Source organism: Nannobrachium achirus (genome assembly GCF_963921795.1).
Source record: "Nannobrachium achirus genome assembly, chromosome: 20".
NCBI classification, from domain to species: domain Eukaryota; kingdom Metazoa; phylum Chordata; class Actinopteri; order Myctophiformes; family Myctophidae; genus Nannobrachium; species Nannobrachium achirus.
In genome coordinates this window covers 57,178,036-57,250,124 of record NC_137827.1, presented here as the reverse complement: position 1 = coordinate 57,250,124, position 72,089 = coordinate 57,178,036, and the positions used below count along the sequence as shown (strand labels likewise).

The following is a 72,089-nucleotide window of genomic DNA, read 5'->3' as shown; positions in this document are numbered from 1 at the left end:
TGCGACTTCGGCTGTCCATGCATGAGCGCAGAAAGAGCACAAGCAGATCAGAACAGCCATCACATTCATCCATTGCTTTGGAAATAAAGATAGGTTTATAATAATATAACATTCCCTATAAACAGTAGGCCTAAAATGTTACAATATTTGGATCAGAGACGTAGTGGAGAAGACGTAAATAATATTGGCAAAGTACATATAACTCAAAAGTGTACTTATACAGTACTTAAGTAAATATACTTAATTACTTTACACCACATAGCGTGCCTACAGCCAGTTATTGGGCCACTGCCAAGACCACTTGCAATTTGACTCGGCCATTACTCGGTCAATTTTCATCAAAAAAATTGTATTTAAACGTGTCCATATTCACTGGAATGTCTGCTTTCATTTGCTGGTGCTCATTATTGTCTCCCAATAAAAAGATATCTCGCTAAAATTGCGACTTCGGCTGTCCATGCATGAGTGCAGAAAGAGCACAAGCAGATCAGAACAGCCATCACATTCATCCATTGCTTTGGAAATAAAGATCAGTTTATAATATAACATTCCCTATAAACAGTAAAATGTGTGTGATCGTTATGTTGATCAAATATGGTTTTATTGAAATGCAATCAAAGCCTAGAGCAATTGAAGTAAAAGTATCGTTGCTTGCTCAACAATTAGAACTAGTACAGACTGATCTTGATGCATCGAAGACCTAGCTATTAGCCTTATTCACGGCCCGCCCACTCAGCATCCCCCGTGTGCTGAAGTCACATTTTGAAGGGGAAAATCCTACTATAGCCTATAGAGTTAACACAGAAATCGCAAATGTAATGCAATTTCCGAATAGTAAAGTATAAAATACGGCTAGCATGATCAAGAACACAAGATATTAAAAGGCACAAAGCATTATAATTTACTTTACCGTTCGAAATAATGATTTGTTGGCTTTAAGTCCAGCTATTTCTGTTATAGTTTCCCCTTCTAAATTGATGTCAGCACCCGGGGGATGCTGATAAATTTGCTGAGTGGGCGGGCCGTGAATAAGGCTAATGGCAATGGCCGCCAAAGTGGGCGGAGTTAAGCCCCGAATCTTGCGGTGATGTCATAACCGACAACCTCTATAGTAATAAGGGTAATAATAATAATAATAATAATAAAGCTTTATTTGTATAGCACCTTTCATGACATGAAATGCAGCTCAAAGTGCTTTACAGAGCAGAAAATGAAGCACAGTTACTTAACAGAAAAAATAAAATACACATGAATACAATAAAGCAGAACAATAAAAACATAAAACATTGAAGAACAATTTCAGAACAGTGTGGACGTCAATAGCATCAAAGAGATAAAAAAATAATTCAGCTAAAAGCAAGAGTAAAGAAATAGGTCTTGAGCTGTGCTTTAAAGCTATCCACAGAGACTGCCTGTCTTAGGTGTAGTGGGAGTTTATTCCAAACTGTCGGTCCGTAGAAGCAGAAAGCTGCTTCACCATATTTTTTATATTTCATTTTAGGCACATCGAGTAGGTCAGCACTAGAAGACCTGAGTGGGCGGTTTGGAACGTATCTATGCAGGCAGTCATAGAGGTACGAAGGTGCCAGACCATTTAGAGCTTTATAAACAAGTAAAATAATTTTAAAATCAATCCTAAAAACAACCGGGAGCCAGTGTAGCGACGCTAAGACTGGAGTAATATGTTCTCTCATCTTAGCTTCATTTTGAACAAGTTGCAAACTGTCAGTTGTTTTCTTTGGCAGACCAGAGAGAAGTGCGTTGCAGTAATCAAGCCGAGAGAAAACAAAAGCGTGGATCAGCGTTTTTGCATCGTCCAATGTTAGATAGGCTCTAATTCGCGCAATATTTCTAAGGTGAAAGAAGGCAATCTTGGTGACATGATTAATGTGTGTATTAAAATTCAATTCAGCGTCAATGATCACTCCCAGGTTCTTTACAGAAGTGTTACTTTCTTTAGACAGGTTACCAAGTCTACTTATTATTGATTCTCTCTGCGCAGTAGAACCAATTATGAGAACTTCTGTCTTGTCCTCATTTAGTTTGAGAAAGTTCTCACTCATCCAGCATTTTATGCTAGACACACACGTCAGCAATGGGTCTAGAGCACAGGGGTCGTCCGGAGCTACCGAAAGGTACAGCTGGGTGTCATCAGCATAGAAATGGAAATTCACACCGTGAGCGGAAATAAGTTCTCCCAGCGGCAGTATATAGAGGGAGAATAATAAAGGACCAAGAATTGAGCCCTGTGGAATACCAGAGCAGATGTTGTGTTGGTTTGACTCAAAGTCAGCTAGATTAACAAAGTAGCTTCTGCCTGTTAGGTAGGAGTAAAACCAGGACAAAGCTGTGCCTGACAGCCCTACCCAGTGTTCAAGACGTTGTATTAGAATTGTATGGTCAATTGTGTCAAAGGCCGCCGTTTGATCCAGCAGTAGGAGAACGGATACATTTTTGTTATCAGCAGACACCCTAAGATCATTAATTACTTTTAAAAGTGCAGTTTCTGTGCTGTGTCCTTTCCTGAAGCCGGATTGGAATTTGTTGTGCACCTTATTGTTCTGCAGAAATACATCCAATTGATGAAAGATAATTTTTTCTAGGACCTTGCCCAGAAAAGGCAAATTGGAAATGGGTCTATAATTACACAGCATGGACGGGTCGAGGTTGTGTTTCTTGAGTAAGGGCTTAACTACGGCCGTTTTCAGTGTTTCTGGAAAGACACCTGATTGTATAGAGGTATTTACTATTTTTAGGATATCTCCAATCACACAGTCTACAACCTCTTTGAGAAATGGCGTGGGTATTGCATCCAGCGAGCAAGAAGACGATGTCATTTGCGATATGGTTTTACGAAGTTCCTCTTCATCAATTTCACAAAATGATACTAGGCTGCCCCTAGATTTATCTACACTTTTACACATGGCACCATTAACCGCATTTGCATTTGTGACAGTATTATTCATAATACCAGCTCGAATGTTCACAATTTTGTTGTCAAAGAAGGATGCAAACTCATTACACTTTGCTTTAGAGGCAAGGAGTGACTGCTTGTAGGACTGGGGGGGGGTTTAAGAGGCGTTCAATAGTGGAGAATAAGACCCTAGCATTGTTCTTGTTCTCATTAATAATTCCGTGAAGTGTGGGGGGTATAATTATTGGTGAGGTGAGGAGGGCACATAATTAAGGAAGCATGGTTGCAGAAACATTACAAGCAGAATAGCAGATTGTCTACTTTCACCTTATACACTTTAGACCAGGGCCCCGTCTTCAACGTTTTCAGGCCAAGGACCCCTTAGCTGAGAGAGAGATGAAGCAGGGACCCCCAGATTCTATAGTTTAATTGTTTGACAGCACAATCATCAGTGTATTTTGGATTCATGTCAATTTGGGTTTTCAGATATTTAAACATTTGAACCATCAATACTTAACCCATTTAGGCCTAACCTATAGTTAGGGCTAAATCAGAAATTAGCCTACAAAAACAAATATGTTGCTACATACTGTAGTGTACATACTAATCTTGACCTTTCACCCTGTACTTAGTCTGCTCCTTTTTCCTGCTACACCAAACCTCTTTGCCGAAAATAGCCGATCTACAAGCTCACAACGCCTCGCAGTGTGAGGCGTTGTGAGCTTGTAGATCTGCTATTTTTGGCTAAGGTTCTCAGAATATGGACGCTAGGGTTCAAGCGGTTATTATAAAAAAAGGAGAAAAAAAGTTTCTATCACACAAAGATTTGGAGGACCCCCTGTAGTAACTCTGGGGACCCCCCTAGGAGTTGTTGAAGACCCCTGCTTTGGACCATTATGTTCATGTTCTTGTTCTTGAATTGCTTAATTTCAGAGCAGTGTGTGGAGTCCAGACTGCAGGTGAAGATGAACTCTCCAGACTCAGCCAGGGCCGTTTCTATTAAACAGGAGGAACCTGAAGATCAGCCACACTTCAGTAAGTTTAACCACTTGAACAATAGCATCGCTATGCAGGGGGAACATATGCTGAAACTGGTTGATCTACAAGCTCACAACTTATCATTATCAAGTATTATGTTTCATACTTCTAATGATTGCAAATGTACATTTGCTTTGACATATGCATTTAGTTTCAAAATCATTCTAAAATGTGGCGTTGCTTGAAGTTGTCCCAACCAAGCGTTCATACTATTCACCGGGGGCCGTTGCTATGTTGACGTCATGGACAGTACGGGCTTTTATTAGGCTGTTTAAACTCATACGAGGTGAATTTTACCTTTGATCTGAGATTGTAACCACACGTGCACAGATTGTGGTTATTGTCACAGGTCCCAGGTAACACATAGTTCACATAAGCTAAACTCCTCCCTATTGTTTTTTAACCCACAAGAAGCTCCCTTTGGGCAACACCGTTCCCATATCCTGGACAAAATAGAAGCTTCTTCTCGTCTTTGGTCGATAATAAAAAATGTACAGCATACAAAACCTTATATAATCTGACCAGGCCTCTAGTCTGACATCATACACATGTCTACACATACTATTTTGAAAAACATTTAAATACTTCAAAATAGCCAATCTACATCGACCTGTGAGCTGTTTGACATTTTTAAAGGGGCAAGGCATGGATGAAAATAGGGCCCACAGGCTTTATAAATAGGAAGTAAACGTGGAGGAAATCTTAGCAGAAAGTTAGACGCCTCCTTTGGCTCTGGGGCGTCTGCATCGCGAGGCAGGAGGGCAGCTTCCACCTGCGTCACAAACAGAAGTTCTTTAGGCTAACGTGGTCTACGTAGGCCACATACAGTATGTCAAACTCAAGGCCCGGGGGCCAAATCAGGCCCGTGATTGAATTATCTTTGGCCCGCGGGATGATATTTAATTACTATTAGAACTGGGATTCCAACCAAGGTCTTCTGCATGAAAGTTCAACATCTCACCCATCAGACCAAAGGAATATCCCTATGGACAGGGGGAGATACTAGACTTTTGATGCCATCAGGCTGAGGCAATGAGTCACTCTGTTACTAGCCTCGGAAAACCCAGACTTCTTTTGGCGATCGGAAGAAAAAGAAGCCTGGGCGATCGCGTTATGATCACTGTTGTAGGAAGTGTAGAATTTCCCTAACCAATCAGAGTGCAGAGAGCGTCACACCAAATGTGTTGACGTCATGACGCAGCAGCGTTCTCTGCACTGAGCAGAGGAGCAGAGGGGGGAGGGGGGAGGAGAACACGTGCTATTGGCTGGAGACTTGCGGAGAGACTCACCGCGCCCGCCCATCTGCCTACACTAAACTGTCCGCGTTAGGTTAGAGTGCTCTGTTACACACGCACCACCATAATACTACAAGTCCCCAGTGTTGGGGAAGTTACTTTGAAAGCGTAACTTGTACAGTTACAAGTAACTCACCATGGAAATAACTTGATCAAGTTAAAGTTATACCCCAGGAGAAATGTAACTTATACAGTTTCAAGTTACATATAAAAAGTAACTTGAGTAACTTCAGTTACCTTTTTTCAGCGTTAAATTGAGAATGTACATTTGGTGTACATGAAACAAAATATAATATCCTACAAAAAAAGTCACATGCCAGCAGAAATAGACAAATTTCCGTGCAACGTCATCACAAAGAGAGCGTGCATGTCAGTGGTAAAAAGCAGTACCAGTAGAAAGCTTTATGTTGTGTTTTGGTTGGGACTCGGATCAGACTGGATGCTATCGCTACAAAACAAACATGACCAGAAGTTGTTGTACAGTAAATCGCGCCAATAAATCAAAGGATGGTGGAAAATGTTTAATATTCTGAGGGGTTCTCACCTTTTCATAAAAAGAGAAGAATATTGTGGCTATAGGCCATCAAAAGGGGGTTCCGGTGGTCCTAAAGTAGTGGTGTGAGTGGCTCATTTCAGTCAGAGAACTCTTCAACAATTAGTGATTACATTGTTGAATGTTCTGATCATGTATGCTTTACTTTACCACTTTAGGTCCTAAAGTAACTGCAGACAAAGAATGCTGTGGAAATAAGCGTAGTCTTTTCTAGGATCTCCTTTTAGTAGACCTTGTACCAGTGAACTCTACCGTCATGAAACTGTACATTTCCTATGCAAACTTCTAATAAAGTCTTCAATCAATCAAAAACGTCATACTAGTGACTTGTAAATAGATATAAGCCCCCATCTGTTTTATTTTTATTTTATTTTCTGCTTTTGTGATGTTATCCAAAGGCTACTCATTCTATACGTTTGTCTTTCCTGTGGTGTGTGGTTCCTGTGTAAATAAGCCAAAGATTACTAGGATCTCCTTTTAGTTGACCTTGTACCAGTAATTTGTGCCGTCATGAAACTACTTTTTCCTATTGCAAACTCTTCAATCAATCAATACATTGCAGTGACTGTGTGTGTGTGTGTGCGTGCTTGCAGTGGTGTAAAGTAACTAAGTATATTTACTAAGTATACTGTACTTAAGAGGCAGGGGGAGAGCGGAAACCAGACTATAGGTTAGGTAGTCACCGGGTGAGAAAAATGGGTTGCAAAAAACGTGGGATAAAAAAAACATTAAAAAAATAATAATACTGTACTTAAGTACAGCAGTTTTGAGATATTGTACTTTACCTGAGTATCCAATACTTACTTCTGCTCCACTTAATCTCGGATTCAAATGTTTACACCACTACATTTAGGTATTTGAACAATTAGAACAATTAAGTAGCTAAAGTATAAATAATCAGGCTATCAAGGCCATTTGAAAAATAGATTATCTACAAATAAAGCTCACAATGAGTCCTCTGCTATTTTCAAAAGATGTTTGTGAATTCCAGGATTTGTATTGATACTTTTACTTAAGTAAAACATTTGACGATTTGAGTAGGCTACTTTTCCCCACCACTGTGTGCTCGTGACAATGAGTGTGCTCGCATATCAATCAAAAACATTCACACAACAAAACCGGACGATCAGCGCAAATTAACATATTAATTACCCTGGCTGGACGCATAATCGCTCCTTTGTGAGACTTGTAGCCTACTGTATATTCTGAAGATATGCCACACAGTCAAGAGACCCTTAATTTAAACCTTGTATCATTTTAATTATAGGCACATTAAATGAAAGACTAATCCAACTCTGAAACGCCATTTTAAATCAGTGAACAAGTTATTACAAACAATGCATATTTAATCTACTTTGATTAAAGTCGTGAAGACCAATTTTTATCATAGTCTTAGCTTGACTAGGGCTCATAGACTGTAGCTATAGCTGCTGCGTGCATTAGCGCCCTCTATGTGCACCCCCGTTGATGCGCGTGCATCCTTGTTTACAAACAGGAAATGTGTCTATATGCCTCTCAACTGAGTTTTATGTTTTATTTCAAAACGTTATGAAAATTATGTCTGTTGAGGACATTTGATCGTCAAACTTAACAAAACTTAAATGTAAAATTATAACTTTGTTTGTAACTTCTTGTAACTTGTAACTTGAGCCAAGAATTACCCAAAAAGTATCTCAGTTACTTGACAAGTTACAGTACATAAATATGAATGTAAGTCCCACAATGCACTGCTAGTGCATTGGTACGCATCGAGGGCCTGTGACCACAAGCCCACGTTTAAATAAACATTGAACCAGTCCGGCCCTCAACTTGTACCATTTTTTAACATTTTTGCCCCCCTGTGCTTTTGAGTTTGACATCCCTGACGTAGGCCAATCTAAGGCAGATGGGGGCAGGTCTTTCTGTAACCCAGGGTGCGTTCCGATATAGGAACTGAGAGCACTAGTGTGCACTCTGGTCATTTGTTTATTCTAACACACCTTGGGTTACGAAAATACCCACCACTACCTGCCTCTGTTTTTGAAGCGGTGAAAACCGCTTCCTATGAGTGGCTTTGTGTGTCCCGCGCCCATATATGGTCATTTCAGTCCAGAACTAGAAAATATTGTTCCTTCGAAACAATTGTGGGCTCGCTTCAAGCCAGAAAACAATGGCTATAAAAGTACAAAATGTCAAGATCGCAGGCAGTGCTCTCTTTGACGTTACTGACGTCAAAGATTGGTCCATTTTGTTCCAAAAATGTGTTGTGCAAAAGTTGACCCGCTGGTGGCGCTAAAACAGGCCAATGTAAGAAGGGTGGTATCTGTTCCTTGACCTATTGGGATGTGCTTGCAAGATTGCAAGATTGCAAGATTTCACGCACATTGCAGGCTGTGTTCATGATTTGAGGTGTTTTTGGCTTTGGCCACTTTATCGCTGCTTGCAGCTATATTTATTATTATTTTTTTTTTGTGTGTGCACTTCATAGGCATATTAGATAAAGGTCCTTAGATTGTCTGTAGAATGTTTCATGCAAATTGCAAAGAAAAATCCTAACGGGTTTAAGCGTTTCACAAACTGCTCAAAATGATATAGCGCCCCCCTTTGGCCAATTGGAGTAAGATTGGTTTTAGTGATATTTGGACTAACACTCTACATCTTTGCCAAATGCCATGAACATGTTACTTTGCATGTATGATTTAGAGGCAGAAGAATAATTTGCATAAAACTGCAATAATCATTGAATTATTAAAAAAGCATGTTTATTTATTTATTTTATCCGATCTGACAGATCTTTAGATATTGGTCCAAAGTTCATGTAAAAGAAGTTTTGTGGACGTGACGCGAACATTCCAGAATAAAAGCGGGTTTAAGCGTTTTACAAACTGCTCAAAATGGCGGAAAAATCTAAGGGCGGAGCTTACTTAACAAAGACACAGATGTCTTCCGCTTGAGTCAAAGCACGCGTGTAAGCAAGTTGCATGTCTTCAAACGAAACGAGTCATGACTTATGCCCGTTTGAAGTTTGAATTTTCACACGCTTTGTATAGCGCCCCCCTTTGGCCGATTGGAATAAAATTGGTTTCAGTGATACTTTGACTAACCCTCTACATCTTTGCGAAATGCCATGAACGTGTAACTTTGCATGCATGATTTAGAGGCCGAAGAATAATTTGCATAAAACCGCAATATTGATTGAATTATTGATAAAATATATTTTCACTAAAATAAATCCGACCAGACAGTTTGACCGTATTGGTCCAAAGTTCATGTGAAAAAGGTTTTGTGCGCTTAACGCAAAAATCCCAGGAGGAGATTTTTACTGTTTTTCATATAATTCAAAATTCTGGGGGATCTAAAGGTCAAAGGTCAAAAGTCAGAGCGTAAAAGTTGTTCCGCATGAGGAGACGCATACGTGTATACAGGTTTCATGGCTGTACCTCAAACAGAGCCTGAGCTCTACCTGTTCAAAGTTGGCACTTTCAAAGGCTTCCTACAGCGCCACCATTTGGCCGATTGCTGTAAAAAGTAATAGCATACGTCGCCACTGTAAGCTGAACACATTATTTTTTTTATTTTCATTTTCTGTCTAAGTATGTAGGAGTAGAAAGGTGCCAGAACTGTATGACCTACTAGATAAATGACAATATCTAAAGTGTGCTCGCCTTACAGGCGATCCCATAATAATGACAATATTATCTAAAGTGTGCTCGCCTTACAGGCGAGCCCACAATGAACAGGTTTTTTCAAAAACAAAATGTGTGTTTAATTTCCATATATGGTGATCTCAGTCCAGAATGAACAGGGTTTTTCAAAAACACAATGTGTGTCACCTCATGTCCATATATGGTCACTCCAGGCCAGAATGAACAGGTTTTTTCTGTCCCGTACGTCCAGAATGAAAGCAAAATGTGTGTCCCATGTCCACATATGGCCATTTCAGTTTAGAATGAATAGGCTTTATCTGTCCTGTACGAGTGTACGTCCAGAATATGTGTGTAGTGTCCCTCCCGGTCAGATGAATGGATACTTTGAGGATTGGTCAAGCTTCACATGATAATTTGGCCTTCAGGTTTTATCTGTCCTGTACATGCAATAGGTCTCACCTACTGCATCCATAACTAATGCTACTATAAAAACCTTATTCAAATAACAATTCAGAATAGAGGTTTTATCTGTCCTGTACATGTAGAATATTATCAACAAAAGGAGTGGATATCTATAGAAACCCAACAAAAGATTCAAGTAAGAAAGAGAAGAAAGCAGCAGTGACAAATAGCTGCACAAGAGCAAAAGCAAAGGCACAATAAGAATATACAGATGCCAACAGAATGGTAAAAAGGAGCATTAAGGCAGACAAGAGTAAATACATTGAAAATCTAGCAGAATAAGCAGAGGAAGCAGTAAGAAACGGATAAATGAAACAGTTGTACGACACCACCAGAAGGATGTCGGGCAAATGTAGTAGGCCACAAAGACTGATCAGGGATAAAGATCAGGAAAACTGTACAACAGCTGAGGAATAGACATGGAGAGACTACTTGGAAGCTATAGAATTCGAGCGTAAGGCGGAGTTAGGGAGGAGTTTCGCTCCAGATGACGTATTTCCCGTCGCCATCCTCGAGGGACGTCACTTATAATAATAATAAGTGCACTACAACGTTTACACAACCTCCATGACGATCCTATTACTGTATGTATTGAGATAGATTGTAGTAGGCTACAACAGTTATCATTAAAATAAACCATATCAAAGTGTGCGGGACATTTCTCTCTCAAAATAACAACTTTTCCAGTGTTATTTCTTATCCTGGTAAACATCATGGGTCTGTCTGACAGACAGCCTTGTTCATATTTTGTCTTTAAACAAAACTGTTTGCTCAATCTCATTGTAGGCTATATCCTATAATATATTCAATAGATATATTTTTATGACAGATTTACTGGCCTCAACCTCCTGTAATATGTATTAGCCTAGACACTTCAGTCAACTCTGCCACTCTGAGAGAGAACATTGTGGTCAAGCAAGGATCACTTTTTATTGAGAGAGAGAGAGAGGTGCGCTTTCTCTAATTATCCAACAGAAGAGAGAGAGAGAGAGAGAGAGAGAGAGAGAGAGAAATGCTCAAGCCTATAATATATTAAATAGAAATATATGTGTTATGCCAAATTACAAAACCAAACCCGAGTGGCCCCGTAATTGTCTTGTCCAGTTCCGTCCCGTTCTGATCCCTTTTTTTTTTTTTTCTTTTTTTTTTGAGACCTGTGACATTGTCCTGAAATCCGTTTATTTCCCAGGTTCAGAGAGACCCGAGCATTTAGCTTATTAGGCTATTAAAAGTCCATGCGTGCCTCTGTCTTTCATGTGGTGAGGTCTACTCAATCTAACATACTGTCTGCAGCTGTGTGAACTGATTGACAGGCACTGTCAGAAATCAGAGCGGTGTAAACTTTATCATGTAATACACATAGACTTATTATTGTCCAATGCTGCTGGTTGGTTGCCTAGGAATCTATAATATTAACATTGAAACAAAAGCCAGGGAGAAAGGAATGCTTTTAGGCTATTTTCTATCTACAGAGGTAAGTCATTTTCCCTTTGTTTGTAGTTGTAGGCTAGAAAGAGAGAGAGAGAAAGAGAGAGAGAGAGAGAAATGGTCGAGTGAGCTCCACTTTGTATTGTGAGTAAGACGGGACCTGTGTTGCATTGCCGATTAAAATATAATCTCTTTAGGCCTAAGCCTATTTATTAAACCACAATCGAATGTTGTTTACTTGCATAATGGGGACACTTTTTTTTAATTGTAGGCTATTTTATATTTAGTCAATGGAAAATGTTTCAACATCTGATCTCTCAGTACTGTTGCTTCAAGTTGGAAATGAGAACATATTAATGCTTCAGTGCACTTGTTAAAGCACCAACAATGCAACACTGTCCACGGCCTATTACTAAATTAGAGTGACAGACACCCAAGTTAGAGATAGGAGAAGAGTGATCTAAGCCACACACACTCAGCTCTTGTGGAAATCTTGTACACAGCCAGCCTACACACCACCTCACCGACAAGAAGCAACTACAGCTTTTTTTTTTCCTTTTTTTTTTTTGGACTGGTCCCCCTCAGCAATGGCGCTGGTTTTGTAGGCCGATAACTCCAAATCGGCCTACAAAACGTCATACACACGTTCCCCATTGAGACACCATGGAGTGCCCATTAAACTAGTGAACATAATTAAAAATCAAACCTTGGTTCGAAGTGAAGCGGTGAACTTTTATTCTATGTGTTCTAGAGTTATGAACTCTGTGATCTATACATTCTTTATATTCTGAATGAATTAATGATTTTATCTGGAGGGCCGAATTGTCATGTGAAGCTGGACCAATCCTCAAAGTATCCAATCATCAGACCGGGACGGACACTACACACATACGTACGGACTGAGGGACGTACGGGACAGATAAAACCTGTTCATTCTGAACTGAAATGGCCATATATGGACATGGGACACACATTTTACTTTTTGAAAAAGCCTATTCATTCTGGACTGATATTCTGCACGTACGGGACAGAAAAAACCTGTTCTTTCTGGACTGGAGTGACCATATATGGACATGAGTGACATAAATTGTGTTTTTGAAAAAACTGTTCATTCTGGACTGAGATGACCATATATGGACATTAAACACAACTAAGCAAACAGCAAGCAGGATTTTTTATATATATTTTTTAAGACCTATTATACCGGCTGTCATACCGGCTCTCCAGACAATTCTATACTAAGATTCACCGCTTCACTTCGAACCGAGGTTTGATTTTTTTTATTTTTTTTATCTGTGTTCTCCTGGTTCTCTGTGTGTTAGAGCAGTGTTTCTCAAACTTTTATATTTCAAGTTCTCCCCTTAACTCTGACAGTTTACAAATGGAACCAAATGGACCTGTTAGGGTTCATTTGGTTCCATTTGTACACTGTGAGAGTTACTAACTTGTATGGGTCAATTTAGACCCCCCTAAAGGAACCCACAGAGTCCCTGGAATCCACTTTGAGAAACGCTGTGTAACACATTGTGTAACACATTGTTTTTCTGCTCCTAGACATCCTGCACATGGTTGTGTGTAAAGAGGAGGTTTCTCCTGAACAGGAGAGGAGCTCCAGTCTGCTCCAGGAGGAACCAGAGCCTCCACACATTAAGGAGGAACAGGAGGAACCAGAGCCTCCACACATTAAAGAGGAACAGGAGGAACCAGAGCCCCCACACATTAAGGAGGAACAGGAGGAACCAGAGCCTCCACACATTAAGGAGGAACAGGAGGAACCAGAGCCTCCACACATTAAAGAGGAACAGGAGGAACCAGAGCCTCCACACATTAAGGAGGAACAGGAGGAGCCAGAGCCTCCACACATTAAGGAGGAACAGGAGGAGATACTTCAAAGACCAGAGGAGCCTGGTGGGTCAACGTCGTCATTACCAGCTATGAAAAGTGAAGATGACGATGAAGACACCTCTTCGCACTGTTCTGGAGTTGAAGTGGAGCTTGAATCGGACTCTGAAGTCACTGAAGACAGTGATAATTGGGAGGAGACCAGGGGAGGTCAGTCAGTGTTAAACACAGGGACAGGACTTACATGTGTGGGGGAAAATAAACTGCGAGTTGGAATAAAAGAGGTTGATGAAAAATACAATTAAATCAGAAATATTAACCGCAATTTCACCTCAATTTATACTCCATATACCAGTTTTAACCTGCCTCTCCCTCTCTCTTTCTTTCTCTTTCTTAGGGTTAGGTAAAAAACTTTACCACTGTGAACATTGTGACAAGAGTTTCAAAAATCCAAGTGGTCTGAAGGCACACCAGCTTGTTCACACTGGAGAAAAACCTTTTCACTGTACACACTGTGACAAGAGTTTCAGTTGGTCATCTCACCTGAAGGCACACCAGCATGTCCACACTGGAGAAAAACCTTTCCAATGTGAACATTGTGATAAGAGTTTCAGTCGGTCATCTGACCTGAAGTCACACCAGCGTATCCACACTGGAGAAAAACCTTTCCAATGTGAACATTGTGATAAGAGTTTCAGTCGGTCATCTGACCTGAAGTCACACCAGCGTATCCACACTGGAGAAAAACCTTTCCAATGTGAACATTGTGATAAGAGTTTCAGTCGGTCATCTGACCTGAAGTCACACCAGCGTATCCACACTGGAGAAAAACCTTTCCAATGTGAACATTGTGATAAGAGTTTCAGTCGGTCATCTGACCTGAAGCAACACCAGTGTATCCACACTGGAGAAAAACCTTTCCACTGTAAACATTGTGACAAGAGTTTCAGTCAAATATCTAACCTGAGGACACACCAGCGTGTCCACACTAGACCTTTTCACTGTACACACTGTGACAAGAGTTTCAGTTGGTCATCTCACCTGAAGGCACACCAGCATGTCCACACTGGAGAAAAACCTTTCCAATGTGAACATTGTGACAAGAGTTTCAGGCGGTCATCTGACCTGAAGCAACACCAGCATATCCACACTGGAGAAAAACCTTTCCAATGTGAACATTGTGACAAGAGTTTCAGTACGTCATCTCACCTGAAGACACACCAGCGTATCCACACTGGAGTGAAACCTTTCCAATGTGAACATTGTGACAAGAGTTTCAGTCAAATATCTAACCTGAGGACACACCAGCGTATCCACACTGGAGAAAAACCTTTCCAATGTGAACATTGTGATAAGAGTTTCAGTCGGTCATCTGAACTGAAGTCACACCAGCGTATTCACACTGGAGAAAAACCTTTCCAATGTGAACATTGTGATAAGAGTTTCAGTACGTCATCTGACCTGAAGCAACACCAGCATATCCACACTGGAGAAAAACCTTTCCAATGTGAACATTGTGACAAGAGTTTCAGTACGTCATCTCACCTGAAGACACACCAGCGTATCCACACTGGAGTGAAACCTTTCCAATGTGAACATTGTGACAAGAGATTCAGTAGGTCATCTGACCTGAAGACGCACCAGCGTGTCCACACTGGAGAAAAACCTTTTCACTGTAAACATTGTGACAAGAGTTTCAGTCAGTCATATAACCTGAAGGCACACCAGCGTGTCCACACTAGAAAAAACCTTACCACTGTAAACATTGTGACAAGAGTTTCAGTGAGTCATCTAACCTGAAGACACACCAGCGTGTCCACACTAGAGAAAAACCTTACCACTGTAAACATTGTGACAAGAGTTTCAGTGAGTCATCTGGCCTGAAGAGACAGCATGTCTGTAGCTTATGCTTTGTGAAAACATATTTTGCTATTAGACCAATTACTGCAGAAGGAAGTTTTAATTGATGAGAACATTAATATACAAGTAAAAACTCAAAAGAGAATCGGAATCAAAATATCAGGATGTTCTTATATACTGTATATATTTACCCCCCTAGATAAGCTGATTAACTTGATTTTATTTGTTTTCCCTTAACTACCTTAAGGGACAACATTGTTTTTTTTTTCCCTTAATGCATTGCCAAAAGATCGGATCGTGAAAAATCGGTATCGGCAGATACTCAAAAATGAAATGATCGGAATCGGATGGGGAGCAAAAAATCATTCGGGACATCCCTAGAAACAAACGTTTCCTACTTCTGCTGATGACAGTGAAATTAGACTCGCAGACATTAGTTGAGAATTAGATGAGAAAACGCCTTCTGAATATTGCGTGGCTTTTTGGAGTGCTATGTCCAAGAGTCCCCAAATTGCGCTTGGATGCTTCATTTGTATTTGTTCCTAGGCTATGTTTCCTATCTGCTATTAGAGCTCCGAAAATAACCAGTTCACGAGGTGTCGTGTTGCGAAGCCTTGTGTGTGAAAGTACAGAGTTAGAACCAACCGCGTCTCTTTGACGCATGCATTTGGCTAGATCCGATAGTTACATTTCAACCATAGGCGGCACGTTATGAAGGCTAGGGTATTATAGGCTATGCCTTCCCAAATGCTATGCGGGTTATTTTTAAATGATAGGCTATAATATACAGTAGGCTATGTGTGTAGCATTATATAGACAGATTTTTTTGTTCACCAACATTTGAGACTGTATGCGCAGATGCCTGTTTCATGTAATCAATTCCCCAAATGTGTTATTTTTGACAGTTATCATCTTCATCCTCTATCTCTTGAAGTGTTGTTTTCTCCTCATCAGGTTATGTGTACATGGAGAGATACATCCACTGGGGAGAGAAGAGCATGGTTGATTAATAAAAAACATTAAATAAAACATTTTCTCACAATTTAGGAATTATACCAATTCCCTAATCGCCTTGTAATTTACTGCCTTGTTACAGCTGATCCCTGTTGGTTGGTTAGTGAGGGTGTCAACTGGGGCAAGTTTAAAAAAAAAGAGAAACTCAAAAAGTAATGAAAATAAGTCTCTCTAAAATTCTCATTTTTTTTTTTAAATAGTCGACAAAGACTAAAGCAATCTCTGTGATTTTAATTTTCTATTTTTTGGTTGTTTAAACACACAATACAGTTTCCGCTAGTTGTTGTCCTTTTGTAAGCCTATTAATAAGGAGAATGTTTCGTCAATTGTACTATTTGTTATTTAATTTGTCATAACACACTTGGCAACTGTATTGCATGTGACAATAAACACCTTTAAGACAGCAGGCAACTACATCATGTAATTTAGGCCTGATTTACACTGCCACAGCCACATCAAAAGTGGAATCCGATTTGTTTAAAATAGTCTAAATGCAGACAGGTCACATGCAGGTCACATGAAGTCCGATTTTGAGAAACTACATCCAGAGGTGGTTTCAAATCCGGTTCAAATCGGATTTCAGGACATCTGTCTCAGTCTGAATGCAGTAACCAGATGCACCCAATAGAGTTAAAGTCACATCAAACTATCCAAACGTCACTTGCTGCAGATTTGAGAACCAAATTGGATTTGGGCTGGATTTGACTGCAGTGTATATCCGGCCTAAGTCTATTGAAGCAGGAGCTCTCTCTCCACTCTGCACACATGAACATGAATAAACGTGCCCACATTGATCAGGAAGTGACAGAGCGTGACTCACTGCTCATGCAGTCCAGACGTAGGATGAGGCTGATGAAACACGGCAGGGTCATGTGACCAGAGGAGGCGCCGTAGCGCAGAGCCATCAGGTTGAGCATGCCGTCACTCACCATCACACCTGGAGAACCAACATGCACAACTATTTGATGATCTTATCTCACATATTGTCGTTGTCGGGTGAAAACCTTGTATGTCCAAAACTGTTCGTTTTGCATTTATCATTTTAAAAATGATTCAAACTAGTGAAAACAGCCGATCTACAAGCACACAACGCCTCGCGCCACAAGGCGTTGTGTGCTTGTAGATCGGCTGTTTTCACTACTTTTGTGTGACGGCCTTGTGTGATGAAGCTAGGGCTTTACTTTGCGAAAGAACTGGAGATACGAGGTTTCCGCCCGACAACGACGATATACAAAACCAGTAAGACTCCCTAATCGGGAGATAAGCGACCGTAGGTGGCTTATCTCCACAAATAGGTTTTTCCAAAATCTTCCTGATCCATGTTGATGACATGAGTGTAGACATGCTGTGTAGTGACTTTTGTGATTTTAGGGCAGAATCTGTAGGAGCAGTGTCCACAAATGTGTTTTTAAAAATCGGCCTGAAGGTGGCGCTATATGGGACAGATTCATGTTGATGGGATGAGTGTAGACATACTGTGTAGCGATTTGCGTGATTTTAGGGCAAAAACTGTAGGAGCAGTGTCCAAAAATGTGTTTTAAAAATCGGCCTGAAGGTGGCGCTAGAAGAGGGCCATGTGAGAAGTGAGGGGTGGGGTCTCCGCGTTGCCTTGGCGGACGAATAGGTACCGGCCCCGGCTCTCCCGGACGCTCCTAGCCCGAGTTATGGCATTTTATGTGATCTGCAGTGGAGGGGGTCCTCCACTGGGGGCGCCACCACTTTTGCATCCGTTCTGGAGCACCAGGAGTGGGTGGTCCACAGGAATTCCCCGTGAGCAGCCCCGTTGGGGTGGTCATTTTTGCACATTTGGTCATTTTTTACACCTGGGGATCCCCCAGGGACCCCTCCGGGGGTCCTTGGAGGTTGTAGTTTGGCAGGTAAGGAGTGTGTGTGCAAAATTTGGCATGGATGGGGGCACCGTTGCCACAACCGTTTGTGGAGATGTGAGCAGGGCAAAAGTGTGACGTGTGTGACGTGTGACGAAGAGACAGACAGACAGACAGCCGGTGGAGGTTTTGGTAGTAAAAGTTCCTATGATTGGCCGCTAGTTGCGCTGTTCTGGCACCAGAAGCAACATGTTCTCCATAGGATTCCATTCATTTCCCCCGAACTGTTACATTAGATTTTCTTACCTTAATAAACATTGTCATAAATACTTTATTCTTCCTGTCGCTAGTTTAAAGCCTTGTTTCAATCACCATGATATGCGTTTTGTGAAAATATGGTCCAAATGATGTTATATTTGATGTTAAAGCAGGGTATGCTGTAGGAGGGGCTTGTGTTCATAGGCTTGTGATGATTCTTCTTCGTGTGCTTTATTTTTGGCAAGCTCAAGACAACGCTCCATGTATCCCTGCAGTTGCACCTGACCGTTGGCAGCCAATAGCATTCGAGATGGTACCATTTCTACCAATGAATGTTGATTTCTACAACAATGGCATCACCCATACAACAGCCAAAAAAGCTTCATTTGCGCAGCATAGAAACCAATGGCTTTCCACCGTCCATATTTTTTAACAGTCTATGGTTGTCATAGGAAACTTTAGAACCCAAAGACGCCTTACCTGCAGCCATGATAGCGTTTCTCAGCTCACTCAGTAACAGTGTTCCTGTGTGAGAGACATCTGTCTTGAAGAAGATAGCCTGGTGAAGAGAGATTTTTAGTCAGTTTGGCATACTGTATGCCCGGTGGATGGTTACGGTCAATTTTGGGCTGGGTGGCCACTAAGTGGAGACCAAAGCCATCCTTCAGTAGCACCAGCCCACAGAGCAGAGAGTCATCACACGCCCTGAGCCTTTGTATTAAAGAGTTCTGCCAATGCATAAACAGCCCGCACCGGTCACGTGGTTCAACTCGAAATGTCACTTTTCCCTCATAGACTCCAATGCATTCTGTAAACTGTTCACCAATAGATGTGTATGTAGAAGACCTGGCCCCGTGAAGTGAACGGGGGTGGCGCCACTCTCTAATACAAGGCTCTGCAGTAGCCCAATCACAGGCTACTGCGGCCCAGGAGTCCCACCCAAACATAAACAATATAACAGCTGATACAAGCCCACAATGTGTTCCTTGATTGGGACTCATGTGTTAGAAGTTGGAGTCGTGTACATATCAGTACCTTGTACCAGACAATTGGACTCGAGTCATGATGACTCGACTTGACTTGACTTGGGAGTCATATTTTGACGACTTGGACTTGACTCGGACATATTGGACAAAAACTTGAGACTTGACTTGACTTGGAAGACAATGACTCCCGACTCGACTCGACTTGAGACACGCTGACTCGGACGACTTGCCGCTACGCCACCCACCAAAGCAGTCGTGAACGCCACGCTATAGGTTCACACTTTTATTCATTGATTGATTGCAGCCACGGAGGCACCACACACACACACACACACACACACACACACAGCACGAATGGCTATACTGCTGCCCCCCAGCCTAATACAGCCACTACCGGTTCTGCTGCTGCAGTTCCATATAAAAACTTCCACTCCGATGGTAAACAGAGGAACACTCAATGCAAGATATGCAACGCTAAACTCAAAGACAAAGAGGGAACGACGTCAAACTTTGTCCGCCACTTGAAGACGGCGCATGAAGAGAAGTGAAACCAAACATAAGAACATAACATTATTAGAAGTGTGTGCGCGTGTGCATGTGTGTGTTGGTGATATACTGTCGGTCGATAATTTTTTGAACATTAATAATAAGACAACAATGTCACTCACCACTGTCACGAACGTTGATCTGTGACTGCATAAATAATAATATCCAATTATCCATCATGGTAGCAAGCCTCCGTCTTCCAACACTTTATCACTTTTCATAACATACATCCAGTCGTCAGCAGGGTTAAGAACTTCACTAAATAACTCCCACGCAAAAGCTTTATTCCTTCTCATTTAGCCTCCGACAAGTTTTGCTTAGCTAGAGTTGAATTTAGTTCACTCCACTCTCTGTTATTTTCCAGTTTGTCGCTGGAGCGTGTCGCTGTTACTACATGTCATCTTTTCGACACCCGACTCTATGGTCGAAATAATGTCCGTTCGGAAAAGTGAGATTTCCCCGTATCCTTTTGGAACATGGTGGGACCCCAAACAAATGCATGTGTAGTGGAGTATAGGCAGCTAAATTTGTGCCTGATGAGAAATGACATTAATATACAGTACTAGTAGTACAAAGCATGCACGTTAAGATTATTGTGTCTTGTTTGTTTTTGTTTTTAAAGCAATAGGCCTGTAGAAGTATTAAATGTTGCAAAATGTTGAAAATAAACATTTGTCAAACATGCCATTTCTTTAATGGAATGTATCCTTTGCCATCTACCTAGGTTCTAAATGATCAGACATGTAATGGATAAATGAATAGCTTTTAAGCTGTATACTGGTTTAATTCATGCAGAGTTGCAGACTAATCTGCACGCTATTTTTTGACATTTACTTTAGGAAGAAAGGTTTCTCTCTTCAAGATATAAACCTGAGATATAACCTGTGACTCGACTTGAAAAGCGTGTGACTTACTCAACTGACAACCTTGTGACTTGACTTGACAACCTTGTGACTTGATTCGACGCGACTTGACTCGACGCGACTTGACATGACAACCTTGTGACTCGACTCGACTTGACTTGACATAACCTTGTGACTCGACTCGACTTGACTTGCCCACAACAGAAAAAACTTGAGACTTGCTTGAGACTTGGACCAAATGACTTGCTACTCGACTTGGACTCGGATCAGAGGGACTTGTACAATTGTCTGCCTTGTACGTTGTCACTTTCCTCCACAGACGAACAAACTCTTCACTGTTCAGCTTGCCGGTGATGGATGACTTTGAATCGTGAAGTTAAGGTTCATCATGGGAACTTTATAATGAGTAGGCCCTACTTTTGCTTTTGGTACTTAAAGATACAGTTTGACACCAATGCTCTTGTACTTTTACTTAAAGGAGTAGTTCACCCCCAAAATGACTTTTTTTCTATTGATTATTCATGCCATGGAGACTAGAGTTCAATAATATTTTTAGTGTTTTGTCGCATTCCTAAGACATAAATGTGATAACAATAAATGTACCCCCATTCATTCCGGATGGGGGACCCGTTTCGAAACGGGTCCCCATCCGGGAATCAATGGGGGTAAAATTACTTGAATCAAATGTTTGGTGTAAGATCTGTTGTGTTTGGGTTGTGTGTTATAGGTATACTGTGAGTTTCCTATGCATTTTGGGGGTTTGGTTTGAGTAGTGGGGTTCTGTGTACATGTAATTTTTGGTTTTCATTTTAAATTTGTGTTAAAGTTTATTTTTCACTTCCAATTTGTAGATTATGGTCTATAGAACAATTTTGGTTCGAGTGTCAAGACAGTAGATTGATGAAAAATATATATTTTGCCCTATTTCCAAAATGACCAAAATCGGAATTGTGTTTTTTGAACAGTGTCTTAGTTTTCCCACAATTGCTATGTAATATATATTTTTTATTGCTATATCAAGTCAATACTGTGTGGGGAATCAATTGGAGTCAAATATTTGTTTTGAATAGTATGGTATTGTATGATATTTCACACAATGAGACAATAACATGGTTATTACACTCATACACAACAATACAGTTACACTTATTTTTCCTGTACCACAATATAGCGCCACTGGCTTCAACAACTACTAGAACAATATTTTAACAAAGAAAAAATAAATCTAACGCCTATATACAGTCTGCTCTGGTCTAGCTAGTTCTCACAAGTAGGCCTACATTTGCACAGATGTGTGCATTTAAACTTTTCCTTCATGTAACTGCACCGAGTGCAGGTTGGCATACAAGCACTTTTACAAGTACACTTCAAACTTTAATATATCCTTGGCAAGGGGTAGAGTGGTCCAAATGGGACCACTAATCCCATAATCAGTGGGACTATGGACAGTCATCATGGACCTGAATGAACCCTAATCGAGAGATAAGCGACCGTCATGTCGCATAGACAAACTTTAGAAGGCAAAGGTAGCTAATCAGGAGGGAATATGGGAAATGGGACAGATCCATGTTGATGACATGATTATAGAGATACTGTGTACTGCTTTGTGTGATTGCAGGGCAAAATCTGTAGGAGCAGTGTCCAAAAATGTGTTTTGCAAGAATCAGCCTCATGGGTGGCGCTAGAAGAGGGCCATGTGAGAAATGAGGGGTGGAGGTTGTGATTTTGCAACCAAGGAGTGTGTGTGCAAGGTTTTGCATGGATCAGGGCAATGGTGGCGGAGATATGAGTAGGGCAAAAGTGTGACGTGTGACTGACGGACAGACTGACATACAGACTGACAGCCGGTGGAGGTTTTGATTGACAGAGTACTACACGTATGCATACATATGTGCTGTTGCCCAGGCACTTGCTTGGAAGACTGTTCAGATGTTGATCCAAAGCATCAGTTGGGGTGGATTCTTTCCACATCCCTAGTTTCATTGCCCTCGTTTGAGTCATCAGGGTACAGCCTACAGACAAAGTTTGTCGCCACTTTTTTCAGCCTTCATGCCATCGACCCTCACCTGAGGGAAAACCAAAACGGCTTTCGAGAGGAGAGAACCACAGTAGCCCAGATCTTGGCCTTGAGGAGACTAATTCGAGGAGGTGAAGAAGAACAACCTTACCCACTGAGCAATAGTCGTTTTTTACACGACTAGTTTTTTTTTAGCCTTAATTTCACCCGGCTAGATTCCGGTTATATTCACACCGAAAATATACTTTGCAATTTATTCCATGATTCGATAACAATTTATTAAAAAAAACAACAGTAAGGTGCTTAACTGATCTCCTAATATTGGACTAACATAATTATAATATCCGTTGATCATTATTAAGTATAGTTTAGATCTAGCCGAGATTTAGCCAACTAATTATAGTCGCCGTATCTACGTTTATATTTACACCGAATTTAGACAATTAGATTTAATCCATATTTCAATAAACATTTCTTTAAAAAAACAACTCCACATTGCAGAACTGATCTCGAAATATTGGTGTAAAATGATTCCAATAGCCATCCGATCATTAAGCTATTTGTCTGGGTGTAGTCGTTGTATAGCCGGCTTTTCAACGCCTTTTTTTAAACCAATGTCAATATAAAGTCTTTAAAACAAAAATATACGATGAAATGAACTCCTCGTCTGTCAGTCAGACAGTGCAGTGCCGCGTGATTATGGATCCAACTGGGAAAGATGGATGGAAACGGCAAAGAGCGCTCGTTTTCAGTTATTGTCCACGACATTGCAAGCGGCCGGCGGAGCGCCGCGCGAGTTACGAAGCCGTGGTGAATGCAATCGTTATATTTACGGCCTGGGCAAGCGCACGATAAACGCCATGATAATTGGGTTTTGGTGCACCTCGCGCGGTCCAATTGACTACAACGGAGCGCTCCCTACGTCCGGTTCAGCCAATCACAAGCTTCAAAAATGAGTCCGGGGCGTACACACACGCACGCACGCACGCACGCACACACACACACACACACACACACACACACACACACACACACACACACACGCTAACATTTAGTTTCCTCAACAATGTGCACTACACTAAAATGAACACAGGTGGGCAATGTCACCTTTTAATACGGCCAGAAAGTCTATACTATCATATCAGCATTGATGGCTGAGTGGATAGCATCGCCGACTTGAGTGTCAGAGATTAGTGGATCGAATCCCACCGTCGCCCTACTTTTCACTACTTTCGACGGCCACTAACGGCGAAATGTAGACTTTTTGTATCCGACTAATAGTGGTATATGTAGCAACCCGTGTAAATATAGCCGACTAAACAACTAGTCAAAAATATCAAATCTAGACCTTTACAACACTGATTTTCAACGCGTGGTGTAGAAGATAAAAACACGACTATTAGGCAACTAATACACCTCAAAATGCTTACTGGGTTATGTATCGTGCTTTTGACTCAATACACAGAGGCACCATGATGAAGATCCTGAAGTCCTACGGTGTCCCTCCCAACCTACTCCGGGCAATAGAGACCATGTATGCAGGAACACGGGCCAAGGTGGTGACCCCAGATGGCAACAGTGAGGAGTTTGACATCCTGGCTGGGGTACTGCAAGGAGACATCCTCGCCCCCTTCCTCTTTGTCATAGTCCTGGATTATGCGCTCAGGAAGGCAGTGGACAAGAGCAGGATCTTGCATGGAGGGCCCTTAATGGCATGGCTAGTGTATGGAACTCCAACCTCCCCTGACAAACCAAACTCAGCTTCTTCTATGCGACGGTAGAGTCTGTTCTCCTATATGGCAGTGAATGCTGGACTTGCTCTGCAGAAGTCTCTAGACGGGTGCTACACCAGAATGTTACGTGTAGTGTCAGCAACAAGAATCTGTATCCTGGAATATTATGGGTGAGCGATAAAATAGCAGCCAGGAGAATGAGACTTGCAGGACACTGCCAAAGACACCAGGAGCTGCCAGCCAGCAAACTGGTGCTGTGGGAACCAACACATGGGCACCGGTCACGAGGACGTCCCACACTAACATATGCGGATGTACTCAAGAAAGACGCAGGAGCGCAAAGCACCAGCGAGCTGGCCGGATGTATGGAAAACCGGGATGACTGGAAGCGACGATGGAAGGCTCGTCTGAGGACGACCTAGAGAGAGACGGACGGACGGACGCATTCAGAGCCTGGATGTGATGAAAATTACACAGAAGCACTACAACAACATCTGTGTCTCCAGTATGCACCATTCCAAGTGATGATGTTTGGAAGGCATAGAGAAGATGTAGGCCTACTAGGGCACGAGTGTCAGCTTCCTCATGGTCCTCATTGGCACAACTAACTCCTCCTGAACAGAAACCTCCTCAACAGAAATCACATCCAGGCTCTGAATGCGGCCGCGGAAATCTGGATATCCTTCAAAGCTGGAAAGATTACTAGAATTATCTCCTTGAATACCATCGCCACAAACCTGGGCATGACAACATGCAAGGGTATGGCTCTCGTCCATGCATTCACTGGCTCAGACAGCACATTGTCATTCAAATCCATGTCAGGGTAAGTGATCCTGCTAGTGCTACAAGGTGATGCGCAAAGTGCCATCCCTCAAGAATTTGTAACCCTTGCTGACACTCCAACACAAGCATCTCCAAGGCTGAAAAAAGTGGGCAATGATGTTAATCATGTTCGAATGACACAATTCTCACACAAAACTAGGGACGTGGAAAGGATTCCCCCCCAACTGATGCTTTGGATCAACATATGAACAGAAGTGTCTTCCAAGCTAGCGCCTGGGCGACAGCACATAACTATGTATCTGCATGAATATGTATTGTAGTACTATGTCATTCATTCATTCATTCAGGTCCATGATGACCGTCCACAGTCCCACTGATTATGGGATTAGTGGTCCCATTTGGACCACTCTGCCCCTTGCCAAGGATATACTTGTAAACGTGCTTGTATGCCAACCTGCACTGGTGCAGTTACATGAAAGAAAAGTTGAAATGCACACGTTTTTCTTTGTTAAAATATTGTTCTAGTAGTTGTTAAAGCTGTACTGTGGAAGCTGCTCAACTAGTGGTCAGTAGCGGTATTGCTTTTTCCGGCCGGAGTCGCTTGCGGACCACCGGAACTGGGGTCCGCGGACCACCGCGGCCGTCAAGAGCACCTCCGCCTCGCCGATACGCATCCTTAGAGCCGTCTCCCGTCACCCTAACCCTAACCCTTTAGACCAGGATTGAGGGAGTAGCAAGCAAGATTCCTTCACCAATGTAAACACAGTTGCTGAGGGAAGCTACTTCCTTTAGAGACAGCAAGACTCGCTGTGATTGGCCGGTGGTGTATGATCTGCGATGTGATTGGCCGGTAGTGTATCATGTGGGAGATGACATCATTTTGCTGGGAAATTCTACCCCCCTCACAACTCATAGAAAACATATAAAGAGAAGGCTTCAGAAGCTGAAAATAACAGAGTGGATGTTCTAAAACTTTAGCGATTTAACAGTTAGGACAATTTTAAGATTTGTTTTATATAAAAAAAAGTTACATGGTATAACTTTAAAGCCAGTGGCGCTGTATTGTGGTACAGAAAAAAAAAAGTGTAACTGTATTCAAAATAAATATTCGACTCCAATTGATTCCCCACACAGTATTGACTTGATATAGCAATAAAAAATATATATTACACAGCAATTGTGGGGAAAACTAAGACATTGTTCAAAAAACACAATTCCGATTTTGGTCATTTTGGAAATAGGGCAAAATATATATCTTTCTTCAATCTACTGTTTTGACACTCAAACCAAAATTGTTCTATAGACCATAATCTACAAATTGGAAGTGAAAAATTAACTTTAACACAAATTTAAAATGACTGAGTGTCCAGGCACCCCACTATAAGGGGTCCTTGAAAACGTTGAAGACACCTGAGTTGCTGGAAGGTGGGAGCTAGGATGGCGTCACGTTCGGAGGAGTCAGACGCAGACCGCGAATCTCAAACGGAGAAGGACAAGAAAAGGAAAAGGAATAGTGAGACAGCTAGTGCAACAGGAGAAGAATGTTTTGAGGAAAAATGCATGATTGGAATGAAAACGGCATCGAAAACAAACGGATTGTTTAGTCAACCTCATGCAGTAAGCAAGTTCATAGTGAACAGAGTTGGAGACATAAGGTCGGTGAGAGTGACAAGGACTGGGATGGTGATAATAAGTTGCAGGAACAAACGACAGATGGAGGAATTGTTGAGGGTTAAGCATTACAACGGGAGTGAGGTAACGTGTTTCGAGTTGAGAGAAAGGCCAATGAAGAAAGGAGTGATTAGTGGAGTACCACTAGATGTTACTATGTGGATGGTAATGGATATGGACTGTGTGAAGGACGCCAGGAGGATGTCTCGATACAGAGATGGAAATAAGGAGTTGAGTGAATCAGTCTGTTTAACGTTTGCGGACGAGTTGCCAGAAAGAATTTATATTGAACACGTGAGTTATAGGGTTAGGCCATTTGAGGCAGCACCACTAAGGTGTTTTTCCTGCCAGGGATATGGGCATGTGGCGGCTGTATGCAGAGGAGACAGAAAATGTGGAAGGTGTGGGAAGGGACTCGAAGAATGTGACAGTAAATGTGAAGAGAATCAAATACCAGTCAAATGTACCAACTGTGACGGAGCTCACTATGCAGGATCTGCAAAGTGTCCAGAAAGAGTGAAGGAAGTAAAGATAAATAGGATCAGGAAAGAAAAGAGAGTGACATATGCGGAAGCAGTGAGGAGCCTGGAAGGAAAGGACGTGGTGGAAAAACACAGAGTGGAAAAAGAATCAGAGGGAAAGGGGACTAGAGCTGAACATGTCTTCTGTTTTGAGAAAGGAAGATTCCTTGCATTTATTGCGATGGTAATAAACTGTGCTGTAGAGATTCCAAGGAAAACCGAGAGAATTAGAATGGTGCTAGATGCAGCCAGGCGATTCCTGGACATTGTGGAAATAAGCGGAGAAGATCTCAATGACATTCTGAGAGAGGAATTTGCGCCGACAGTGATGTCGGACGCATAGAACGGACACTTTTGTGAAAGGGATATAGGGGTATGGGCACTGTATATAACTGCACTAAGCATCAGAATAAATGTACTGTTTGTGGAAAGTTCCACTAGTCACGTTGGTGGCGGTAATGCGACCTTAAGTGGTTGCCAACTGCCATAAAACCCGATAGAAGAAGAAGAAGAAGAAGTTGAAGACACCTGCTCTATTCTAAGCCACGCATCGGGGAACTGTGGAGTAGTGTGCTGTGTTTCAACCCGGACAAGATAGAGGGAAGGACGTGGACCGTTTCCGTCCTCCTCTCTCGTCCGGGTTGAGAAACAAAGACAGTAAACACTGTTTACTAAACAGAGCAGAGCGAGAACGAACAACATTACATGATACAGAGAAAGTATGTGTTATAAATGAAATAATAGAGGTTTTCACTCACAAACCTTTATGTCGGAGACGGGAGACCACCCCAGTCTGTTTTAAGACTGAAAAGTCACAGACTGGCTCTTTGTGAAAACGGGAGGAATTTATTTTCCACAAGAAGTTCAAAGAAGCTTTAAAACAGTGGAGACTAGAATCCTTACTTTATTAGACTGTGTTTTCTACTAGGAGACATTCTTGGAGAAGGTAGGTTTGTTTTTGTTGCTTTCCCCCCCTTTGTTATTGTGTATATAGATAATGAATGTAACTTGAGAAAAGAGCATTTCACTATTACGGTAGTGAACCTGAACATTGTTTAATAATAATAATAGGCTATTTAATATTTTTTTTTCTAAGAAGAATAACGTTAGGCTACAATATATTGTCCACATAATATTAACTATGTAGACTGCAAACATATTGAAGTGAAAAGGGACAGTACAGGTTTTGAATTATACTTGCATACTTACAGTTAAAACCATCTTTCTGTAGCAGTGTGTTTATGAAAGAAGACGTGAGGTCCGAAGGCAATAGAGAGCTATTAATTAAAAATATATAGGCTAAATACTTAAATGCAAGGGATATTCCACATTTTTTTAAAAAGAAAGAAATGGTCATGTTATCGTCTAATCAGGCTTTTATGAACACTCTGAACAGTTTTTAATTAGCCTGGTTCAATATTTAGATATTTGATGTAAATGCTCTGAGATGGAGTTTGGCTTTTAGGTTTTTTAGTGAGTGAAAGTGCACAGATTTAAAATAATATTTTTTTCAGCCCTAACTTTGATCACTCCCCTAAAAAAAAGAAAAAAAAAAGTCTGCTTACAGTATGTGATCAAAAACCATCTCTCATCCCCTCTTGTTAGTTTGGCGATATATTTTGTATCTCAGCCCTTTAATGATGGAGAGGTCCACTATATTTCCACAACACATCCCAGAGGGACGCGACGGCACTCCAGGGGTGCCACGAGATAATTTGATAATATTTGGAATTTATTTGGACAATTGAAAAAAATATTTAGTATCATTTTAAACCTGAAGTACAAAGTTATTTTCAGTTAGTTCTAACCAAAATGGCTATTATCTCAACATTTTCCTCGCAACATAATCACTAAAATATCGCCACTGTCGGGGAGAAACCTTGTATCTCCAAGTTTCAAATGTGTAGACCTACGTCTTTTGGTAAAGCAAGGCCCTGCTTCATCATACAAGACTGTCGCACAAAACTAGTGAAAACAGCTGATCTACAAGCACATGTGTGCTTGTAGATCTGCTGTTTTCACTAGTTTAGTACATTTTATAGATGATAAATACAAGGTTACATACAAGGTTTCCACCGGACAACGACGATATGCTATAAATACAAGGTGCAGGGAGTGAAAATTATATTGTAGGGGTGCCTCGGATTAAAAAACAAATGTATTGGGTGCCCTGAGACAAAAAACTTTGGGAAGCCCTGGCATATACTATGGGGCAGTTAACTCGTATTTTAACTTTTTTCGTAAATGAATGCCCTACTCCGTCATTCTATGTCACACAAAAGTAGCAAAAATAGCCGATCTACAAGCTCAAAATGCATCACAATGAGATTGTAGATCTGCTATTTTTGCTATTTTGGAATTGCAATCCTGAAAAATAACATTTTCATTTTATTTCAAATGCATTTACTTATGTTAACTTTATGGACTTAAATACCAATACAATCGACATACTTGTGATTAAGCTACTAATACAGACTGAAGTAATTAAAGCGGGTCATGTTTGCAATCATGTTTGGAATTGTAACAAATCAAAAATATATCAGTATTCCGATATTAACCTGTGGGTCTCATTAAGTGAAGGTGGAGGTCGCATGTGGCCCCCGGGCCGCCAGTTGCCCATGTATGCTCTAAACCATTTCTGAAACACATGACACATAAGGTCTGTCGGGCCTATAGGGGTTGAGGACTGGGCGTGGCCTTGCAAAAATCGGCCACTTCCGCCCACCATGCTCGTTGCTATCTTTCTTATGAGACTCTTGGATAAAAGGAAGCGATGACCGGAGAACAGCATTGACAGTTCGCTGGTTGTAGACAAGATGGATTGGTCAATGCAAGTGTACTCTATTACAAGTCGAAGTCCAGTAGGCCCATTCAAAATTTACATGAGTAAAAGTATAAAAGTATTGGTAATGGTATCAAAATGTACTACTCATTGTGCAGAATGTCCCTTTCAAGTTATCAAAACATCTTTTGAAAATAGCATGGATCTAACATTGTGAGCTTGTAGATCGGCCATTTTCAAATGGTCAAAATATATGTATATGCTGAAGTGGTTAACAATGTTTTGTAATAATAATCAAAATCTACAAAGTATAGTAGGCCTAGCATTACTAACTAAAGTTTTGAAATAAATGCAGTGGAGTAAAAACAGGCCTACAATGTTTGGATCAGAGATGTAGTGGAGAAGAAGTAAATATATTGGCAAAGTACATCTCAAAAGTGTACTTAAGTACAGTACTTAAGTAAATATACTTACTTTACACCACATAGCGTGCCTACAGCCAGTTATTGGGCCACTGCCAAGACCACTTGCAATTTGACTCGGCCATTACTCGGTAAATTTTCATCAAACAATTAAAATGTAAACGTGTCCATATTCACTGGAATGTCTGCTTTCATTTGCTGGTGCTCATTATGTCTCCCAATAAAAAGATATCACGCTAAAATTGTGACTTCGGCTGTCCATGCATGAGCGCAGAAAGAGCACAAGCAGATCAGAACAGCCATCACATTCATCCGTTGCTTTGGAAATAAAGATAGGTTTATAATAGGGCTAACCACTAGTCGATCTTGTAGGTACTAGTCGAAAAGTCGAAAATAAAATCATTTAAAAAAATATTTTCGTTTCTTTTTTTTTTTTTTTTTTTAATGAAGACCTAGCAAACTCATTTCAATTCGATTATAGTTGTTTTATTTCTAACAACCATTACAAACGGAATATTATTATCCAGTCACACACACACCTTGCTGCATCTCCCTCCCGAGGGTTAATAATCCCAAAGACAGTGGACCGGGGAGTTCACCCAGAGGTCACCTAAAGTGCTGAAACTCTGCGTCGCGTCTGCACACAGCAACAGAGTTGTGAGACTACAGCCTAGTCCTACAGTCAGAATATAGTTGTTTAACAGTATAACATCGTAGCGCGATCATAGCAGCAAGTGAGGACAGCCCAGTGCTTGCTACAACGAACAGACCGACAGACATTCCGCACGTTCGTTTGATTAGAAGTAATTAAAAGACAGAGGAGTGTTTGTGTTGTGTAGCGAGCTAGCCTGCTAGCCTGGCTAGCCGACCATGCAAATGGAAATGGATATAATGTCCTTTGTTTACGAGAGACAGCAGCTATTGGTGAGTCCAAGCATGGCGTTCTATTACTGTAGCAGCTCAAATGGATGTGGCGATTGTGAAATGCTGGTCTTGTTATGTTGCGCTAACTTGCACACGTGGGGTTTGTGTGAGTATCCGTTGTCATGGTAACTTGGCTGCTGTGAAAAGCCGTGACACAGCGCTCTTTATTATGACATTATGTTAACGGCTAGTCGACGAGTCGACTACCAGTGGCTTCAACTAGTCGATCTGTAAAAAATACTTGAAGTGAAAGCCCTAGTTTATAATAATATAACATTCCCTATAAACAGTAGGCCTAAAATGTTACAATATTTGGATCAGAGACGTAGTGGAGAATAAGTAAAAAATATTGGCAAAGTACATATAACTCAAAAGTGTACTTATACAGTACTTAAGTAAATATACTGAATTACTTTACACCACATAGCGTGCCAGCCGTGCCTACAGCCAGTTATTGGGCCACTGCCAAGACCACTTGCAATTTGACTCGGCCATAACTCGGTCAATTTTCATCAATTTCTTTTTAATTTAAACGTGTCCATATTCACTGGAATGTCTGCTTTCATTTGCTGGTGCTCATTATTGTCTCCCAATAAAAAGATATCTCGCTAAACAGACTTCGGCTGTCCATGCATGAGCGCAGAAAGAGCACAAGCAGATCAGAACAGCCATCACATTCATCCGTTGCTTTGGAAATAAAGATCGGTTTATAATAATATAACATTCCCTATAAACAGTAAAATGGGTGTGATCGTTATGTTAATCAAATATGGTTTTATTGAAATGCAAATCAAAGCCTAGAGTAATTGAAGTAAAAGTATCGTTGCAGTAAGTAGAACTAGTACAGACTGATCTTGATGCATCCAAGACCTAGCAATGGCAATGGCTGCCAAAGTGGGCGGAGTTAAGCCCAGAATCTTGCGGTGATGTCATAACCGACAACCTCTATAGTGAAGTGTGGGGGGTATAATTATTGGTGAGGTGAGGCGGGCACATAAGGAAGCATGGTTGCAGAAACATTACAAGCAGATTGTCTACTTTCACCTTATACACTTTAGACCAGGGCCCCGTCTTCAATGTTTTCAGGCCAAGGACCCCTTAGCTGAGAGAGAGATGAAGCAGGGACCCCCAGATTCTATAGTTTAATTGTTTGACAGCACAATCATCAGTGTATTTTGGATTCATGTCAATTTGGGTTTTCAGATATTTAACCACTTGAACCATCAATACAAATACAAACCCATTTAGGCCTAACCTATAGTTAGGGCTAAATCAGAAATTAGCCTACAAAAACAAATATGTTGCTACATACTGTACATTCTAATCTTGACCTTTCACCCTGTACTTAGTCTGCTCCTTTTCCCTGCTGCACCAAACCTCTTTGCCGAAAATAGCCGATCTACAAGCTCACAACGCCTCGCAGATGTAGATCTGGCTAAGGTTCTCAGGACGCTAGGGTTCAAGCGGTTATTATAAAAAAAGGAGAAAAAAAGTTTCTATCACACAAAGATTTGGAGGACCCCCTTTAGTAACTCTGGGGACCCCCTAGGAGTTGTTGAAGACCCCTGCTTTGGACCATTATGTTCATGTTCTTGACACCACTGGGTCTGAAGTCATTAAAGTCCTTGTTGAATTGCTTCATTTCAGACCAGTGTGTGGAGTCCAGACTGCAGGTGAAGATGAACTCTCCAGACTCAGCCAGGGACATTTCTATTAAACAGGAGGAACCTGAAGATCAGCCACACTTCAGTAAGTTTAACCACTTGAACAATAGCATCGCTATGCAGAAAATGGTTGATCTACAAGCTCACAACTTGTCAAGTATTATGTTTCATACTTCCATGATTGAAAATGTATATTTGCTTTGACATATGTATTTAGTTTCAAAATCATTCTAAAATGTGGCGTTGCTTCAAGTTGTCCCAACCAAGCGTTCATACTATTCACCGTGGGCCGTTGCTATGTTGACGTCATGGACAGTACGGCCTTTTATTAGGCTGTTCAAACTCATACGAGGTGAATTTTACCTTTTATCTGAGGTTGTAACCACACTTGCACAGATTGTGGTTATTGTCACAGGTCCCAGGTAACACATAGTTCACGTAAGCTAAACTCCTCCCTATTGTTTTTTTTAACCCACAAGAAGCTCCCTTTGGGCAACCCCGTTCCCATATCCAGGACAAAAGCTTCTTCTCGTCTTTGGTCGATAATAAAAAATCAAACCTCGGTTCGAAGTGAAACGGTGAATCTGTTTGTCTTTTCTAGAGCTACTGAATTCTGAATGAATGAATGATTTTATCTGGGGGGCCGGATTGTCATGTGAAGCTTGACCAATCCTCAAACTATGGTCTCATTGGACATTTTTAATCATCCAATCATCAGACCGGGACGGACATTACACACATATTCTGGACGTACGGGACAGATAAAACCTGTTCATTCTGGACTGAAATGACCATATGGACATGGGGGACACACATGGGACACACATTTACGGACAGATAAAACCTATTCTGGACTGAAATGACTATATATGGACATGGGGGACACACATTTACGGACAGATAAAACCTGTACATTCTGGACTGAAATGACCATATATGGACATGGGGGACACACAAAGCCACTCCTTGGAAGCGGCTTTCACCGCTTAAAAAATGTACAGCATACAAAACCTTATATAATCTGACCAGGCCTCTAGTCTGACATCATACACATGTATACACATACTATTTTGAAAAAACATTTAAAAATACTTCAAAATAGGTTAGGCCTGTTTGACATTTTTAAAGGGGCAAGGCATGGATGAAAATAGGGCCCACAGGCTTTATAAATAGGAAGTAAACGTGGAGGAAATCTTAACAGAAAGTTAGACGCCTCCTTTGGCTCTGGGGCGTCTGCATCGCGAGGCAGGAGGGCAGCTTCCACCTGCGTTACAAACAGAAGTTCTTTAGGCTAACGTGGTCTACGTAGGCCACATACAGTATGTCAAACTCAAGGCCCGGGGGCCAAATCAGGCCTGTGATTGAATTATCTTTGGCCCGCGGGATGATATTTAATTACTATTAGAACTGGCCCACTGGCCACTGGTATATTGCACATGCAATGCCTGGGATTCGAACCAAGGTCTCCTGCATTAAAGTTCAACGTCTCACCCATCAGACCAAAGGGATATCCCTATGGACTGGGGGAGACACTAGACTTTTGATGCCATCAGGCTGAGGCAATGAGTCACTCTGTTACACACCATAATACTACAAGTCCCCAGTGTTGGGGAAGTTACTTTGAAAGCGTAACTTGTACAGTTACAAGTAACTCACCATGGCAATAACTTGATCAAGTTAAAGTTATACCCTAGGAGAAATGTAACTTATAAAGTTTCAAGTTACATATAAAAAGTAACTTGAGTAACTTGAGTTACCTTTTTTCAGCGTTAAATTGAGAATGTACATTTGGTGTACATGAAACAAAATATAATATCCTCCAAAACAAGTCACATGCCAGCAGAAATATGCCTCTTAACAAAAAAAAATATATATATCACTTATCCTACCTTGAAATAAATATATAAATACAGGGGTTAAGGTTCTCCGTCCTGGGGATGGATTTCCGTCCTGAGGAGTCCCTAGGGGCCATTTATGAGATCAAGGCAGATTTGCCAAAAAAGAGAAAATAAAAAATGGGAGTGGGGGGGTGTAGCCATGGCCGTGATGTTAATAACATGACCGAAATCGTCAAAATGCAGCATAATACTTGCTAGTCAAGTCAAAATAAATTTCCGTCTTAGGATTTTTTTTTTGCTTTAGCCCCTGTAAATATCGCGAATAAAATCGCAATCGCAATATTAGTCTGAAAAATCGCAATTATGTTTTTTCCCAAAATCGTGCAGCCCTAATTTTGGCCCCCTGTGCATTTGAGTTTGACATCCCTGACGTAGTCCAATCAAAGGCAGGTGGGTGCGGGTCTTTTCGTAACCCAGGTTGCGTTCCGATATAGGAACTGAGGGCGCTAGTGTGCACTCTGGTTGTTTGTTTATTCTAACACACCTTACGAAAATACCCGCCACTACCTGCCTCTGTTAGGTCGTTTTTTATATATATCTGTGTTCTCCTGGTTCTCTCTGTGTCAGTTAGAGAATGAAGCTATCACGTTGTTTTTCTGCTCCCAGACATCCTGCACATGGTTTTGTGTAAAGAGGAGGTTTCTCCTGAACAGGAGAGGAGCTACAGTCTGCTCCAGGAGGAACCAGAGCCTCCACACATTAAGGAGGAACAGGAGGAGATACTTCAAAGACCAGAGGAGCCTGGTGGGTCAACGTCGACATTACCAGCAGTGAAAAGTGAAGACGGTGATGAAGACACCTCTTCGCACCGTACTGAAGTTGAAGTGGAGCTTGAATCTGACTCTGAAGTGACTGAAGACAGTGACGATTGGGAGGAGACCAGTGGAGGTCAGTCAGTGTTAAACACAGGGACAGGACTTACATGTGTGGGGGAAAAGAAACGGCGAGTTGGAATAAAAGAGGTTGTTGAAAAATACAATTAAGTCAGAACTATTAACAGAAGCCGCAAATGCTCATTTTATACTCCATATACCAGTTTTAACCTGCCTCTCCCCTTCTCTCTTTCTCTCTCTCCACTCTGTCCCTTCTCCCCCGCCTCTCTCTCTCTCTCTCTCTCCCTCTCTCTCTCTCCCTCTCTCTCTCTCTCTCTCTCTCCCTCTCTCTCTCTCTCTCTCTCTCTCTCTCTCTCTCTCAGGAGACACTGGTGAAAAACCTTACCACTGTGAACATTGTGACAAGAGTTTCAGTCAAATATCTAACCTGAGGACACACCAGCGTGTCCACACTAGAGAAAAACCCTTTCACTGTACACACTGTGACAAGAGTTTCAGTTTGTCATCTGACCTGAAGACGCACCAGCGTGTCCACACTGGAGAAAAACCTTTCCAATGTGAACATTGTGACAAGAGTTTCAGTCAAATATCTAACCTGAGGACACACCAGCGTGTCCACACTGGAGAAAAACCTTTCCACTGTAAACATTGTGACAAGAGTTTCAATCAAATATCTAACCTGAGGACACACCAGCGTGTCCACACTAGAGAAAAACCTTTTCACTGTACACACTGTGACAGGAGTTTCAGGTGGTCATCTCACCTGAAGGCACACCAGCATGTCCACACTGGAGAAAAACCTTTCCAATGTGAACATTGTGACAAGATTTTCAATCAGTCATCTCACCTGAAGACACACCAGCGTGTCCACACTGGAGAAAAACCTTACCACTGTAAACATTGTGACAAGAGTTTCAGTGACTCATCTAGCCTGAAGACACACCAGCTTGTCCACACTGGAGAAAAACCTTTCCAATGTGAACATTGTGACAAGAGTTTCAGTCGGTCATCTGACCTGAAGAAACACCAGCGTATCCACACTGGAGAAAAACCTTACCACTGTAAACATTGTGACAAGAGTTTCAATACGTCATCTAGCCTGAAGACACACCAGCGTGTCCACACTGGAGAAACACCTTACCACTGTAAACATTGTAACAAGAGTTTCAATACGTCATCTAGCCTGAAGACACACCAGCGTGTCCACACTGGAGAAAAACCTTACCACTGTAAACATTGTGACAAGAGTTTCAGTGAGTCATCTGGCCTGAAGAGACAGCGTGTCTGTAGCATATGCTTTGTGAAAACATATTTTGCCATTAGACCAGTTATTGCAGAAGGAAAATTTAATTGATGAGAACATTAATATACAAGTAAAAACTCAAAAGAGAATCGGAATCAAAATATCAGGATTTTCTTATATACTGTATATATTTACCCCCCTAGATAAGCTGATTAACTTTATTTTGTATTTGTTGTCCCTTAACTAGCTTAAGGGACAACATGAATGTGTTTGTTTTTTTTCCTTAATGCATTGCCAAAAGATCGGATCGTGAAAAATCAGTATCGGCAGATACTCAAAAATGAAATGATCGGAATCGGATGGGGAGCAAAAAATAATTCGGGACATCCCTAGAAACAAACGTTTCCTACTTCTGCTGATGACAGTGAAATTAGACTCGCAGACATTAGTTGAGAATTAGATGAGAAAACGCCTTCTGAATATTGCGTGGCTTTTTGGAGTGCTATGTCCAAGAGTCCCCAAATTGCTTTGTATTTGTTCCTAGGCTGCTTCATTTGTATTTGTTCCTAGGCTATATTTCCTATCTGCCATAGAGCTCCAAAAATATCCAGTTCACAAGGTGTCGTGTTGCGAAGCCTTGTGTGTGAAAGTACAGAGTTAGAACTGCGTCTCTTTGACGCATGCATTTGGCTAGATCCGATAGTTACATTTCAACCATAGGCGGCGCGTTATGAAGGCTAGGGTATAGGCTATGCCTTCCCAAATGCTATGCAGGTTATTTTTAAATGATATAGGCTATAATATACAGTAGGCTATGTGTGTAGCATTATATAGACAGATTTTTTGTTTACCAACATTTGAGACTGTATGCGCAGATGCCTGTTTCATATAATCAATTCCCCAAATGTGTTATTTTTGACAGTTATCATCTTCATCCTCTATCTGTTGAAGTGCTGTTTGGTCCTCATCAGGTTATGTGTACATGGAGAGATACATCCACTGGGGAGAGAAGAGCATGGTTGATTAATATAAAACATTAAATAAAACATTTTCTCACAATTTAGGAATTATACCAATTCCCTAATCGCCTTGTAATTTACTGCCTTGTTACAGCTGATCCCTGTTGGTTCGTTAGTGAGGGTGTCAACTGGGGCAAGTTTAAAAAAAAAGAAAAACTCAAAAAGTAATGAAATAAGTCTCTCTAAAATTCTCACATTTTTTTTTTAAATAGTCGACAAAGACTAAAGCAATCTCTGATTTTAATTTTCAGTTTTTTGGTTGTTTAAACACAATACAGTTTCCGTTAGTTGTTGTCCTTTTGTAAGCCTATTAGTAAGGAGAATGTTTCGTCAATTGTACTATTTGTTATTTAATTTCTCATAACACACTTAGCAACTGTATTGCATGTGACAATAAACACCTTTAAGACCGGGATTTACAAATATTTGAGTTACAAATGTTCGCTTAAAAAAAAGATATATTCAAAGATGTGCACACATTTTCATGATTTCCCAAAAATAGCAGATCTACAAGCTCACAGTGTGGCACCGAGTGCCGCACTGTGAGCTTGTATATCTGCTATTTTTGTAATCGTTAAAGCATAACATAACGGTGTGCCAAGTTTAGATGGGTTAACACCTTTAAGACCTGTGTAAAAAAGCAGTGTCTGCGTGTTCCTCTTACCTCGGACTCTCTCAGATCCATGTTTGTTCCATCGGACAGCTGTCTGAAGATTCCTGTTGAGGATAAAGAATTATAGAATTGTGTCAAAAGAAGCCAGATCTCCCTTTCCCCTTCATTCACCACCAACACACTACAGCAGGCAACTACATCATGTCATTTAGGCCTGATTTACACTGCCTCCCAAATCTAGCCTGAATCAGATCTGTGTCACATCAAAAGTGAAATCCGATTTGTTTAAAATAGTCTAAATGCAGACAGGTCACATGGATTTCAGGACATCTGTCTCAGTCTGAAAGCAGTAAGCAGATGCACCTCATAGAGTTAAAGTCACATCAAGCTGTCCAAACGTCACTTGCTGCGCGACCCGTGATTACAGAACGTGAGTATTTACAATTTGATTACAGCGCGCAGAGCACATGAGAAAAACAAGAGAGAAGAGAGAAAACACTTGAGCTAAATAGATAAAACCAGCCAACCAAGAGCGAAACACAAGAGTAAAGAAAAGAAGAGAGAAAAACAAAATTGTGACGTGTGTTTGTTTTTGTTTTTGTCACTTGTCTGTTATGTCGCATTTCCTGAACGTAATCAACTAGCGTCAACGTCTGAACGCACAGATCCGATCTGGTCACTTGCAAATGCAGTGTGAAAAGTCAGGCCAAAAGATCCGATTTGAGAACCAAATCGGAAATGGGCTGGATTTGACTGCAGTGTAAATCCGGCCTAAGTCTGCGGTTTCCACAGCAACCACAGTGCTACAGGGGGTCCTCCAAATCTTTGTGTGATAGAAGCATTTTTTCTCCTTTTTATATTAACCAATTGAACCCTAGCGACCATATTCGGAGAACTTTAGCCAAAAATCGCAGATCTACAAGCTCACAATGCCTCGCACTGCGAGGCACTGTGAGCTTGTACATCGGCAAAGAGGTTCGGTGTAGAGGGGAAAAAGAGCAGACTATGGGTCAAGTTTACTGGTATTAATATTGACGGTTCAAGACATTAATCCAAAATGCACTGATGATTTTGCTGTCATTAAACAATGAAGGTATCTGTTGTGGGGGACCCTGCTGCTTCATCTCTCGACTAAGGGGTCCTTGGCCTGAAAACGTTGAAGACCCCTGCTCTCGACTATTAAAATCATCATAGCAGAAGCTCTCTCCACTCTGCACACATGAACATGAATAAACGTGTCCACATTGATCAGGAAGTGACAGAGCGTGACTCACTGCTCATGCAGTCCAGACGTAGGATGAGGCTGATGAAACACTCCAGGGTCATGTGACCAGAGGAGGCGCCGTAGCGCAGAGCCATCAGGTTGAGCATGCCGTCACTCACCATCACACCTGGACAACCAACATGCACAACTATTTGATGATCTTATCTCACATATACAAAATAAAAGTTATTACGGTTTACCCTAACCGTGACCCTTTCAATCTGGAATCCTGTGTTGTCATCAGGGGTGTAGTTGTGTAGTCCGATTTAAAATGAAGCAACACAGAACTGAAAGTTCCTATAGGCCTGGGGCCAATTTTGATATCTTCACAAATTGGTACCACCCAAGGTGACCGTATATTTTTTACATTTTTGACTTCCGACATGTCTCTAGTTTACATTTTGGTATGATAACCCTTTCTGAGACCCAGCTTAATTGATGTTATCAGCCGCTAGAGTCGGTCTCCCATCGACTTTCTATACAGGAGGAAAATACACAGAAAAGTTTTCTTTTTTCTGGGTATTTAAGTAGGATGTGAGGGGTCTAACTAGGGGTTTGTCATGATGCTGAATCCATTGCAAGCATTTGTTTTCCACAAAAACATTCCTTGGGCTACAAATGGCACCAGAAAACGCCCACAAAATTGATGAAAAGTGATGACTCATCACTTTTCATCCCTAAACCATCTTTTATTGGGGCCATTTGTAGCCCAAGGAATGTTTTTGTGCAAAACAAATGCTTGCAATGGATTCAGCATCATGACAAACCCCTAGTTAGACCCCTCACATCCTACTTAAATACCCAGAACAAAATGTTTTCTGGGTATTTTCCTCCTGTATAGAAAGTCGATGGGAGACCGACTCTAGCGGCTGATAACATCAATTAAGCTGGGTCTCAGAAAGGGTTATCATACCAAAATGTAAACTAGAGACATGTAGAAAGTAAAAAATGTAAAAAATGTACGGTCACCTTGGGTGGTACCAATTTGTGAAGATATCAGAATTGGCCCCAGGCCTACTATGATTGGCCGCTAGTTGCGCTGTTCTGGCACCAGAAGCAATATGTTCTCCATAGGATTCCATTCATTTCCCCCAAACTTTTACATTTGACCTTAATAAACATTGTCATGAATACTTTATTCTTCCTGTCGCTAGTTTAAAGCCTTGTTTCAATCACCATGATATGCGTTTTGTGAAAATATGGTCCAAATTATGTTATATTTGATGTTAAAGCAGGGTATGCTGTAGGAGGGGCTTGTGGTCATAGGCTTGTGATGATTCTTCTTCGTGTGCTTTATTTTCGGCAAGCTCAAGACAACGTTCCATGTATCCCTGCAGTTGCCCCTGACCGTTGGCAGCCAATAGCATTCGAGATGGTACCATTTCTACCAATGAATGTTGATTTCTACAACAATGGCATCACCCATACAACAGCCAAAAAAGCTTCATTTGCGCAGCATAGAAACCAATGGCTTTCCACCGTCCATATTTTTTAACAGTCTATGGTTGTCATAGGAAACTTTAGAACCCAAAGACGCCTTACCTGCAGCCATGATAGCGTTTCTCAGCTCACTCAGTAACAGTGTTCCTGTGTGAGAGACATCTGTCTTGAAGAAGATAGCCTGGTGAAGAGACAGAGTTTTAGTCAGTTTGGCATACTCTGTATGCCCGGTGGGCCCACTTTTTAAACTAGATTATTGATGGCTACGGTCAATTTTGGGCTGGGCGGTCACTAAGTGGAGGGGGCCAATCCTTCAGTAGCCCCGGCCGACAGAGCAGAGAGACATCACATGATTGGCCCTTGTATGATTGGCCTTTGTATTTAAAGATGCAGTGCCATGATTCTTTCCCCTCCAAAACATGATTATCAGGTATTATGATTATACTAGGAAGGAAGAAGGAAGATGTATTCCAAAAAAGTGTACAGAAAGAGTTAAAATTACGTTTTTACGTGGCCACACCCACCAGTTCACTAAGTATGCCTGGTTGTCATGGTGGGTGGTGACCCAGCAGAAGTTAGCCACACCCACATTGTTGGGTGAATGGTAAAAGGGGAGGGGATGATTATATGATGTCATTTTATCTGTGTTTTTGGATCGGCACTTTTGACCCACAAGGGTCAGCCTCCAGGAAGAAACCCCAAATACAAAGGGAATACACAATTGCTCATAACAACCACAGCAGGGGGTCTAATGAAGTACTGTCAACCTCCTAGACCCATGAAAACCAGAAAAAGTACAAAACTATGGCACCGCCTCTTTAAAGAGTTCTGCTAATGTGGGGTCATAAACGGCGCCGCGCCGGTCATGTGGTTCATGTAACTGGAAATGTCACTTTTCCCTCATAGACTCCAATGCATGCTGTAAACTTCCGGTTCGTGCTTTGTCACTATTCACCAATAGATGTGTATGTAGAAGACCTGGCCCCATGAAGTGAACTCTCTCTAATACAAGGCTCTGTAGTAGCCTGTTATAACCTCGCCTAACAAGGCTTTCTGGGGGAAAGCCTGGTGTTCGTTCACAGCAGGCCGGTTGGTTTCCGCCTAAAGTGCAGAAACCTCCAGAAGAAGCAGCGTCGCTTTGATTTGGTTCCCCCCATTTTTTCCCCAATCCCTATTAAAATGCTCGAGTAGCCTAGTGTAGTCTTGCCAGTCGCTACGAGTTGGACTAAATGCATATACCAAACAAATTTTTCAAAAGCAAAACTACTCCGCATCAAGGAGTATTAGGTAGGCCCTAAAAGTATGTCCTTGAGCGCAGGGGAATATTTTGGGTTAAAACTGAATACGGTTTGATCTTTCCGGCAAATTGTAGTCCTTTGAATACTACAACTAGCCTAGTTCCAGACCCTGAATCGCTAGCCACACCCCTTTAAATTTTTTGTTTTGGCGATTCAGGGGTCTAGAAGTGCTCTCATTGAAGAGGCCTGCCTCGGTTGAAAATCCGTACGGCGAATCAGCGTCGTGAATCAGCGTCTTGTGATCAGCGTGGGTGGGGGTTTCCCAGAACTCATGTGTGTTTCCAAGTACACCAGCGCCGCCGCCGTACCGTACCGCGCATCGCGTCGCGCTAAAATGCGGTAAATTGCGGTAAAATGCGATCGTATCGATCTCGCTATGAAACACCAGTAGCAGGCATGTTATGTTGTGTTTGATTACTAGTTCGTAGTGCTCCTATTCTGACTGTTTCTTTGGTTAGCAAGTAGCACTAGCAAGCAACAGGCTAGCCACTAGCCAGCCACACATAACAACCATGATAACAACACTATGTCATGTGTTGGTCGGTGAACCAATCGCTGAAGACTGCCTCTTTTTGGCAACGCCCATCCCTGCAATCGCCATGGGGGGAAGAACTTTCAGACTGAATAATGAAGTGAAACGAAATGTCAATTCAGGCTGAGTGTCAGGCTATACTACAACATGACCTGTTGTGGTATCCGCTCCAGACCGGTTATAACCCCGAAAAGTGAAGTGATCCCAGACTAGTAGTAGTATAGCCCAATCACAGGCTACTGTGGACCACAGTCAGACTCCCACCCAAACATATAACAGCTGATACAAGCCCACAATGTGTCACAGCCTCGAGGCACTGTGGGCTTGTAGATCTTCTATGTTTGATTTGAACCTGTTGTGGTGGGCCTGTCTGGGCCAAGATGCCAGGGCCAAATGTATGTCCCAATCCAACCCTGAAAGCAGGGTTATTATAGTTAACGAAATATTGAAAACTGTAGCCGATTTTGAAAGAAAAGGGGGGATGCATATGGATGCAATGTTAAATCACTTGTAAAGTTGAAGTCCGCCCTCTGGTGGTATACAAATGAATACTGTATGTGTGTTCCAGAGAAATGGTACATTGAAAATGGGAGCGATACAAGAGTGATTATTGCTACATTCCATATAATTAAGTTGTCATTTAATACAATTTAACCATTTAAATTCTTGCCAGTAACTAATTAGTTAGTTACCGTAGTTAGTAAAAAGAAAAATATATATACGACTGATAACTAACTGAAACGGTGTTGTGTGTTTGCAACACTGACAAAAATCATACAAGTTGTCTATATTATTGTCTTATATATTAGTTTTGGTCAATCCCAGCCAATAAACCACACAGTCATTCCACCATGTTTTAGATGTGATTAGGACTCATCATGTGTTAGAAGTTGGAGTCATGTGCATACAGTACCTTGTACGTTGTCACTTTCCTCCACAGACGAACAAACTCTTCACTGTTCAGCTTGCCGGTGATGGATGACTTTGAAGCATGAAGTTAAGGTTCATCATGGGACGTTAAAGTACAGTTTGACGCCAATGCTCTTGTACTTTTACTCAAGGACGAGAGAGGCATGAGTCTGGTCAGAGAAGATACGGGACGGTATGTACACGCGTGACCGGACCAACACTGGTAATGAGTGGTTATTTTAGTTACTTTCTATCAGCTCAATCCAATCCATTTAATAATTGGCATTTTCGCCACTGATCACTGGATCATTTCTCTTTCAGTGTATCAGTGTATTTCTACTGTGTGTCATGTCAGTGTTAATGAACAGAAGGATACGTCCATCAAAGCCACCATGCTGCGACAGGCGTCCAGGCTGAAGCCGTCACCTTTCAGATCCCCTGAATGACATGAAACACAGCCAATCACAACCATGCTTTCAGGTCATTTGAAAACAGTTTCGTCCCATGTGACTGGCTCACTTACAGCAAAGCGCTCTGTGCTCAAGTAGTGTGTGTGTGTGTGTGTGTGTGTGTGTGTGTGTGTGTGTGTGTGTGTGTGTGTGTGTGTGTGTGTGTGTGTGCGTGCGTGCGTGCGTGTGTGTGAGTGTGTGTGTGTGTGTGTGTGCCAGGGACGTGCTGGCCATTGGGAAAAGCGGGACAACTCCCGAACGGTTCATTCCAAAATTAAATAAAATGTCGGCCTTCGTTCCAAGTAAATCGTCACTGTCGGGCAGAAACCTTGTATCTCCAAGTTTCAAATTTACTTTGCTTCATCATACAAGGCCGTTGCACAAAAGTAGTGAAAACAGCAGATCTACAAGCACACAACGCCTCGCGGTGCGAGGCGTTGTGTGCTTGTAGATCGGCTGTTTTCACTAGTTTAAATCATTTTTTAAATGATAAATACAAAACAAACGGTTTTGGACATACAAGGTTTCCACCCGACAACGACGAAATATATATAATAAAAAAGAAAAAAAGAAATGAGGGCCACTCCAACTCTTTTTCCCGGGCTGAATCAGGGACCCAGCACGTCCATGGTGTGTGCGTGTGCGGCGGGGGGTGTGTGTCTGTGAGTGTCACACCAAGTCCTTTCATGTCCTGACAAGCTGTAATGTTCCACACACCTAGGAGGATTTGACCGTTCAGAACTTGCTGGAGTTTCTCTGCGTCCACCTCTTCATACTTGGATATGAAAAGACAAAATGGCTTTGGTCAACTTAGGTGCCGGCTACATGAAGCTGGATATTTCTGAATCTAGACATTTTTTTTGTGCTGTTGGGGCTTGCAGCCACACAAAGCTGGATATTTCGGCTGCGAAACTGGATATTTTTGAATCCGGATAAATAAGTGGAGAGATTGAAAAATATCCGATTCACTGGATCTGTGTAGACGGGGAACCCGGATATCTCTGAAGACTTTACTGTGTGTGTGCTTGTTAGACCTAGATATCTTTGTCGTGTGGATATTTTTCTATGTGGATATCTGAAAAACCGGGATATATGAAAAATCCAGCTCCGTGTAGCCATGGCCTTACAGCCACAGTGTGTTCAACAATGCTTTGTCACGACACCTTGTCATTCCATGAAAATGCATATTTCCATAAAGCGAGGAAAAAATGAACAAAAAAGAAACAGGGTTCACTGTGTGAACAAATGTTCCCCGTATTGGTTTACATCAGGGCTAGGCAACCTTAGGCACGGGGGCCAACATTGGCACAGGGGAGGGTGATGACTGGCACACTGGCAGAAGTGTGAGAGAGAGGATTTTTATTTTGAAATCAAATATTGTTTTAAACGTGGTCAATTACATTAAGTTGCCCAATTTGCAGCAAATGACATCCTGCACATAATTCTACATTCATTACATTTCTGAACTTTGACTGGGGAGGGATTCGGGGAGATAGGTGGATTATTGCTCTAATGATCGTTATAACAATGTCCTGACAATCAAAATATGCCAGAATCTTTCATGGGGAGTCATTAAAATGTATGTTGATATGGCACACTGACTAGAAAACAAAAACATGGCACTTCATTTCAAAAAAAGGTCGCTGACCCCTGGTCTACATCAACGCTAACTATGTCTTTCTGTGTTGGCTGACTACATGCAGTTTATTTTTATATACACTATATGGTGATTACCACAGGTGTGAGTTTTTATACGTTCATAATATGGTTATATTTTGCCAATAGTCTGACAGTCTTGTTTGAATTGTAAATCTCATTTAAGTATTATATACCCACAGCTCAAATGGTTTGTTTAATACTGATGGCATGGTGCTTACAGCTCATACTTTTAGACTGTTTAATGTGAGTTGTATAATAGTGGTGACATGGTATTTAAGCTCATACTGTAATCATATAGAGTATAGACTGTTCATGTGTTTGGTATTAACTAACAGAGACTTAAATCACCTGGTCAGAGTATTGTCGGAATAGGACTTTCTTGTTCTCATCATCTTCTCTTGGCTGAAAATTACAAGTAGAACAGCAATTAAAGCTACTTTATATAATATAAAGTATGAAGTACTCATTTCCTAGACAATATCATGCCATATCATACGGGGAGAATATTACTCACCTCCTCTTCAACTTGGATGTCATCATATTCATTGGAGTTCTCACTGAGAAACAGATGACACATCTTATTTAAAGTTATACCATGTAACTTTTTTTATAAAACAAATCTTAAAATTGTCCTAACTCTTAAATCGCTAAAGTTTTAGAACACCCACTCCGTTATTTTCAGCTTCTGAAGCCTTCTCTTTATATGTTTTCTATGATCCTGACCGGGGTCCGGTTTTCGCGGAAAAATTACGTCATCATACACTACCGGCCAATCACAGCAAGGGTTATACACTGCCGGCCAATCACAGCGCATCTTGAAGTGGGGTCGCTAGCTATCACAATAGGTCGGCCATATTTGTAGGCGCCCGTGTGTCTCTATCTATACTCGGGTGAAACACTCCGTTTCTCCGGAATGCCTGAACGCACAGGAACCAGGGACCCCTCTAAAGATAGATCTCGGTGAGGTGGAGGCAGACGCGGGGGTGACGCGGGGGTGTGAGGCCCGGTCCGCGGCGAAAAACGGCCGAAAGACGCGGACGCTACTGACCACTAGTTGAGCAACTTACACAGTATAGCTTTAAAGTTTTATTGTAATACGACTGTAGTCTAACATAGTCAGGTCAGGTGATCAGAGATTACTGATTGCTACTGATTCAGGACTGGAAATTGACAGTTTAGGCCGGGGCAAGGCCAATGGCCTTTGTTGTTTTTGAAGGCACAAAGGCCAGGAAGGCCATTGAATAAAACAAGAGTTTAGTCTATTGCAGGGGTCTTCAACGTTTTCAGGCCAAGGACCCCTTAGTTGAGAGAGAGATGAAGCAGGGACCCGAAACAGTTTCATCGTTTGACAGCACAATCATCAGTGTGTTTTGGATTAATGTCAATTTGTGTTTTCAGATATTTAACCACTTGAACCATCAATACTTAAAGGGATATTTCACTTTCAAACTTTTATGAACACCCTGAACAGTTTTTAATTTGCTTGATTGAATATTTAGATATTTGATGTAAATGTTACCAGGCCCTGCAGGCCCAGGGCCTCTCCCCACACACACCCATTGTAACTTCAAACTTCATTTTAACCATGATAGATTCATTAAAAACACCCATTATTTTTTCTGGTGACTCATACTACCCTCCTCATTTATTTTTAATAATTATTTTTTTGTATTATTTTTTTTTTCCATTTTCTCAAATAATCATTAAAAATAAATGAAAAAAGTTATCGAAAAAACACGGCCTGCTCACGTATTAGGAGGGTAATATGAGTCACCAGAAAAAATAATGTGTGTTTTTAATGAATTTATCATGGTTAAAATGGAGTTTGAAGTTACAATGGGTGTGTACTGTGTATGTGGAGAGAGGCCCTTCCACTGCTCCCTGTTGAAAGTGGAATATCCCTTTAACAATCTTGACCTTTCACTTTGTACATAGTCTGCTCTTTTTCTCCTCTACACCAAACCTATTTGCAGAAAATAGTTCTGCGCTTGTAGATCAGCTATTTCCGGCAAGGAGCTTTGGTGTAAAGGAAAAAAAAGAGCAGATTAAGTACAGAGTGAAAGGTCAAGTTTATTAAGTATTGACGGTGGTTCAAGTGGTTAAATATCTGTAAACACAAATTGACATGAATCCAAAATACACTGACGATTGTGCTGTCAAACAATGAAACTATATGGAATCTATGAACAGGTTATGGGGGTCCCTGCTTCATCCCTCTCTCTCTCAACTAAGGGGTCCTTGGCCTGAAAACTTTGAATACCCTTGTTCTAGCATGTGCTTGGCATTTAGATTTCCCCACATGCACCACTTGGGGGAGCTCTCTGTTCATCTGGCCTCATGCTCTGGAATGATGGTATGGTATGGTTTATTACTTAGTCCCTGAGGCGAAACATGTTTTGCCACCAGAGCCAAAGACATTCAGACGCTCCGGTGGCAGAGTCGCACGCACATGGGCCGGCGCCAAAAAAGATGTATGATGTAAGTAGATACCCATTTCACCTGTACAGCCATATACCTTGAGACGCGTCGCTCCTTGAGGGCAGATGTGTCCAGAGTAGCTCTCGCAGTTTTTTCTTTCTTTTTCTTTTTTTCTTACCCTTACGTGTTTCTTTCCTTCTGTGTGACCCTTCTTCACACGGGCCAGACCGGGCAATTGTCTGGGTGGTCTTTGTTTTTTATTTCTGTTTTAGTGTTTACGTGTTTTTATCCGTGTTTTTATTTTTTTCATTGTTCTGACCGGCTGGTCAGCGACCGTGAACAATGGACCTCTAGGCCTAGCCTGTTTAGCGCGCGGTGTACCCGAACGGTGCCGTGTTTTTTTTTTGTTTTTTTTTTATCCTATAAAGGAGTGAGTCGGGCCGTACACGGCTCTCGGTGCCGTGAATCGACCGGTGTGGGTCGTTGGATTCGATCCGTGACGGCTGGAACAGCCCGGGAGTTTAAGGACACGATCACCGCTGGGACTACTTTTACGCGCTGACTTGCGGATGTAGCCGTGTGTTTTTCTTTTTTCTTTTTAAAGACGTGGAACTGGACTGTTACAAGGTACACGGTGCACGCTTTCGGTGCACGCTTTCGGTTCACGGAGTGAACCATGGACATGAACATTATCGCGGGAGACAAGGAACCGCGGAGCGAGCCGATGTGGACGGATAGGACCGTCGTGACGCACGGGGCGCAGACGGCGCATGGATACGGACAACAACAACCGGCGCACGGAGACGCTCGCTTACAGTACAGCCGGGAGAAATTACTCTCACTCAAGGATCAATACTCTTTACCCAGTAAAGACATTGGGCCCGATTCACCATACTTACGAACGTTCTTACGAAGAAATTTGTTCTTAGACCCTTTTAAGAAGTTTTTTAAGATTTTGTGATTTGTTCTTATGTTAAGAAAAAATCTACGCACACTGTAGAGCACTCTTAAGGTGGCCTTTTAGTTGACATGCTGTGCTAAAATAAAGTATTCTTTATGTTTCTTCAATTCTACAGTTGCATAATAATATGATTTAAATCACCAAAATATTTGTATCATATCTTTAGTGCAGTGGTTCTCAAAGTGTGGTTTGGGGACCCCCAGGGATCCTTTAGGAAGTTCCAGGGGGTCCACTGTAAAACAAGGAAGAGTTTTACCATTTTAACCCATTTTTAAACTTTGTTTGAAAATAGCCGATCTACAAGCTCACAACGCATTACCATTACAGCCCATTTTGAGCTTGTAGATCGGATATTTTTTAAACACTATGATAAATCTTGAAAAATCTTCCCAGGCAGACAAAAGTTGGATTCTGCAGAATGCATGTCAATGTGGTGGTCCTTGACATGAAAATGTTTTTCAACAGGTCTGAAAATTGCATCCCAACCCAAAATGCCCCCCCCCAAAAAAAAACCCCTTCATCGCCCAACTCCCTACACCCTCACCCCATATCCCAACAGCTGCCACACGCCCATTGTCCTGTCCCCTTCCTACCTGAAAGCCCCCTAACCTACATCACCCCATTACATACCAAGCAGATGCTAACCTAAAGCCTCTCTATACCCACCCACCAGCTTTCAGTAATACAATGTTTTATATCCACTAATAATGCGATTTCCAAACATGAAATATGGATAACATTCTAATTTCAGCAAATTTACCTTGATGTCTATAGTGAAATAATAAAATACAATCATTCAATTAATACAAATAAGCTGTTCACTTCAGAAGTACCTCCACAGAAGTATTGATATATATCTTTTTAATGTTTGGAGTCTAGTGTTCCACCATCTTTACACTTTAGGGATTCTTGACTTCATTCTCTCAAATTTATTTCTGTGAGTGATTTCATGTGATTTCTGTGTACAGCAATCAAACACAGGTGTGACTGCAGAGAGTGTCATTAAGTTGTGCCTTATATGGGGATTTGTGGGTGGCTCCCTATGGTAATAGGGATGCAAATTAGGATATGTGGGGCGTCTACCTATGATAATTAGTATTAGCTGGCACACCCCTTCAAGTTACGAGGATTGGCATTCATCATGAAAAGAACATAGTTAAGAACAATTTTGCCTTCCTAAGAACGTTTCATGAATCGGACTCAACTTCACTTAGGAATTCACTTAGGAAGAAATTTAAGAACAGGTTAAGAAGAAAGTTAAGAACTTATTGGTGAATGAGGCCCATTATTCCTTACCTGAGGACTGGAGGTAGGAGGAAGAGTAATGGAGGAAGGAGGAAGAGCAGTGGAATTTTGAAATGACAGACTGGGAATCATTTTTCAGTGAACATGGGGATGATGTAGATAGCCTCTGTCAGGTTATCACTGACTATATCTGCTTCTGCGAGAAGGTGTGTGTTCCTACTAAGAAGGTTCGCTGCTTCTCTAACAACAAGCCGTGGATGACAAAAGAAATCATTCACCTCCTTAAGAGGAAAAGGGATCTGTTCCATGCAGGGGACTGGGAGGGCGTGAGGGTGGTGGTGGAGGAGCTTAAAACAGTCAAGGCTCAGGCAAAAGGGAGCTACAAAGCTAAGCTGGAGAACTCTCTGAGGGAGAACAATACGAGACAAGTGTGGGGTGGTTTCAGGAAGATCACGGGGTATGGCTCTGCCAACTCTACTGTGCCAGGCACGGAGGAGCTGGCAAACGAGATGAACCGTTTTTTCAATCGGTTTGACGGAGCTCCTGTTAATGTTCAACAAGCAGCGGCTGGGTCAAACGGTGACCTCGGTTGCCGCCCTCTTTCTTCCCCTGCACCATCTCCCCCCTCCTTCATCACCTACATGCTCCATAAGGCTCTCACCCATCTGGAAGATCTGGGCAGCACAGTCAGAATTATGTTTTTTGACTTCTCCAGTGCTTTCAACACTATCCAACCGTCTCTGCTTGCGGAGAAGCTTACGCTGATGGGGGTGGACAAGGGCTTTGTGGCATGGATCACAGACTACCTTTCAGAAAGACCACAGTCTGTGAGACTGCAGAGCTGTCGGTCTGATGTGCTGGTGAGCAACACGGGGGCCCCTCAAGGAACTGTGCTCTCACCCTTCCTGTTCACTCTCTATACATCGGACTTCCGCTTCAATTCCAAGACCTGTCATCTGCAGAAGTTCTCAGATGATACCGTGGTGGTCAGCAAGATCTCGGGTGACAACACGGCTGAGCACGATGGTGTGGTTAGGGACTTTGTGCAGTGGAGCGAGGCTAACCATCTCAGGCTCAACGCAAGCAAGACCAAGGAGATGGTGGTGGACTTCCGCACCTCCAAGAGAGTCCCCCCGGTGCCAAGCACCATTAACGGTGAGGTGGTTGAGCTCGTGGATAACTACAAATTCCTCGGAGTACACCTGAATAGTTCACTGGACTGGTCGGACAACGCGCAGGCGATTCACAGCAAGGGGAAAAGCAGGCTGTTCCTCCTGAGAAGACTGGGATCGTTTGGGGTGTGCAATAGGATGCTACAGATGTTCTATCAGTCTGTCATGGCAAGTGTCCTCTTTTTTGGTATAACATGCTGGGGTGGCAACAACAGAGCAGGTGACACGTTTAACCTAAACAGACTGGTGAAGAAAGCAGGCTCTGTCGTTGGGTCCTCTCTGCAGGGGGTGGAAGAAATAACCAGGGTGCGCACAGCGAGGAAGCTAGATTCCATCTTGGAGAACTCCTCCCACCCCCTCCATCTAGAGATCACCAGTTACTGGAGTAAGAGAGGAAACGACCGCTTTACCTACCCAGGACGGAGATGTGAGAGATTAGGAAAATCTTTTGTACCGGCTGCCCTTAAGCTGTACAACGAGACACATAACGGACGCTTGAAAAGGTCTCCCTTCCTAACTTAGACTGACGGAACCATTGCTGTATTGACTTTGACCTCTAAGGAACTATTGCTGTATTGACTTTGACCTCTAAGGACCGTCCAGGAAGAGTGCTCATGTGCGTCTTGCGGTGACACGCTTCCTAGTTTCTTCTTTTTTTCGCACTGATTTTTGACATTGCACTATTAGGTTGTGTTGGTAGTTTCTGAGTATTTTTGCTTTATTTAACAATGACAGTGAGATACTTGTTTGCACTAACTAGCATTGACTGCTATGGTCTCTTTTGCAAGACACTTTATGTATATATACTTATATATTATTCGCCCCCTCTATTGATGCACCTTCTCTTTATTGGTACTGTACTGCTCTTGTCTTTGTTTTTTTTTTGTTTTTTTCCCTCTTATCTATCTTTTCTTACGTCTCTGTAACTTTGTAAATAACTGTATACTGCTGTGCTTCTACTGGACAACTGAATTTCCCCCTTGGGATAATAAAGGTATCTATCTATCTGTAATTAACTCATACTTGGAAACCAAATGAGTCAAAGCCTATATAGTCCAGTCATTATATGAAAAAACCTAAAACAAATTGCAATAGTAGCAAACTCAACTGATTCTGTATCCTCATTATGTCCTTAGTGAGGGAAAAAAAGTCCCAAGGAATCCCATCAGGGGAAAGTTTTGAAAACGACCTACCTACCTTCACTTACTATACACTACACTATAAAGGAAAATATGACTCTGAAAAATCTGCTTTAAGTGGGATGTGAGGGGTCAAACTAGGGGTTTTTAATTATTCTGAATCCATTGCAAGCATTTGTTTTGCATGAAAAACATTCCTTGGGCTAAAAACGGACCCCAAAAGACTGTGAAAATTGATGACTCATCACTAAACCATCATTTTGAGGGGCCATTTCTTGCCCAAGGAATGTTTTTCGTGCAAAACAAATGCTTGTAATGGATTCAGAATAATTAAAAAAAAACTAGTTTGACCCCTCACATCCCACTTAAAGCAGATTTTTTCGGAGTCATATTTTCCTTTATAGTGTAGTGTATAGTAAGTGAAGGTAGGTAGGTTGTTTTCAAAACTTTCCCCTGATGGGATTCCTTGGGACTTTTTCTCTCTCACTAAGGACATATTGAGGATACAAAATCAGTTGAGTTTGCTACTATTGCAATTTGTTTTAGGTTTAGACTAATTTTGGCCTAAAATGACTGGACTAATTGCTATCTTCTAGCTTACCACAAAACTACATTTGAAAGTACATTTTAACAGTCTTAAAAATGGTTAGATTTTCACCACTTTAACCATTATTTTATGCTTTAACTCTTAGAAAATAGCAGATATACAAGCTCACTCGCTTGTAGATCTGCTATTTTTGAATGCATATATTTTTAAAGCGAACATTTGTAACTCAAATCTTTCTTTCTGAGGGTCCCTGGAACAACATATTTTGAGATGGGGGTCGGCAGTCAAACATATAATTCTAGGAGTTCTTTAGTTTGAGCAACATACGTTTTTCAGAAAACCGAATTAGAAGATGTTTTTTTTTCTTTTTTTTTAAGATATGGCCCTAAACATATATACACATGTAAAATGCCTCCCCATGTTGTGGGTAAACAACAAGCATGTTTAGGGTGTGTGTACGACACGTACTGGACATGGGTCTCTACTTTGGACAGGATGCAGAGGATGAAAGAAGCCGTCTCGTTGGGTTTGAAGGTGGACGGTACGATGAGGTATTCACCAGGCTTCAGATGGAAGAACTCCATCACCTCTCGTGCGTTCTTGTAGTTCTTGCTCTGGGCTACGGGGCTGTGGCTGCTGAAGAATGAGGCAGGGAGCCTCCCTCTCTTGCCTTTGTACTGGAAGCACGAATACATAGTACATGTACACAACATAAAATGGTAAATGGTGCATTTATATAGCGCTTTTATCCAAGGTGCTTTACATAGATTGTGCATTACATTCACCCATTCACAAACACATTCATACACCGGTGGCAGAGGAAACCATGCAAGGCTACTCACCGGGAGCAATTAGGGGTTCAGAGTCTTGCTCAAGGACTCTTCGACATTGTCTCAGGGGGAGCCCGGATTCGAACTGGGTACCCTTCGGGAACCCTTAGAGCTCTATTAACGATGTCTCTACCCCTGAGCTATGCCGCCGCATAACAAACAGTGACAACATTGAGAAATGTTTAAATTGTAAAGAAAATGTGCGAAAAGGTTTGGAATAACTTACTTCTTCGGTCACCTTGGGCGGGAAGGAGAGAGAGAGAGAGAGAGAGAGAGAGAGAGAGAGAGAGAGAGAGAGAAAACATTATATTATGAGGTTTCACTTGGTAACATTGTGCCTGCTGACAAAGAAGCTCTCAAGATACAAACTAGGTTTCTGAGCTTCTCAGTGTACTGAAACATGTCTTGTTTTCTATAAGGCATCTGCATGAAAACTGCTAGTTGAACTTGTAAGAACCTACACAAACACACACCACCGCCGCCACCACCAAACAATTACCTGCACGCTAGGCCTAGCCACCACTTTATCACTTTATCCATCTTACCACACCCTGCGTGTGTGTGTGTGTGCGTGCGTGCGTGCGTGCGTGCGTGCGTGCGTGCGTGCGTGCGTGCGTGTGTGTGTGTGCGTGTGAAATTGTTTTGCAAATGTCAACCTAATTAGAAGGTAAGACTCGCTCCAAGGACGAGCTAGAGAGAGAGAGTCATCTAGTCATGCCAGGGTAACTGTGTACTAACAGTTGAACTCTCAGACGAGACGAGACGTGTCTTGTTGTCTTGATTGTGCGGAACACGGTAAAAAGCATTCTCACATTAAGGGTACTGAATTAAAGCAGTATAATTACATCTCATTTAACTCATAGGAGGTCAACGGCGTGCCAACGCGTCAAACTCTTTGATGTCTCTGATTAAAATCTCATTAAGGGTACTGCATATGGAGGAGTGTGGATGATTGCTGCTATTCGTTTAAAAAACATTTTAACCTATAACATGTATATAATGATAGCTTTATTTACAGTGCTGTACCCACTCCGAATTATTAAGAAAATGTTGATCTTGTGTCTAATCACACAAAAAAAAAAGGAGATCCAGTATGGCCATTTGTATGTTAGTTTTATATAATATGAAAGGGAGATCGAGGCCTTTGGGAGGTCCAATTTCAGCTTCACCCAGGTGATGGCTGCTCAGATGGCTATGATCAGTACCTTGCTCAAGGACAGTTGTTAGACACATGAGAATGCAACATATATGCGGAGAATGGAGTTCCCAGATGTTATCAGTACACAGCCATAGATGGTCATGGCCATACATGGGCATATTGGGGGTGAAGGGAGGTTTTTCACTAGCTGCGTTTAGATGGACACCTTTTTTTTCCAATCTGATTAAAATAAACCCGACTGAATGTTTTGGAGATCAATCCGATCTGGTGTTTACGTGTGCCCACTTTTAAATCGGGTTTAAGACAACAGGATTATGTTATGTTTGATTGGGCTGGCGCATGCGCAGAAATAACATATCAGATTCTAGTCGGTGTATAAATGGAAGAAATGTCACTTTGATCGGCTTGTGAAATTAGTTGATTAGAAGTTTGGCATGATCGGTTTATTTAGGTGCATGTAGGCCTATACATGGAGATTTTTTTTTTTTTTTTCTATAATTTTTATCCCACAATTTTGTAACCCATTTTTTCACCCAGTGCCAATTGCCTATGTAATCCTGGGCTCTGCTCTCCCTTTGCCAACCTGGGGAGGCAACGGACGGACCTCATGCTTCCTTCTATGCATGAGGAGTCCAAGTTGCTTCTTTTCACCTGACAGTGGAGATTTCCCTGGTTTGGACGTAGCGCGTGGAAGGAACACGTTATTCCAACCAGTTCCTTTCCCCTCCATCAAGCGCCCCGGCTGGCCAGGGGGAGGCATTATTGAGACCAGGATTACGTGCATGTTTTTGTGAGGGTATCAACCCTAGGAGACACGGGGAGAACATGCAAACTCCACACAGAAAGGCCCTTGGAGAATTTTAATCGGGTTTATTTGGCGGTCCCGACACACAGGAACAGAACATCTGCCCTAGGGCAGTGGTTCTCACCCTGGGAGTCGAGACCCCCAGGGGGGGGGGGACATTATTTTAGGGGGTCCCCAGATGATTAACTTAATGTGCAACATTGTTTTCTCACTCAACAGTAAACAAACCAACATAACATGTAAGTGTTAGTGTATAGAGGGTATCTGCACATTTCTAAAGTGACAATTTAACGACTTTTTAATACCTCTAAAATGACAAATTAAACATTGGCCAAACTGTCAAATATTAGAGGCAGAAATTGTGAAAATAGCCGATCTACATGCTCGCGTTGCGAGGCGTTGTGAGCATGTAGATCGGCTATTTCACAATAGCACCGTGTTATACAAATGTTATGCCTCAACTCTTGTGTGTGTCAAGTGCTCGTCAGAGTGGGGGGGTCCCCAGTTCAAATATATGATTATTTTGGGGGTCGTGGCCTGAAAAGGTTGAGAACCACTGCCCTACGGGACCCCAGTCAACTAAGTACTGTGCTCACCTCAAATAAAGAGAAGCCAATGTGGAGGTTTTGGACCAGGCGTCTGTTTCTCTTGTCAGGTTTTTGCATGAGCGACACCAGCATGTTGTTGTCTTCCGGCTTCTCCTCACACTCTCCTGGCGGACAGTCAATCTTGATCCGGAACTGAGGATTGGTCCAGAAACTGTCTGCAGGGAAAAGCGTGGGGACAATGTTCAATGTTTAAAGTCATCAAAAATACGTTTTTCGAGCATAGCTGTAGTCATAATATGGCCATAACTAACACTGGATGCCAAAAAAGGGAGTATTTGTGTATTATAATGAAACAATTAGAGCCCTAAGCCCAACAGAAACGTCTTGCGTGATGACGAACATCAAGAAAATGTATATAAATGGTGCATTTATATATCGCTTTTATCCAAGGCTCTTTACAAAGATTCTGCATTACATTCACCCATTCACGCACACATTCATACACCGGTGGCAGAGGAAACCATGCAAGGCACCAACCTACTCACCGGGAGCAATGTGGGGTTCAGAGTCTTGCTCAAGGACTCTTCGACATTAACTCAGGGGGAGCCCGGATTCGAACTGAGAACCCTTCGGGAACCCTTCGTGCTCTAATAACGGTTTCTCTACCCCTGAGCTATGCCGCCCCATTCACGAGGTCAGAATGACTGACAGGTGTCTGTGTCAATCAACGGCATCTACTTCAACATCAGCGACTCCCCGCGAGCCTCTGGTTTGCGTGTCTTCCCCCTCTCCACACAGCAGAGCCAGTCTGTTGCTCTGGCTTGGCTCTGGTTCAGCCAATCACAAGCCACGGCCGACATCTGATGTCCTATGAACACATTTGTTTCCGTAGCCGCTGCCTTGTCAGTCTATAGCGCAACGCTGTGATACTGAGCGCCGATCGTCAGCCCGCCCGTCTTTACATTATTAATGTCTTCAATGATTTATGGCCTGCCTACTTTTTGACTGTCAAATCACATTCACCCAAGTGCTCTGTCCCTCCTTTCTGGACCGTTTCAGGAGGAACTGCGTCACTATAAGGAAGTGGAGTGAATGGAAAACTTTGTTTCATGTCGTCGACTTTAAAGGGTGTTTCATTCCGTCCATGGACACTTCCGGAACTCATTTGCACATTTTTCTCAACTTAAGTACAATTTTACAATTTAGGACTTTGGCAGACACTCTTATCCAGCCAGACTTACAATAGACAAGGTAACCAGTAAGACTCCCTAAATCGGGAGATAAGCACAAACTTTGGAAGGCAATGGTTTCCAATCAGGAGGGAATATGGGAAATGGCACAGATCCATGTTGATGACTTGACTTTAGAGATACTGTGTACCGCTTTGCGTGATTTTAGGGCAAAATCTGTAGGAACAGTGTCCAAAAATGTGTTTTTCAAAAATCGGCCAGATGGTGGCGCTAGATGGGAGACAGATGCATTTTGTTGACATGACTGTAGAGATACTGTGTACCGGTTTGTGTGATTTTAGGGCAAAATCTGTAGGAGCAGTGTCCAAAAAATTTGTCTTGCAAGAATCTGCCTAATGGTGGCGCTAGAAGAGGGCCATGTGAATTTTGGGTGGGGGTTGAGGTTTGGCAGCCAAGGAGTGTGTATATGAGTAGGGGAAAAGTGTGACGTGTGACCTGTGACGTGATGGAGGGACGGACAGACTGACTGACTGACTGACTGACTGACTGACTGACTGACTGACTGACAGCCGGTGGAGGTTTTGATAGTAACTACGACCTAACGGTCGCAATCAATTGGTTCCATTTGTACCGGCAGCGATGCAGGGCTTGTATCAGCTGTTAAATGTTTGGGTGGGATTCCTGGGCCACAGTAGCCAGGGATTGGGCTATACTAGGTCAGTATTCAGATGATAGACAAGCCCAGTGGGCCAATCATGTGACGTCTCTCTGCTCTGTGGGCTGGTGCTACAGAAGGATTGAGCCTCTCCACTTATTGGCCGCCCTGCCCAAACATAACTTGTAACTATCCTAAAATGGTAGTCAAAATAATAGTAATACTCAGCCCACCGGGCATATGCCCGGTATGCCAGATAGACAATAAACAATAAACCGCCCCAAAATCATGTGCTGAGGATAGCTGGCCTAATCGATTTGGATGTCCATGTAATTCAAAGTGTTCAGAGTTATTGCGCTAAAACTGCCTCAATATTTACAGCAGGGGTCTTCAACAGGGGGTCCTCAGAGTTACTACAGGGGGGCCACCAAATCTTTGTGATAGGATCATTCTTTTAAATTAACAACTTGAACCCTCGCATAACTATTCTGAGGAGAACTTTAGCCAAAAATAGCAGATCTACAAGCTGCGAGGCGCTGCAAGGCATTGAGAGCTTGTAGATCGGTAATTTTTGGCAAATAGGTTTGGTGTAGAGGTAAAAAAAGAGCAGACCAAGTACAGAGTGAAAGGTCAAGTTTACTAAAAACACGAATCCAACATAGACTGATGACAGTGCTGTCAAACAAGTCTATGAATCTATCTGTGAAATCGATGTAAATCTGCATCACACATTTATACAATATGTAGAGGGGGGTCCCTGCTTCATCTCCCTCTCTCAGCTAAGGGGTCCTTGGCCTGAAAACGTTGAGGACCCCTGATTTAAAGGGGTTCAAAGTCTGACTTCCTCTACCTGGATAATTGATGCATCCTCCCGCGGTGGTCCCTGCCACCCATCTGCCGTCGTAGAAGGAGGGTTTCCAGTGGCAGGATGGGTCTCCATCGATGAACTCAGGACACAGACAGCAGATGTCCAAGTCTGATAAGTACTTACAGAACTCCTCCATGGTCATCCTGTGGGAGCACGTGAGATCGATGGAAGTGGAATTATATAACAAACTTTTGCTTTTAAACTTGTGTGTTCTTTGGTGTTTAAAAAAATAAAACCTCGGTTCAAAGTGGAGCGGTGAATCTGAGCAGCTATACCCTGTGTATGTGTGTGCGTGCGTCTAGTCTGCACAACAAAGCCCTTCTCAATCTGTTCCTATCTGTCAGTAGTTTACAGTAATATTGGTGTGGCTAGGCTGCACAACAGTGCCCTCTTCTGATCAACCATTGTCATCACAGCTATTTATGCTGGACGGGACAGGGAGACACACTTTACTTTACTTTACTTTATTTGTTTATTTAGACGGGACAATGCATATTAATGAACACTACATGAATGCAATGTAAATAAGCCGGAATTAGCAAGAATGCTAAATTTCATCCGTAGTCCCCACATGAAGACAAAACAATACATACCAACAAACAGTAACCCTACATTAGGAGAGGGCGCCTAAGAACATACATACAAATACTATTTTTCCTGAACCAAGAAAAAAACAACAGAACAACACATATTACTAACAGTACCCTACATTAAAAAAGGATAGTTAAAAATATACGTACATGGCATGAGCTGTACTCTTAGAACTATACATGGTCACAGGTTTGATTGTCAACTAACCATTTTTTTAGATTGAACTTGAAGGATGGAAATGACAAACAGTCTCTTATTGTTAGAGGTAGGTCATTCCAGATTGAACATCCCTGCACTGAAAGGGTGTTTTTTCCAAAAGCGGTTACCCGGTACGGTACTTCGCAATCCCCTCTAGTGATTGCTCTAGTATTGAGTCCTCTATCAGGCTTCCTTTTTATGAATTCCTTTAGGGGAGGTGGGCATAGACCATTTAGTGTCTTATATATGATACTGACCTGTTTAAAAACCTTAAAATTAGCGAAACTCAAAAAACGGTACCTCTGAAGAATATTACAATGGTGATATGAGTGGGGTTTCCTATCGAATACCTTAAGCGCACTCTTATATAGCTGTTCAATGGGTTTGAGAGTCGTTATACCTGCGCAAGACCAGTTTGTGAAACAGTACTCAATGTGTGATAGGATCATGCATTGGAGATACGATTTAGCAGCACTAACTGCCAAAAAAGGTGTGATTTGTTTAAAGTTCTGAAGGTTGAACTTGATTGTGTTTGTAACCTTTTTTACATGTTTTTTAAAGGTTAGGGTTGAGTCTAACATGACCCCGAGGTACTTGAACTCTGACACAAGTTCAAGTTCCTCTCACACAAAGCTATTCATTGGGAGCACTGTTCCACACTGCTCCAAAAATCTACAAAAGAACAGTACTTGGAGCACAGACCCCTACGCAGGACTGGGGTTTATTTTTTGGGGGTCCACATACTGGCCTCACAGGAGTAAAAACAATCCTTTTCCTTTGGCTTTTCTGGCCTGGCGGGGATAATAATAACAACACTATAATAAAGTAGTTTGAAATGTCGCTACAGCATGCTTTGCAATTCCAAGTTCATTGGCTAGAAAATAAATCTGTAGCATTAGACTGTTAACAATAATGTTGAAGATAGACAGACAGCTAGACAGACAGACAGACAGACAGACAGATAGACAGACAGACAGACAGACAGACATATTACCAAAACTCCCCGTCGTCTCGCATGAAAAGGCACTTTTCTCTGTCCTGAGGGCTGACGGTCTGCCACAATGGAGACCTAGGAAGACAATTCATAACTTAAATATGTATGTTGTGAGCTTGTAGATCTGCTGATTTCACAGTTTTTGAAATAGAGCTTACAAGACCAACATTTTCAACTTCATAACATGGTCCTCACCAATGCTCATTATAAGATGCCACTATTTCTGTACGTATTTCTCAGAGGAGCGCTGTGGAAAACCCTTTTAAGATTTAATAATGCAAGCACGATGGCTTCTATTTCAGCATTGAAGAGAAAGACTGGAGTTTCTACTGCTTGAATTCCCCATGAACTCCAGCCGCGCCATTGAGACGCAGACTGGAGTAGACCACACTTTTGCCATCGTATAATGAGCGTTAGTGACCAGTTATATGAAGATAAGTTTGTAAGTTTGGGTCCCAGACAGTCGAGAGACTTACACCACATCTCTTGTTCATTGTGAATCAATGAATATGCAGTTAACGTACAAACAAAGACTTCATATTCTTACCCATCACTCCAGTCTCCTTTCCATTCTACCCGACCCCAGGGGTTCCACAAACGCACCAGGTCCACCATGTTCCCTTGGCTCATCATCTGAACGTCACGTTGGGAAAAAAATAAAATAACAAGTTTGTCCTGTTGTCACATAATAAAGCAGAAGCAGAAGATATGGCATGTGGTAACAGTGGCCTTCATGTCCAGCCTACACTATCCCAGCTGATTGCAACGGTTTCTCCTCTGCCTCTTTCCCAGTGTGTGTGTGTGTGTGTGTGTGTGTGTGTGTGTGTGTGTGTGTGTGTGTGTGTGTGTGTGTGTGTGTGTGTGTGTCCATTTATGGGCATGCTGCATACACTTAAACAATCCTCAAGCTCACACACCACTCCTCCATTGAACTCAATGGACTTTTGGTGTTACAGAAAAATTCCATTGAACTCAATGGACTTTTGGGGTCAGAAAAAGGTCACAGAAGAAATCAATTGAATTAACTGTTCATATCTGCTGCCAAACTTTGACCATTTAAAATGTAGCTAAAATAAAACAATTATGCAAAAAGTTAAATTATACATCATGCAAGTCTAGCATATACCGTGGACAGACCACTGGGGAATATTGGGGGCCGTTGAAATTTGAGTGTTTCTGCGCTGGCCATCCCCTGACAACTAGGAAGATTATGATATCCATTATAGACCTTATTCACACCGCGGCCATCTTGGATCACATGACTTTCTGGGTTGGCAGCCTGCATTACAAACCACTGTGAACTATGGAGCGATGGTCCCAAAATATGAGTTCTATTCAACCAATTTCTTTTGACCAAATTGACAAATGGGCAGATGACAACATCAACATCCCCAAAATGATTAAATAGAAGGCTACAGTAACAGCATTGATTACATCCACGTTAACGATATTCAAGGTAAGTTAGGTTGCAACCTTACTGTGTACAAAGACTTGCTATCTGTGCAGTGCTTGCTCCACCATCATATTAACTATTTGTTGTTAGATTGATCCTGATTTATATGCAAAAATCACGATACAGTAATATTAACTACTACTAGAGGGTCGCGGCCCTTCGGGCCGCTCACATCTAGTTAAAAAAAAAAAAAAAAAAAAAAAAAACAGAACTATTGTGCCGCAGCGCACGTTTCCGGTCGAACATATTTGACCGGCGGACTATTTTATACAGAGGCAAAATATGAGGGTAATAACGAATACAACTGTATACAGAGGTTTGGAAACGACATCTTGCAAAGGTGACATGGGTGTTTGAATTTTTAAGCTATATTTAGTACATATGTAGTACATCTTGGCCAAGTGGTTTGGTATTTAAGTTAGCGATACATGACCCGGAAGTAGATCACTTACTCTTTTGTAATATAAAGATATGATGGCAGAGCAAGCAGTAGCAAGTCTTTGTACAGAGTAACACTGCAACCTAACTACCATGCATATTGTGGATGCCCTTCTATTTAATCCTTGTGGGGATGTTGATGTTGTCATCTGCCCATTTGTCGATTTTGGTCAAAAGAAATTGGTTGAATAGAACTCATATTTTGGGATTATCGCTCCATTGTTCACAATGGTTTGTAATGCAGGCTGCCAACCCAGAAAGTCATGTGATCCAAGATGGCCGCAGTGTGAATAAGGTCTATATGACGTGACAATTCAAACACACACGTATCTTACCTGTTTCATACCAGTGACGGCGTAGGCGTGGCCGTCCACCAAACCATTGGGCGACACCTTGTTGGCAGGTGTCTCCTGCACATGACATGCATCATAAAGACAAAGATTTAAAATGTAACTAGAGATACTGTTCCTACGAAACAGTGTGGGCTCGCTTGTAAAAAAAAAATGTTTTAAAAACAATTGTCCCTCCAATTGTCCCATCGACATATTAGGAATATGTGGCAAAAATGTATGGCATAACTCATTATATATTTCCCCCCAAAGGTGACGTGTTAATTGTCATGTGAAGCTCAACCAATACCCCAGCTAACACCACTCCCAGATTTTCAACACCTCAATTACACCTCATTGGCCCTGCCTTTATACTGTCTGTGACATATATAATATATATATAGCCACTAGCCAATGAGGTGGCATGATTGTATATATTATATACAATCATGCCACCTCATTGGCTAGTGTCTCTGCCTTTCTACTGTCTGCAGCGGAAAATGCCAACTGTCTGTGGCGGAAATATGCGGTGGAACTCACTCTATAAATAATGAGGATAACATAGCGTTCTCGCCTTCGGCGAGCCCACAATAATGCAGGCACAATGGCTTCTATTTCAGCATTGAAGAGAAGGACTGGAGTTTATATCGCTTGAATCCCCCATGAATAATTTCATTGGTTGGCAGCCCCGCCAGAGCGTGTCGATATTGCGACATAGCATCTGTTCGACGGTTCATTCTTTCGACACGGGTGAATGTTAACCTGGTGACCGATGAAACTATGTGGAATCTATGAAAAGGTTGTGGGGGTCCCTGCTTCATCTCTCTCTCAACTAAGGGGTCCTTGGCATGAAAACATTGAAGACCCCTGGGCTAAGGGGTAATGTGTTCAAGACGTCTCTTCTTACCCCCTGTGGTGTTCCACAGCCCATCAGGGACTTGTACTGCGCAGCTCTCTCCATCAGTGAGAAGAGGTCTGGAGGAGCTCTGTCTGCCAGCTGGAAACCTATGTGGATGCCTCCGGTGAAGTCCACCAACGCCTCTGCAGGCGTCCCTGCAGTCATGTCTGCGTAGGAGCCACACACCCTGGAACAAGTGCATAGAAGAGCTCAGGGGGTCAGCAAACCCTTTTGAAATGAAGTGCCACGCTTTTATTTTCTGCATCACTGTTTCCCACTGTTTCCCAAACACTGGGTCGGGACCCATTTGTGGGTCGCGGATACATTTTTGTGCTTCCCTTAAAGGAGCTATAGTCAACTTTTTCTTAAAAAATGGATGCTAATATAAAAATAATGTTTCGAAAATATTTTGTTAAAAAATAAGCTTCATACATTTGTTTCTATTCAAAAATGACCACAAAAAGCGTAAAATAATGATAAAATAATCGTTTTGGCTATTGTCGGGCCGACACTTTGTTTACATCCTAGTCTAACACTATCAAATAATAGACTAGAATGTAAACAAAGTGTCGGTCTGACAATGGCCAAAATGATTATTTTATCATTATTTTACGCTTTTTGTGGTCATTTTTGAATAGAAACAAAATGTATGAAGCTTATTTTTTTATAAAATATTTTCGAAACATTATTTTTATTTTAGCATCTGTTTTTTCAAGAAAAAGTTGACTATAGCTCCTTTAATTCTTTGTTTCCTACATTTTGTTTTTAATTAGTATTATTTTAAAACATTTTCAAAAAGTATTCCCCAAAAAAGCCAAGATTATCATGAATGAAAAGGAAATCCAAGTAGTTTCATTAATAAATAAAATAACAATCTAAGACATTCTATAAAATTAGAAAACAAATGTCTAAGAAGTAGTGAAAATAGCTGATCTACAAGCTCACAACGTGGCGCGAAGCGATTGTGGCATCGCGTTGTGGCATCTCATGCCAGCTGGGCCTGATATTTTGATTGTCAGGACATTGTTATAACGATCATTAGACTCAAGCAATAACCCACCTAATACACTGACTCCCTCCCCAGTCAAAGTTCAGAGTTTTAATGAATATAGTATTATGTATCACCCTGGCCACAATAGGTGATGTAAATGGCATTAACCTGCAGACACCGGAAGTGGCAGAAGTGCTGCGGTTAACGGAAGATATGTCATGCGTTGCAGTCCGTTTACATAAAGATTGTAGCTCTTAACTCGCTCTTAATAGGTGTCCTTTGTCAGAATCCATGTTTATGTTTGGATATTGTTTATTACGGGCGCAACCGATGGGTCGGGAGAAGTAGAACAGTTTGATTCGCCAGCAGGGAATATGAAAGAACAATAACATCCGGTGAAATTTGCCGTTTCAGCCTATGGGCGGCATAGCTCAGGGGTAGAGAAACTGGTATTAGAGCACGAAGGGTATAAATCCCGAAGGGTTCCCAGTTCGAATCCGGGCTCCCCCTGAGTTAATGTCGAAGGGTCCCTGGGCAAGACTCTGAACCCCTAATTGCTCCCGGTGAGTAGGTTGGTGCCTTGCATGGCTTCCTCCGCCACCGGTGTATGAATGTGTGTGTGAATGGGTGAATGTAATGCACTATCTATGTAAAGCGCTTTGGATTAAAAGCGCTATATAAATGCACCATTTACCATTTACCATTTAACCAGGCTTTTCTCTTCGCAGATGAGTAAGCCTGGCTACACGAGGCTAATTGTGTATAGGATGAAATTTGCTGCAAATTAGGTGACTTAATTGAATTGACTACGCTTAAAACAATATTTGATTTCAAAATAAAAATCCTCTCTCTCACACAGTGTGCCAGTGATCACCCTCCCCTGCGCCAATGTTGGCACCCGTGCTTAAGGTTGGCTACCCCTGGAATATAGCTAAGCTATTATTATGCATCCGAGACAAAAGAAACATGTATTTCACTGGCATGTCTTGGCATCCTATACAGGAAATAAAAGAGAGAACATGCAGAACATTGAGAACTGGTGTACTCATAACTGCAGCAATGTTTGGTAGTATTGCGTAAAGTTAGAATCCCATACTTGGCATAGGCTTTCTCCAGCAAGGCAGGCCAGAACTCATTTAGGATCTTGGAGTGGACGAAGATCAGTCTGCCATCGATCGTTGGTAGTTTGTCATCAATGGTAACATCCACCCACTTTCCAAACCTCCAGAACTGAGACATTAAAGTGTTTCATCAACGTACAGTCCATCACAAAATGCTTGTTCAAATGACAATAAGGGCAGGGGTGTCAATTAGGTATGGCAAGGGTATGCAGCTGCCATACCCTGGGTCCAGGGGGGAAAATAAAAGTTACTTTTAAATATGAATCTTTGTCTATCTGTGCTGGTTATTACGTTGTTAAATTACAGTAAAATAACTACAAATGCAAAATGTAATAAAATGGTCACTTTAACAAGGTAGTATAATTGTATTCTCTACACTTGTATTCTCCCCATCTTGACAAAATGGTATATTCCCAGCCTCCCAGGTCAGCTGCACAGGTGCGATTCATTATTGTTAATTGTGGCCAGTTTACCAATATGCCAAGTTTAGCTGCACTTGAACAACTGTTCCAGGCTGCCATATCAAGCCCAAGAAACCGTAGAAACGGGGGAACAAATAGAATGTACTTCTTAAAATAAATGTATCATGCCTGTTGCTAAGGTATGGCAACATGACTGGTGTCTTGCACGCGTGCCTTCGCGCGCGTGCAAGACACCAGTCATGTTGCCATACCTTAGCTTTTTCTGAACTGACGCCACTGAATAAGGGTTGCAGGGCCTATACTAAGATAGTGATATTTCTCTTTACCCTGAAGTGGAACAGTCCGCAGTATTCCTCGTCAAACGACTGCTCCTGTGGCACAACTTGATGAAAGATGTTCTTCTGGAATGTTAGCGCTCCAATAGATGCGAGTAACCAGCAGTTTCCTGAATGAAAATGATCAGTGTTTGTCAACATGCAAGCATATATTCTAAACTTCTTTCTTACAGTGAAGCAAGTGGTTAACAATTGCATTCACTTACCAATTACTCCTTGGCCGAAGTCAAACCTTGAGACGCCATCAACGACCAACTCTGGGTTTGGAACAAGTTTCTGAAACGGAACAAGGCATGTTTTGTTAGAATAACTGCACGGCACACTGAGATGTGTTAGGCTGAATGATTTAGCATGTTTACTGCTGTTCATGCTATCAACTGTTATAGGGAGCTGCAGTAGAGCTCGACAACATTATTGTGTTCATCCGTCCGTCCGTCCATCCGTGCGTGCATGCGTGCGTGTACTGTGCATGCATCTGTGTGTGTGTGTGTGTGTGTGTGTGTGTGTGTGTGTGTGTGTGTCATGGGCACACTGGGACAGACAGACGGCTCGTGCTGTCTCCAAACAGCAGGCAAGACAGACATTCTCCATTTTGCCCATAGACTAACCCCATTAAAACCGGGAAAGCATGTGTGTCATTTTAGATTTTAGTGTGTGTGTGTGTGTGTGTGTGTGTGTGTGTGTGTGTGTGTGTGTGTGTGTGTGTGTGTGTGTGTGTGTGTGTGTGTGTATGCGTGTGTGTCGCACCTGGGGTGCGTGCCTGCCTGTTTTTCCTGTTATGACTGCAACATTGCGAATAACTTTTTAGCAGATTCAAGTATAAGGACTTAATCAATTCTCACTCTGCCAAGGAGGTCATGTCTGTCTGTCCGTCTGTTACTAAAAAAAAAGAAAAAAAAAAGTACAGTACAAGTAGGCCTATAGTTAAACACCCTGCCTAAGAGGAGCATCCCAAATAAGTCCTTTTGCGGTCTTTTTTAAGTCCTTGGCATTCAATTCATGGACATAACAAATAGCAAGCAAAAACAAGAAAAACCTTCAAAAATCATCGCAGTTATAAAAACACCATGTACAGTAGGGGAAACAAGGGGGTGGGCTAAGGTAAGGGGGGGGGGGGGGTGCTTGCTTCTCGCCTGTCTGTGGGAGAAGTGATAACTAACTCCGCCTCTGGCCTCCTGAAAAGTTATGGGTTTGTATTTTCAGATCGTTGTGTGCGCTCCCTCTGGTGTCGTGGCTGTGGGTGTTGCTAACCTTTTGGAGATGTTTGGTCAGATGAGCGGGTACTGAGGGGATTGAGGGCAGATTTGCATTGACTATTTTGAAAGTCAATCCCTTTTTTAGTTGTTTAACCCTGTCTTCAACGCTGAGCCATCTTAGGCTAGCAAAATGTGTGGGGGACGCCAGGTCGAGAAGTAGTCGAATCAAGTTTGTTTTGGGAGGTTTGGAACTTAGTCTTTAGTGACTTTTCGATGTTGGATCGAGTACCAGGAGGTGCAAGCGTAGTCAAAGAGGGACTGAATGAGGGCCCCAGCAAGGGTCCTGAGGGCGCTCTTATTGATAAAAGCGGACATTCTGCCCAGGAATCTTGTTCTTTGATTTTACTTTTTTGATCACCATTGTTGCCATGCTATCCCCAGACAGGTATTTGTCAAGAATACAGCCCAAATAGGTAATCTCTTCCTTGCATGCATGATGTGAACTGCGGTTTGAACGTGCGATTACAGTTCCCAAGCTATAATTTACAACCTGGCTATGCAGCATGTGCAGTAGTTGGCAGTTGGCCGTTGGCATTCTCAGTTGGCATTCTCACTGTGCCAACGGCACATTCCTCAGTTGGTTCGGTGGCGGTTCCCAACCTTCTCTGGATCAGGGCCCAACTCAAATATCTTAGTCGCGCCCATCATCTGATCACAGCGGGCATTTGGGCGGGCCGTAGTGGTGTAAATTAACTAAGTATATTTACTTAAGTACTGTACTTTAGTACACGTTTGAGTTATTTGTACTTGACTTGAGTGTTTCCAATTGTATGTACTTTTACTTCTACTCCACTACATCTCAGATCCAAACATTGTACTTTTAATCCACTGCATTTATTTGAAAACTTTAGTTACTTGTTACTTTGTAGATTTGGATTATTATACACTAACCACTTCAGGCCTACTGTATAGGCCTACCGTATGCATTTCGGCCATTTCTAAATAGCCTACAAGCTCACAATGCGTCATGATGTTTGCAAATGTATACAAATTAGGGATGCGAATCTCGACCACTGAGGCGATACGATACGGACCTCGATACACTGCCAGCGATACGATATAATTGCGATACATTGAAATCCTGCCGATACGATACATCGCGATCCACCCCTGTTCCCGATACGATGCGATACGATTCACGATTCACCACGATTCAAGCCCAAATCCCAAAATTTACAAAACATAGCGACTAAAAATGTATGAAATTTAAATTCAAGGCAATTTATTGTTTCACTGTAGTACTAGGCTCTGTAACTAACCATATAGAAGGCCTATGTCATTATTAGTAGGCCTATATGTCTTCAACTGGGAGTCAGGGACCCCAAACCAGGGTTATTACAGGGGGCCTGCCAAATATTTGTGTGATACAGTAGGCTATAATGCCTAGCCTACAGCGAGGGTCCCTGCTTGATCTCTGTCTGAGCTAAGGGGTCCTTGACCTGAAAAACAATAAAGTCCCTCCCTGGTTTGTATTATTATATTATATTATATTATATTTAATCCAGGATTATGCAATTTTTATAGCCAAAATGTTTTAAAACAGACCTACAAGCTCACAGCGCGTCGCATCCACGACGCATTGTGAGCTTGTAGGTCTGCTATTTTAGGTGCGACACCCTTGTACTGCGATGTATAAATTAGGCTTCTTTCCCAGAGCAGAACTACTGTAGCAGCAGAGAAAGTGAGAGAGTTGCTTGCATCAACAGGAAAGTTGTAGAACAGTGACAAATACTTTGTTTTAAACGCAAGCAGTAGTCCTACAACACCCAGCAACATTGTTGTTGTGTGTGCGCACTGTGCAGTTAATATAGCGCAGAAGATGATCTCAATCAATTGTCCGTCGGAGATTCGCTAAGAAACGGCTATTGATTACATATCACTCGATCAGCCTGTGCTACTCTGTGACAACAATCAGCGCAGCGGACTTGGATGTTATAAAGCTAAGTACTGTACAACTAATCTTGCATCTTTTTAACCCGTGGGGCTGCTAGTTCGTCCGTGTTGATTCACTCGCATTTCGCTGCACTGTCTGTCTCCCTGGTTGCCTGCATGCAGAGTGCAGATGTTGTCCGTCTGTCCGACTCGCAGCTCGCGTTAAAGACTGGCTTTTGGGGAGGGGGCTGCACGGCTGATGATGGTGCATTCATGGCGCCTCGGAAACACAGGATAGAATGAAATACTATATGGAAGAACCGATACAATCGCGGAATTTACCGATCCAGACACTCACGGTACGATCCATCACGATTTCGGCCGTCTATTGTACCGGTACACACTGAATGAACCGATTCAACCGTATCGCGGACGTTTGTATCACGATTACGATCCGTACCGGTATATCTTCGCATCCCTAATACAAATCTTTTGAAACAGAATATTCTGCATAATTTACTTAATTTTACTTTAGTTACTTTAAGTAAACCATTCGAATATTTGGTGAATGCCCTGGTATATACGCACTCCATAACTCTTACCCTTGGTCTCATCCAGACCACCCTGGCCAGGTCGCTCGGTTCGAGGACGCCTGGGCCGATGGAGCTTTCCCCGGGGGGGAACATGTCATCGATGTGTCGGACCCTGCGGACCAGGCAGTACTGCTTCAGCTGCTGGTAGTCCTGCTGCAGGAACATCTGAGGGTTGGTCAGGCTGCCCCGGCCCGCGTTCCTCTGACGTTCCTCCATGATGTTCAGACACACACCTGGAGGAGGCATCTCTGCTGCTGCTGCTGTTACTGGTGCTGCTGCTGCTGCTGCTACTGGTGCTGCTGCTGGGGATCAGATCTGTGGCTTGACAGGAGAATGTTGCGATTTTTAGTATTTGAATTATTCGACCTCAAAGTATTCGAATAGTCGATTATTCGACAGGACTGGCCAAACTGTCACTTATTAAGTAAGCAAGAGGCGAACATTGTGAAAATAGCCGAGGCGTTGTGAGCATGTAGATCTGCTTTTTTCACAATATTTATCTGTGGAACCGAGTCACATTAAATGTAATACCTACAATTCCAAGTGCTTCGTCATTGACAACTCATTCTTATGACTTCCTATCTAGCCAAGCTTTATATTTTTTTAAAGCTATACTGTGTAAGTTGCTCAACTGGTGGTCTGTAGCAGTATAGCAAACCGCGGTCGCGTTTGCTTTTTTCGTCCGTTTTTCGCTCGCGGACGGGGCCGTCAGACCACCGCGTCCGCCTCGCCTCGCCGAGACGCTTTCAATGAGGTCTCCCGTGTCCTTCTACGAGCAGCGGTTGGGAAGTTACATGCTAGACTCCTCCAGTGTAAACACTGCAGTGTACTTCCTGAAGGCGTGTTTCCTAAACCCACCAGAGAGCCCGGCAGTGT

At 42.1% G+C, this 72,089-nt stretch overlaps 1 protein-coding gene across 1 annotated transcript; it reads right to left on the bottom strand.

Annotated features, from left to right (window-relative positions):
• Nucleotides 1-37,974: 37,974 nt before the first annotated feature.
• Nucleotides 37,975-71,459, bottom strand: LOC308306264 (calpain-1 catalytic subunit-like; the record flags this gene model as incomplete). Its single annotated transcript, XM_080751164.1, has 20 exons — nt 37,975-38,001; nt 38,686-38,738; nt 39,909-40,025; nt 41,441-41,519; nt 44,082-44,150; nt 44,454-44,515; nt 45,244-45,301; nt 46,534-46,587; nt 46,700-46,742; nt 54,136-54,344; nt 57,058-57,224; nt 59,705-59,865; nt 61,506-61,580; nt 62,053-62,138; nt 63,732-63,806; nt 64,633-64,810; nt 66,711-66,844; nt 67,484-67,602; nt 67,699-67,768; nt 71,223-71,459. 20 exons carry the CDS (start codon nt 71,457-71,459, stop codon nt 37,975-37,977), a joined length of 2,073 nt encoding a protein of 690 aa, XP_080607290.1.
• Between the last annotated feature and the right edge of the window lie 630 nt (nt 71,460-72,089).